Source organism: Dinoponera quadriceps, unplaced genomic scaffold (genome assembly GCF_001313825.1).
Source record: "Dinoponera quadriceps isolate SergipeBrazil2010 unplaced genomic scaffold, ASM131382v1 scaffold1852, whole genome shotgun sequence".
Classification (NCBI taxonomy): domain Eukaryota; kingdom Metazoa; phylum Arthropoda; class Insecta; order Hymenoptera; family Formicidae; genus Dinoponera; species Dinoponera quadriceps.
The window spans coordinates 135,906-186,579 of record NW_014556131.1 but is presented as its reverse complement, the minus strand read 5'-3'; the positions used below and the strand labels follow the sequence as shown (position 1 = coordinate 186,579).

General features: G+C 43.4%; 7 protein-coding genes across 15 annotated transcripts in view; 3 read left to right on the top strand and 4 right to left on the bottom strand.

Moving 5' to 3' along the window:
* The window catches only part of LOC106746900 (transcriptional repressor p66-alpha), an 11,053-nt gene extending 5,454 nt beyond the window's left edge, over positions 1-5,599 (top strand). For 3 of the 9 annotated variants that reach the window (XM_014624033.1, XM_014624035.1, XM_014624034.1), the window contains exons 2-9: positions 398-467; positions 830-1,116; positions 1,216-1,441; positions 1,778-2,069; positions 2,644-2,709; positions 3,138-3,571; positions 3,918-4,222; positions 4,674-5,599. In XM_014624033.1, the coding sequence (XP_014479519.1) occupies positions 418-467; positions 830-1,116; positions 1,216-1,441; positions 1,778-2,069; positions 2,644-2,709; positions 3,138-3,571; positions 3,918-4,222; positions 4,674-4,933 (1,920 nt within the window). In that variant the 5' untranslated portion in view covers positions 398-417 and the 3' untranslated portion in view covers positions 4,934-5,599. The other 6 variants (XM_014624036.1, XM_014624037.1, XM_014624038.1 and 3 more) reach the window with 5 other exon arrangements.
* A 2,519-nt stretch (positions 5,600-8,118) lies between these two features.
* LOC106746902 lies at positions 8,119-11,299 on the bottom strand. The gene is made up of 3 exons (XM_014624043.1): positions 11,055-11,299; positions 10,173-10,290; positions 8,119-9,264 (listed from the first exon to the last, which is right to left on the bottom strand). Exons 1-3 carry the CDS (start codon positions 11,205-11,207, stop codon positions 9,074-9,076), a joined length of 462 nt encoding a protein of 153 aa, XP_014479529.1. The 5' UTR covers positions 11,208-11,299; the 3' UTR covers positions 8,119-9,073.
* A 315-nt stretch (positions 11,300-11,614) lies between these two features.
* LOC106746899 (MAU2 chromatid cohesion factor homolog) lies at positions 11,615-14,616 on the top strand. The gene is made up of 8 exons (XM_014624032.1): positions 11,615-12,146; positions 12,351-12,530; positions 12,600-12,878; positions 12,968-13,214; positions 13,285-13,532; positions 13,706-13,911; positions 14,093-14,295; positions 14,399-14,616. The coding sequence occupies exons 1-8, from the start codon at positions 11,706-11,708 to the stop codon at positions 14,593-14,595; spliced, it is 2,001 nt and encodes a 666-aa protein (XP_014479518.1). The 5' UTR covers positions 11,615-11,705; the 3' UTR covers positions 14,596-14,616.
* Positions 14,617-16,928: 2,312 nt separating this feature from the next.
* Positions 16,929-18,224, bottom strand: LOC106746917 (NADH-quinone oxidoreductase subunit B 2-like). Its single transcript, XM_014624064.1, has 3 exons — positions 18,128-18,224; positions 17,244-17,789; positions 16,929-17,173 (listed from the first exon to the last, which is right to left on the bottom strand). The coding sequence occupies exons 1-3, from the start codon at positions 18,150-18,152 to the stop codon at positions 17,076-17,078; spliced, it is 669 nt and encodes a 222-aa protein (XP_014479550.1). The 5' UTR covers positions 18,153-18,224; the 3' UTR covers positions 16,929-17,075.
* A 3,148-nt stretch (positions 18,225-21,372) lies between these two features.
* Positions 21,373-23,982, bottom strand: LOC106746912 (homocysteine-responsive endoplasmic reticulum-resident ubiquitin-like domain member 2 protein). The gene is made up of 4 exons (XM_014624057.1): positions 23,506-23,982; positions 22,469-22,827; positions 22,064-22,390; positions 21,373-21,905 (listed from the first exon to the last, which is right to left on the bottom strand). Exons 1-4 carry the CDS (start codon positions 23,638-23,640, stop codon positions 21,629-21,631), a joined length of 1,098 nt encoding a protein of 365 aa, XP_014479543.1. The 5' UTR covers positions 23,641-23,982; the 3' UTR covers positions 21,373-21,628.
* A 1,026-nt stretch (positions 23,983-25,008) lies between these two features.
* LOC106746876 lies at positions 25,009-26,006 on the bottom strand. The gene is made up of 3 exons (XM_014623996.1): positions 25,972-26,006; positions 25,683-25,885; positions 25,009-25,325 (listed from the first exon to the last, which is right to left on the bottom strand). The coding sequence occupies exons 2-3, from the start codon at positions 25,863-25,865 to the stop codon at positions 25,095-25,097; spliced, it is 414 nt and encodes a 137-aa protein (XP_014479482.1). The 5' UTR covers positions 25,866-25,885; positions 25,972-26,006; the 3' UTR covers positions 25,009-25,094.
* Positions 26,007-27,797: 1,791 nt separating this feature from the next.
* On the top strand, positions 27,798-36,778 carry LOC106746919 (protein big brother-like). Its single transcript, XM_014624066.1, has 4 exons — positions 27,798-28,173; positions 29,176-29,367; positions 35,305-35,670; positions 36,240-36,778. The coding sequence occupies exons 1-4, from the start codon at positions 27,997-27,999 to the stop codon at positions 36,294-36,296; spliced, it is 792 nt and encodes a 263-aa protein (XP_014479552.1). The 5' UTR covers positions 27,798-27,996; the 3' UTR covers positions 36,297-36,778.
* Positions 36,779-50,674: the final 13,896 nt, after the last annotated feature.

Genomic DNA, 50,674 nt, shown 5'->3' with positions numbered 1-50,674 from the left:
CCCTCCCGCCATTCATTTCAGTGGCGTCTTCCGTCGAGGATACTCTTCGATTCCGCACGCGTTGCGTCGGCGGGCTGTTTCGTTTGCGTCTCATCGGACTTCCGAGATGTCGCGTTCACCGCTTCTCGCGCCGGGCAACCGTGAATAATCGCGCGCACGAGAGAGACGAAGCCGGGCGTCGTTCGTTAGAGAGAAAGAGACCATCTATAATAAGGAGCGCGCGTTACACGCAGGAGAAATTTGACAAGCCAGTTGGTGGAATATTCGGCGACCGCGCCGCCTCTGAGCGGCGCGCAACCGTCACGTTATAGCTTTTTCGTCGGCTTGGCGCGCGCGCGTTTGAACGAGACGATGACTCCCCGCGCCTGTTGATCCCGTGTGTGCCTTGTGATTGCAGAGTGATCATCGCCCGAAAGAATGGAGGCCATGGATCTGGACGGGGATGCGGTGGTGGATCTGAGTGTCAGGTAAAAGTGCGCTTTGCGCCATGTTTGAGGTTAATCGGGTTCAACAGCTGCTGCTCGCGCGGCTCGTTTTTTTCCGGCGTTCGGTCCGCGATCTCACCTTCGAGTAATTCCGCTCGAAATTACGCGCGCGCTTGTAGAAGTAGAACGCGCAATGGTAATTAACGAGATAAGCGTCGCCTTTTATCCGCGAGCGAATTCCTTATCGGTATCGTTCGTTATCGCGTTCTCCGTGATGGACAGAGAAATAGGTTGTTACCGCTTTGGCACGCATGAATGACGCCTGTGTGCCGCGAGATGATGATAGCTTTTCTCGTCAGCCGCCACCGGCTTTTAATTTTCCACGATCCTGCGTATTTTTTTAGCAGCAGTGGCAGACGCAGTTCTCCATCTGTTTCTGTGAATTCCGGGGACGCGGCGGTGCCGTTAGATTTAGGCATTCACATCTCCACCAGCCCTAATCTCGAGAACAACATGCCGGAGGCTCGTAACATACAGAACGCAGCGCGCGGCATCCTGGCGCCCAAATCGGGAGAGGATCGTAAGACCCGGCGCAGCCTCAGACCCAGGATAGAGAGGAGCTATGCGGAGAGTCCCGATGAGCCCAGGATAAATGGATACCTAAATGGGAACGCGTCCGACAGTGAGGAAGGTTTGTCGCGACGTTCTCTTTATTTCGACGATAATATGTACGGGTTTTCGCTTCTCAAGTGTTCCCTTATCACTCGCACTGACGACTCGCAAAAACTAGGCGAGCTGCCCCCTCTGCTGCCTATCAAGGAACTGTCGAGCGACGAGTTGGCCGAACGCGAGAGAATGCTCAGGAAGCTGAAGGAGGAGCTCAAGTCCGAGGAGATGAAACTGGTGCTGTTGAAGAAGTTGCGCCAGTCGCAACAGCTGAAGGAGAACATCGCGGTGCCGAAGGCCCCTAGCAAATTGCCGCCGCAAGTGACGGCGGTGCAGCAAGCGCCTCACAGGTAACCGATCGACTTGAGATGAAAACATATTTCGGAGAACCAGTCAGAATATTGCTTTAGATTTGCTCCGGAAGAAGATAGAAGTAACTGCGCAATTAGGATCGAGTAAGTAATCGAGTCCTAGTTACTTCTGCCTACGATATCAGATTTACCCCGTCAGTTCTATCTTCCAGAGTACACAAACCTAAAACAATATCCCGTTCCCTTCGGCTCAAGTTTGCGTCTTGTGCAATTTGTATGCGAAAGGCGCCCCTTACTGCCGTAATGTCTCTCTCACCCGTGATTTTTTACGCACACCGTCGCACGTTAAACTGCAACGAAAGTGTCGTCTCTTAGTCACAGAACGAGCAAAGCGCCTCCTCCGTTGCTGAGGGGCCAACCGGCGCCGAGCAGAAGCAGTAGCTTGCACGCTCCGCCACCGGGCATGGTGTTGCCGCCGACAGCAGGTAGAAACGCGACCATCTCGAGTACGGGAATACCGCCGAACATGGTGATACCGCAACCACCTCATCCCAGGGGCAGGCCGCCCAGCACGACGCCGAATGTGTCGAGTTATCATGCGCCGGCGGATAGAACGGAAAGATCCACGAAGGATCCGACGCCAGCTCCCGCACATCAAGTAAGTAAGGTATAGTAGATCACATGTCATCATTTCTTCCCTTTTTCTCTCCTTTTCTTCTATATAAGTTTCTACTCTGACCCATCCAGGCTCTTGTCTTGGATTATTAACCCTTTAGACGCCGAATGCCTTCATTTTAAAAACTTCAGTCTCGATACAAATTATATATATATATATATATATATCATCAGAGCACTTGTTCTTTTATCATTGGCTGAAAACAAAAGAAAGTATATTTCAACTCTCAAGATAATTGCTTGTTATCGTCGGGTATTACATAAAAATCGCATATCAGACTGTTATCTCGGCTGTATTCTTCTTTACCTGAGAATTATTACCTTGAAAATTTATTTTATTTGAAAGCGAGACAATTCGATCATGAAAGGGTTAATAAAGTCATATACCATAGGGTATTCTTAATCTATGGATTTTTAAAGAGACATGTTGTACATACGAACGCTTTCACCGCTAATATGCAACACTCTGCCGGCATTGCGAGTAGCGGTGAAAGTTTCAAATAATTCTTTAATCATAAGCAACATACATGTGTATTACTCATTACTGTGTTTCCCTGAACACAAAGCTGCTTGTTGGATCGCAGGAAAATAAAACCACCGCATCCTTAAGCACGCCTGTGAATTCAGAACAGGTATATACTCGCTCGTCGATCAATATGCAATATCTTTCTGTCCGCATATTCACGGCATATTAATCAATTTTTTGCTATCGTTACGTTGATTATCAAGCAGGCTCGGTGACTTATTTCAATTCCGTTTGAACTTTGTCTTCATTTTATTCACATCCTTAACAGTTTTTTTCATTTTAACAATGTGTAAAATATGTAAGGAAACAGTACTTGTTTATTATCCTCCTTCGATGCATACACATTACCAATTAACACGCAACGTAACCGAACTTGTGATAACGAGAGACGGTTTTGTTTAAACGGCACAAATTACAAGATTCTTACGTTAATTGGTTAAATTATAAATCGGTACACTTGTTCTCTCTATTGTTACGGGCCTAGCTAATGTAGAATAAGTTTGAGATATATTCTGATATTTTCGACGAATTCAGGAACGACCACGGGAGGATAATCAGACACCCGCTCAACGTCAAGCAGCCGCCAAATTAGCCTTAAGGAAGCAGCTCGAGAAGACACTGCTGCAAATACCGCCGCCGAAACCGCCGCCGCCAGAGATGCATTTCGTACCGAACCCTTCCAATACGGAGTTCATATATTTGGTCGGCCTGGAGCACGTGGTCGACTTTATCACGAAGGAGCCGGCCATACCGCCGCCTCCCGAGCCGTTCGAGTGTTCACAATGCAAGACAGACTTTACACCTGTATGGAAATGGGAGAAACCTTTGCCCGGCGGTAATAAGGACAGTCCCAGAGGGCAACACGCGACCTTCCAACGGCCCGCAGCAGGTCGTGACCCGAGAGTCATATGCGAGCACTGCGTAACGACTAACGTTAAGAAGGCCCTGAAAGCGGAGCACACCAATCGGTGAGTTTTTGCATATATATTATTAACATATAATGATCGTGTGCATTTTGTATCCGTTTTTATCAACGCGAATCTTTAAATCAAGTTTAAATTCTTCAGACAAAGTCTCGGGTTAACTCAGGCAACTCAGGTTAAAATTCAAATGCAGGTTGATAGAAATGTGCATCAGCCGAATTAACGTAAAATCCATTTAGCAATTTTGTTTACTTATTTTCAAGTTTCATCCGATCCGAAAAAGAATAGCATTCTGTGTCATTAATTATGAAATGTATCTAGAATCTAAATATATTCAGACGTATATTTAGAACATTACCCAGATTCTAGTCTGATGGACGGTGTGTTGCAGATTAAAGACTGCTTTCGTGAAAGCGCTGCAGCAGGAACAAGAGATCGAGCAAAGGCTAGCACAAGCGGCGTGTCCGAGCCCGGATCCTCCTGCTCCGAAACCAGTTCCTAAGGCAGCCACTCCCACGAGAAGAGTAGCCACACCACCTGCGCCTCTACCGCAGGTACCACCGGCACCGACGTTGACGCCAACACCGCCGGCGCCAAAGTTGCAGGAGCATCCCCTGGTGAAGCTGGCTGAAAGCGGAAAATTCAGCCCGCATCACGCAGCAGCCGCAGCGGCTCTGCAACAACAGTTGCTACGAGGTGAGCAAAGCTATGATTCAAGTTATAGGAGTGCAAAAGCAATTAGCGTAATATTAGGATGATTTCACGTGTGAAAAAGTAAGAATGGAAAATGTTAAGTAAAATTTTATCGTACACAAGGCTTCAAACTTATTCTCGTAACAACACACTGTTGCTAAACGTATCCCTTAATTTATTTCGGGGTCATTTATACTTGATTCGAACTCTAGACTTATATTTTGACGTTTGTTGATTTCGTTCGTTTTATATGTCACTCTTTTTTTCCGCACGCGTTTCCTCACGTTTCTGACGCCATTAATCAAGATGGCTGCGTGGAGGTAGCGGGAGCCTTAATTTCGAGAGGATATCGATTTGCAGAATTAAACGGGTTAACGATGTCAGCCGGCCGGTCGCAATCGACGAGCTAGTCGCGAGAAGTGAATTCCCCGATAGCGTCGACGTGCTGTTTCAGAATTGGCGAAAAACCCGGTGCCGGGTATACCGCCGCATCAGCCTCTCCCCGCTCACATGATGCCGCCGTTCACCTCCATATTGTATCCGTATCAATTGGCGATGGCGCAGGCTGCCGGTGGCAAGGGCCTCGTCGAGTTACAGCGACAAGCGGCGGATCTTCAACGTCAGTATCTGCTTGACATGATACCGTCGCAGGCATCTCAGGCGCAAGGCAACCAAGCACCGCCAAGGGCTCATCCGCACAACTGGAAGACGTAACCGGACGCATTTAAGAGAACGAACAGTTAAACGCGCGTCCGGATGTCGCTGCGCGCACGTGTGGTAACGAAATACAGAGACTCTCCTGCTCTCCTTTGTTATGTATATCTATTGAAGAGGGGAGATTCTCTATATATCTCTTTCTCTCTCTCTCTCTCTCTCTCTCGGAGTGTCGTGCGATTGGCCACGGCTCTCTCGCACTCACTCTCTTTTTTTTTTTTTCTCTCTCTCTGTGCACCTAATGAACATTTTAAAATGACTTACGCCAATCGATATCGACGATATTGGCGTCGAGGTGTTGAAGCTCAAATTGATACACGTTCGAGAAATGACTTCGTATAGTATTGTGAAAAGAGTGATTAATCGTTGTGAATATATGTCAATTCACATGTGTGTGTGTGTGTGTGTGTGTGTGTGTGTGTGTTTGCGCGTGTGTATGTGTATGCGTGTGTGTGTGTGTGTGTGTGCGCGTGCGTGCGCGCGCGCGCGCGCGCGCATGCGAGACTTTATCGTTATGTCCAAAGGAGTTAAGGTTTTATTTCAGTCACCGAATGACTTAACGCGGTAATTAGTTCGTGTACGTATGCGTCGTTTAAAAGAAAGGAAAAAAAGATTAATCGACCGCGTATGCTCGATTATTCTTCTCCAGAGAATGGAGGGGGGNGGGGGGGGGGGGGGGGATATATCGACAGAACTTCTCCATGGGAATTGTCGTACGTTTTCTTCCTTCTTCGTAATTAACCTGTGTATGCATTATTGTTTCTCCTCATTGTCCACCGAAATAGCAAATAAACGTAAATGATAATCGAGTCGTGTCTACAAGTATATTAATAACTTGGGTACGACTATCTAAACGAGAAGAGAACAATCGTTTGAATTATATAATTATATTATACGATATAAAAATATAAAGAACCAAATAAATATCTACAAGGCACTAACTAAACCGGATAATAAGTGTTGAAACACGACTACGAATCGATTAATTTAACGATAAAATAGCTGTGTGATCGCGGTGGAGCGAGGAGGGCGGGAGGGGGAGGAAGAAGGAGGAGGAGAGACGAGTGCGACGCGAACGTGACGAAGTGGATGGTGAAAGAATCTTCTTTTCTAGGGCTCTCGTTAAGTGGTTAAGCCGATCTTTGCCGCTGGTTTCAACGTGTTTTTTGCGACCACCCGGCAGTACCTGTACTATGTGTATATCTCTTTTATTTTTTTCGAATTGTATTTTTAAGAGAAAAATTTCCCGCAACATAGAATTGCGTAGTTTACGTAAGGAGATGAAGGATGATGATCTTTGTAAGATTGTGTGTGCATGTATGTGAGTGTGCGTGTGTATGTGTGTGGTACGCGTACATGAGTGCGTTTACGCGTGCGTGTGTTAGTAATTAGCAAGAAAGCGAAATGCGGGAGTGATATAGCAATCTTTTTCTCTTTCTCTATCTATCTATCTTTCTCTTTTTCCCCCTCTCGATACACGGTGGAAGCATATATCGGCGAATTTCTAATGGAGTGACACGAGTGTCATTCGCGCACAAAACAATACGAATTGTTCACACACACACACAAACAACACACGCACACACACACACCAATTCGCGTATAGCTCGCGTGTATCGGATTTGGTCGCGATTCGGGCATCGACGTGCGCACGCGCGACTCGACGACCTCGGACTTTTCGGCGTTAACTCGCGAGACCAACGACGGTAGTGGTCAATTGGGATTCGAGTTAACGCGACGCGATTGATTTAATGTCACTTTCAATGTAAAAGTATTCAAAAAGTTTACTAGAAGGTAATCGAGGTTCTCTCGAATCGTTGCGAACCACGGCGCCGCTACCGCCGCCGCCGAATTTTTACAACGTCCTCTGGAAAAAAAAGTCTGCACTTAAACGAGTTAAAGATATCCGGCACTTGTCTCAGCAATACTATTAATTACNCCCCCCTCTCTCTCTCTCTCTCTCCACTAATAGTCTGATTTTATTGATTCTGGGCTAACCGATCTTGATCATACATTTCCGAATCAATTAAAATATATAGTACTGTAGTCTTGATATTTCTTGGTATATGAGATACAACTTAATAAACTAAAATAGCATAATTATCTCTTTGTACTACGTGATAGATTTTGAACTCGTACTTGATATACATGTACACCGTAATAAGTCTACGATCGCATAATAGATCAAGATCTGTGTTTTTTGTGTAAGAGAAAACAGAATAATAATGTCGACTAATTACCGATCATCGGGGCACTACTACCAACGTTTAACGATCTCTCAAATAATAGGAAAGAATCGAATCTTTTTTTTTTGGGGACTTCCGTTTTTTATTTTTTTTAATTTTGACTTTCTCTCCTCCTCACTCACGGCTGTATAAACGGCGATACACTCTCGGTGCTTTCTCTTCCTCTTCGAAATTCTCTCTCCCTCTCTCAACATGACGCAAGTGTGTCATACGACTCTCAGAGTTCAATCTATGTCGATCCGATTGAGAGCAAATTATTATTATTATTATTATTATTATCGTCGTCATTAACACAAATCAACTGCGTCTTATTCGGTAATTAGATTGCGTTTCGTTTTTCATGGGAAAAAAATGAATAAACACGTTTCCTCTTATCCTTTTTCTTTTTGGTTCTAACCTCGTCTTTCACATCTTTGTGTGGTGCTGTTAGCGATTAAGCGTACTCTCTCTCTCTCTCTTTCTCTCTCTCTCGTATGTGTGGGAGAATTTTATACCCTGAAGAAAAAAAAGAACACGAAAACGGCCCCATTTCGCTGCACGACAGACATGGCGAACAAAATTTAGCGGAATTGTAGAATTTCGAGACGTTTTTAGGAAAGGAGAAAAGAAGAAACAAATACGGAAAAACTATTTGACTGGCCGCGCGCGCACTCCACAGGGACACGAACGTTTTTATCATCAAAAAAAAAAAAACTGTCGAAGCTTTGGAACGGACACTCGACGCATTCAGAAGACAGTACCGTGACACGCGCACATTTCTCCCTTTCATTTCGTCACGACGAGAAACTGTTGCGTATATGTTCTTTGCCAAAATTCGTACATTGATCATGAAGTGTCTATCTAAACGAACCAGCTCTGTCCCTACGATTTATAGAATTAGTGGATAAATACAAGATTACCGAATACTCTGGAAACTATATGAATAAAGCTTATCAATGATTGTATTAAGAGGTGATGTTTATTTATCTTTTGTGAGTAATCAACATTTTCGTTACACGCATCTAAAATGCATCAGCGAGATTTTTGTCGATAGGTTTCGTCAGTCATCCGGTATTTTGTCGATATAAGAAAAATGAAATAAAATATTAGTACGAACTTATACGCTCGTAGATTTGCTTCGTTATAAAAGACGCTGCTGATTGCATTTGTTGGCGTGGTTACAATTAAACCCTGACAGTAGAAGACGATCGTACAGTGCGACATTTGTCCAGTTTAGGAAGACGAAAACCGTCTATCCTACTGTTTCAAAATTTTGAATAGATCGAATAAAAATTCACATTTAAACAATCTCGAGATAGATATATGTTCAACATCCGTATCGACAGTTATTATTTGAAACTTGCCTTAGGCGTAAAAAACAGGTAAAAAGAAACTCAAATCGAATTAAATTCAAATCTGCATGTCTCACGTGGGACGAGTTTCATGTAACGACTACAATTAACACGGACCTAAGCGTACGTAAGCTTTAGATTGACTTTCACCAAACTTCGATTAAACTTGTCAGTCATATATTATCCGCTCTGTCTGACTAACATAAATGGAGATTCATTTTTCAATTATTATTGAACGACAACTTAGAACCGGAAATTGATGTTGGCAATTATTATCCATCAACCTGATCAGAGTTTGATGAGAGTCACCATTAGATTTCGAGAATGAGAAACAGGAATAAATGATTTCCCCTTAATAACAATGATATGATAATTCAATGAAATAATGAGGAATGTAATTTTCCTTCCTGTGCGCGTGTAATCAGAGAAAATGCTCTCATCTCCTCCCAAGTCCGTCTTTGGGATCGACGGCGATACAGGTGCTTTCGTAACATTATCATCGGTCGTGGTGAACCAACATTTTGGCAAACCGATTATCACAGTCGAGTTCTCGATCCGGCCCGCTAATTCTGCTTCTTCTCGTTGTACTGCGCCAGGCATTTTTTGAAGTGCTTGGCACAGAACGGATACAGCGTCGGGTGATCGCACGTCCGGCAGGCCGCCGCGAGATGAGAGCAACATCTAAGGCTCTCGCGGCAACAGGAAGCCCACAAATCCGGCCCGACGACGGCGCAGTTGTTGCAGAAGCAGTCACCTGCAATGGGGTTTATGTAAGAGACGCGATCCGATTCTTCTCTTTTGGAAACTATATGTTTGTAATTAATATGCTATTAACGTTATTTTGGATTATGAAGCTTCTGTAATATGGAAAAATGCCTTTGACTAATGCGCGGAAAAAAGAACTGACTTCGTTAGTATAATTAAATCGTCTGTTGCCTGCGATCCAGATGAGAGAACTCGGAACGGAAAGACTTCTGTGGGAGATTCTTACTCACACAGTCGATCGGTTGTCTTAACCGGGTTTTAATGTAGTTGAATGTTCACACGAATGTTCTCGAGTTTTCATCTGTTCTTTCTATTGCAGGAACTGAGATTCTTTTTTCCCTGTGTTTATATATAGGCATTAAAATATTATTCAAACTTTATCCGAAGGACAATTTAGGATATAGGGGCATCTCCTCATTGGGACGTCTGTGCTGCATAATTTAGTCACAGTATAAGTTAGTCATAGAGTAATTGTTGGAGGTGTCAACGGGCTTAAGAGTTTCTCGCGCGTTTACATTACCACCAGTAACATACGCTTTCAAGAGAATAATGTTCAGACGTTCCACTAGAAATCGACATGTGAGCAATTTGCTTCTCGGTACTCTCTCGCTGTAATACTTTCTCCTGTCGTTGTGTTGCGTGTCACGCAGATTGCAACACACGTACGCATCACAGCCATTTTACTTGTCAAGACGACTTGGAAAAGAAAAAAGAAACGCGCGCGATAAATGTAAAAGCGTGCGCATCGCCTGACATTAATACGTTGCATTCTGCAGTTAAACGCCGCGAGTCATCTGGGAGCGGCTATTGCCAAGGTCAGCAATCTCTATTGTCAAAGCGCGATGCGTTTTTCGCAACAGCGCTCGATCCGTAGCTTCGTTGTAACGCGGGGATTACCTCGCGGACAGTCGGCCGATCGGCGAGCCTCCGCCCTTCGGCACTCCAGGCCTTCTTCGCCCGTGGGACAGCTCGTGAAGGACGTCTCGATGAAATTCTCGCCGAGAATCGCATCGATCTGCGAACGAGACGATAGAAATGGGTTTAAAGTTCCCACTTGGACAGCACAAGCGTCTAAAAGACATTTAAATAAATAAAATATCTCAACATAAATAAATAACTGGATAAATCCAGGTTTTTTCTTCTTCTTTCTAACTCTCTCTACGTCCGCGTGAAAGTTTAAAATAGGCAAAACGTTTAAAACGGGCTTTAGCTTAGGTTCGAGTTTAGAGTAAGATGTGAATTTTCCTGGGCGTTGCGTGTGACATTGTATTTGCGGTTGCGACTGAACTTTCTCCGTGTACAACACGCGTAATCGATTGCTTGTACTTGACTGTTGCATCACACGTGCGAAAATGATCCACTTGGAATAGCAAGTTCGAGAGACCACATAACCGCTATTCTTCTCCTGATGCAACGTAATCCGTGCTTGTAATCTTATCTCGTGAAACGATGGAGAACGACGAATATTACATTAAGCCTGGTGAAGGGGTAAGGATCTATCAGTGAGGGCGGTATCACAAGTTATTTAAATTCAGCCACAGGAAAAATCTTACAGATAAATTCTGTTGCGTGAATGACGCTCGAAATGTGACTTTCACCGTGATCTCCGTTCGCTTCGTTTTGCCGAGACAGAAATTTCTCGATTTCCCGATTATCGTTGGACGACAAAAAACTGCACAGCCGTTGTGGCCCGAAATTTATTTTCCCGGTTACTCGTTGATTAGCTGAATCAGAGATAGCGGTGAAAGTGTCTCCCTTAGGAATTATCAGCCAACTCACTCGTTTAAACGCGCCCGGTTTGGAGAACATTTTCACGAGCTTCGCCAACGCGTTTTCCGCATGTGTTTGTTCCAGGATATCGGTGACGTTCCCGGCGAGTCCGCGTACCGACAGGCAGAAGAGGAACACGAACACGCACCAACCGGAAGGCATCGCGAACGCTGCGGAAGAGAAACGAGAGAGGATCGACCAACTCTCACTCCCGCGCTCAAACTCGCGTGATTTAAAACTGCCCACTGCTTGGCAGATGGTCCGTGGGAGGGCCTAGCAGGTGCCAGCCGAACGACACCGAGTCCGACCGAAGTGTCTCTTCGCATTTCTCTGCCCCGACAGTGCGCGCACCACTTATATCTTCCTCTAATGTGAATTCCCTCCAAAAAATGGAAACTGTCGAATTATTTTAGTTTAAAAAAACCCTACTTGGAAAACGATTCTTTATCGCTGGAAGAAACGAAAACAAAAGTTTCTTCTTGCGAAATATTCCTTTTCTTAGCTACTTCGACTACTAAATTGCGTTTTAATCAAACATGTGAATTTCTCCAAACGAATTTTCCTATTCTTGGGAAGTAAATCGAAAAATCCTCCCAAAGAGGAGTCCAGGTTTTCCCGAAATTAAACTTCCTTTCGACGAGTTTCGTATCCAATAGGAAAATGTATCCCTGGAGAATTCTTCTATTGGACACTGGCGTGCATTGCGAAACAAAAGTGTCGCAACCTTTAGTCTGCCGAGAGTGTGTTTCGCCCCTGCTAAATACGTCTCTGGCGGCGCGACGGTCGCGCACGCGCGGAAACTGGGAATTTTCTCGCTGTGCGAGCAGTAGAGCGGCAGTGCGAGATTCAAGTGAGACGAGTAACGTAAATGTGAAAATGGCGTCTTCTCAGGACGCTTGGTACCTCTCGTTGTTGGGTTTGGCTGAGAATTTCCGCACGTCCAGCCCGCCCAACATCAAATCGTGCATCCAGTGTTTACAGGCGGTTTTCAACTTTAAGCCGCCACCACGTGTCGAGGCGCGCACTCACCTTCAGCTCGGCAATATCCTGCTCACGCACACGAAAAACATCGATTTGGCGCGATCCCACTTAGAACAAGCGGTTAGTTGGTCCTTTCTTGATTTCTTTCGTTCGCGTAAACGCTGCCGAGATCGATTCTGCTCCTTTTCATTCATTTCTCACTTATGTTCTCCTCGCACACCGCCTCTTCGGATTTTTCTAACCTCACCCCCCGTTGATAACGAATTTACCCAGCTCGTTGATCGAGTCACATTGATGAATACTGATTGAAACCGATTGCTTCAGTGGCGACTAAGTCAAAACATAAATACCTTCGATGATGTGAAATTCGAAGCTGCCAGTATAGCCGCGGAATTGTACGAGCAACAGCAGCTGCCGAATCTAAGTAAACCAATATTGAGGAAAGCGATAGAGCTGTCCCAGCACAATGTCTACTGGCATTGCAGACTTATCTTTCAACTCGCGGTGAGTCCCACAAAAGAATTCCTATAATTTGATATTTTTACATTCGTATGGTAATTTGTAAATTTCTAGCAAATTCACGCATCGGAGAAAGACTTTGTCGCAGCGAGCAGCCTGCTCGGAGTGGGTGCCGATTACTCCCAGATAAGCAATGCTAGTTATACCAAGATCCTCTTTCTCCTAAGTAAGTGTATGCTCTTGCTGATAGATAAGAAGTTCTCGGAGGTTCATAATCTTCTGAATTTGGCGAGCCATAATGTGGAGAACTGGCAAGGTAGTCTGCATCAGAAAGAATACCTGAAAGTATACTTTTTAGTTCTTCAAGTTTGTCATTATCTCATGGCTGGTCAGGTAAGGAAATATTTGGAAAAATATATGTAGCACAAAATATACAACATATGTGAATACATACTCTCTTTCTCTCTCTGTCTGTAAAATAGGTGAAGAGCGTGAAGCCCTGTTTGAAACAATTGCAACAAAGTATACAGACCATAATGTCCCCTAGTTGGCCGTCTGATGATGTTATCGCAGGTGCCAACATAGCAGATATGTTTATATGGATGCCAAAAGATCATCTCTATGTGTTGGTTTACTTGGTTACCGTTATGCATTCTATGCAAGCTGGATACATGGACAAGGCGCAAAAGTACACAGACAAGGCTCTCACCCAGATCGAGAAGTTGAAAAGTAAATTTTCTCACCTTGTTGCCTTCTTACCGTTAAATAAAATTCGGTGTAAAATTGAATTCTTTTGCAGTTGTCGATAACAAGCCCATATTGTCCGTGTTTCAACTGATGCTCCTGGAACACATAGTTATGTGTCGACTCGTAATGGGAAACAAAAGTGTGGCTCTTGCGGAGATTTCCCAGGCCTGTCAGCTCTGCAGGCGACAGCCGAGATTACTTCAGGGCCATAGGCCTCAATTACACGCGTTGCTAGGTTTATACGCAATGTCGATGAATTGTATGGAAGCTGCGGAGGCTCAATTTACCGCTGCACTCAGAGTAAGCGCACAATTATTATCTTCACTTGACTGATATCGACGTTCGTTTCATCGATAAGTTTTAACATCTTTTGCATTTGAACGGTAGCACTACTGAGTGTTTCACGCCAATGGCAGAGATTGGAAAGAAAAGAAAAAACTTGCTTCATCTTTTCTCTCTTTCTCTCCTTATAGACGTCGCACGAAAGGGATCTCTGGACTTTCGCGAACTTGAATCTGGCGATCGTATACCTCAGGACGAAAAGGGAGGCCGAATTGGGGACATTATTAGAAAGGATAAATCCAGAAACCCTACCGTCGAATTCTCATTCTTTGAGGGCGGCTGCGTATTACGTACAAGGACTCCAAGCCTTCTTCGGAGCTAGATATAACGAAGCGAAGTATGTGCATTACAAGTGCTTGTATTCTTTTTTTATATTTCTTAAAAAAATATGCGATAATGGAGATTTCTGAAGATATTCTTACTTCGAGATGAGAACCTGTAGATGTAACTAACGATGCAAATTTGAATTTCCAAAAAAAATTACGCATCGACACAAGTGCATTCAATATGATTTTCAGACGATACCTTAGAGAAACATTGAAGATGGCAAATTCGGAAGACCTGAACAGACTCACTTCGTGCAGTCTCGTGCTTCTTGGACACATATTCCTTTCGTTGGGGAACAGCAGGGAATCGATGAACATGGTCACACCCGCGATGCAGTTAGCTTCTAAAATACCCGATGTGCATGTGCAATTGTGGGCTACGGCCATTCTTAAAGGTATATATATTTACATACATATGCATACACACATACAAACGACGTATACATATCTCAATCGTTTCCGGTCAATTCCGTGTACAGTACGTAATTAATGTTACAGATTTATACGGACTCGTCGGTGACACAAATCGCGAAAACGAGGCGTATCAAATGCATTGTACATTCTCTCAGACTCTCTTAAAGGACCACTTTCAGAGTACCCAAATGAGCGCGCACTCGCTCATTCAATGGACGGAAGGTCCGGTACCTGCGTTACCAAGTAATCCACCGCCATCCACGTCGCAAGCGATTCTCTAATAAAAGTAAAATGATATTTAAGTGTCGCTTTAAATTTTCCCAAGAATGTTTACCGAAGTTACATGTATTATTCATCTACTATCGAAGTGAAATTGAATTCGAAATCGTCACGCCAGCTGGATATCGAGCAAATGATAATCGATCATTCTGAGAAATATGCATCATTGGAATACTGGGTATATAATATCCAGACTTGTTTACAATATGCGAGGATGTATGTCTGCAATTAATTGCAGCACTTCCTTTTGATAATAGTTTACAATGTTGCTTAAATTATATTGCACAACACAGGAACTGACTATGCACTTAGATCGCTCTGATATATGTTTTGTTTACATCGGTTTATATATTTTTTAAATTAAATTATTCAAACATTTTTTTGTTTATTTCTTCTTAAGCACTCTCTTTAAGAAGATATAAACATACTTGTTGGTTATGTGACACATCAAATCAAATACGCCTGTTTTTATTTATATATATATATATTTTTTTTCCGAATTATAACAAAATTGTATTATATATATATATATATATATATATATATATATTATATACATTATCTTCTTATTATTCATATTTATCTTAAATTTATAATTTTGCATTACTGAAGCGTGCAAAATTTTTTTCGAAAAAAAAATACAAGTGACTGAAAATGCTTCGTTCCATCGCGAGTAAGGAAGAAAGGAGATTGAGGACGAATGTTTTTAAATGAAAGCTTGTATATACCGAATCATGATAAAATAGGACTAATAAACTTTTGCAAAAAGTTTGATAAATTATCTAATTATCAGGAGGATTTGACTGGTTTTTTTACCTTTATGCTTGTTTTTTAATGACCAAAGTAAAATATGGATAATTTGGCTGTGGACATAAGCAGAACAGAATATTCATTGAACGATAGAAGATGATAGGATAGAATTTGCGCGAGTCGCTTAAAACAAATTTTTTACCTATTATACATCTAAGATTTGTGTTTTTCGGTATATGTATTTTGATTAAACAAAAAACGATATGTATGTACTGTGTAAGTATAATATGTAATTGTTATTAGTATTGGCTATAGCGATGGCTAAAAAGAAGAAAGGGGCCTTAGAACGCGTGATAATTTAAGCGGGGTCTACAATGAGAATTTAAGATTTAAGAAAGATTTATGAAATTTATCATAACTCACTTCTATAATTTAATTGCAATTGGTCAATTTCTTGAATCTCACGCCTTAATTTTTCACTGTAGACTCCGCATTACAATGAATAAAGAATTCCACGCGGAACTCTTTGCTACGTTTAAGTTACTCTGAATATATTTTGTACATATTCTTGTAGAAGTAAAAGAAGAAGAGAAACAGTGAAATATAATAAATAATAGAGAGAATGTAACAGAGTATAGCTTTGTACAGATACTCGACCCTTTCTTTTGTGTAATTAAAAGTAAATACATGACACAGTGCAAATCTACTCGTTTGTGTATTCTGTTTTCCTCGTATATTAACTCTTAAATGCTCAAGCCGATTTGATACTAGAAATTTTTGCTTGTGTATCTTTCATCGAATGAAAAATGTACAGCTACGCATTTTTCTTTTGTATTATTACGCCAACAAATGGACTTCATATCATGTAATATTCGTTGACTTGTTCAACTCTTTCCTGCTTTTAACGAAACAAGAGATGAAGCTAATGTAGTTTTGCAAATCGTACTATGTTAAGGATGTTATCGTTTAGATCATTGATGCATTACGATTTATGTGACTGCACTGTCGTTATATAATTTTCTTGAAGTCAATCTAAGACGGATTGGTGGAAGACACTTAACTGAACAAAAAGAATGTAAAAATTAATAAAATTTTGTACGCCACGTTTAGCTTGATAATATATATACCGAGAACGTGTTCTCTGTGCTTTGCACCAATAATGATTAAAAGAGAACTTGTTGTGACTTTGACATGTATTTTTCTATTAGGAGGTTGCAAAAGTGCGTCGAATTCTGCAAATAATTGTCTGATCATGCATATGTAAAGTGACTAGTATTTTCAATGATCAATAATCTGACTTTGTAAGACTCTTTGACTGACATTAATCTTATGTTGTACAAAAAGATCATACTTCAATCAACTTTCTCATGCCCGTTTAGTATTCGTAATTTCAGCTAATTGGTCGATGCGACTGGTCAATTCCGTTAAATTAATTGTCAATTAGATTTAAATCATGACGGTAGAAACGGGCATTAGTGAATTTCGATGTCTAACTTTCCGTAATAACAATGCAAAGTGACATCTTTGCCCCTTTTTTCATAATATTATCAAGTACGCCAAAACAGTCAACAACGTAATAACAAAGTTTGTTTTTTCAAATGTGATTTTATTTCGTAAATCACATTTTCAGATGGCCTATAATAAACGTCTGTCACTTAATTAAATAGATTACCTCATAGCTCTTAAATAATCTGTACACAACTTGCTACATAGACATGTTAGATACTATATGTTAATTCCTGTACCAGACCTGCGTGGTTTGCATTCGTTTGATCTTCTTCTGCAACTGAAGAACCCCGTACAATAATGCCTCAGCTGTTGGGGGACAACCTGCAATCAAGCGATTGATACAGCGAACAGCAGAATAACTGCGGAATAAAAGCAGAAACAACAAATTTACCAGGCACGTAAATGTCCACAGGTATGATTCTGTCGCAACCTCTAACCACGGAGTAGCTGTAGTGGTAATATCCACCTCCATTCGCGCAGCTTCCCATTGAGATGACCCATCGTGGCTCAGGCATCTGATCAAAGATCTTCCTCAAAGCAGGTGCCATTTTATTCGTCAACGTGCCGGCGACAATGATAACGTCTGACTGACGAGGCGAAGCGCGGAACACAACGCCGAATCTGTCCATATCGTATCGAGGCGCTGCCATGTGCATCATTTCTACAGCGCAGCAGGCCAGACCGAAAGTCATCGGCCACAACGATCCTTTGCGTCCCCAATTCAATAAATCGTCCGCACGAGCTAAAGCATATTCCGCCATATTATTGGCCTTCGGGAAGGGGCTGTAGGGCTCGACCTTGACTTTCTCTGGTAACGGAGCCTTCTTCTCCTGCACGGATGACTCCGTGGCCATGTGTTTGACCTGAGTTTTGGCGGCGTATCCCGTAGCCGCCACATTGTTGCCCACCAGGGACAACAGTCCCTGGGGGACGTTGCCTAGAAAGCGAAAGAGGTTAAAATAGATATCACTGTGTATTTACGCTAAGAGATACATACTCGCGTTTTGGAGGTTATGAGTAATGGTGGAATATGTTACAACTACAGGACGAATAAATGCGCATTATGCGCTGCATTATGCAATACCGTACTAAAGAGAAGTGAGCACGCAGAATGGAGTTTACTCTGGCATTATCGATCGATTATTGCCACCCAGATACATGCGATATCTTATCCAACACTAAATGAAACGTCGCACATCATATTTAATGGCCCAAAGAACGCGAGAATACGCACAGTTAATAACAATTGACGCAATTTATCAACGAGAAACTTACGAGCGAGTGCAACGGATCGAAACATTTCTGTCGACGTTCCAAAGTTGCCTGCTACATCGCGAGCTACGCACAGTAGTGTTGCTCGCAGTCTTCTCCTGCGCATGCGTGAACGCGATCTCGATCAAGTATTGATTTATAAGAATTCCTTTTAATCCTCTCTGTGCCTAATTATTCCATTTCTCTCTACTTATTATAATTATAATTAAATGAACCATAATTTATAGATAATATCTCTCAGTGTATTCAGATATTATTTGAACATATTTGAAAATATTCCACATAGTAAAAAAATTTAGTGTTACGCACGGTCTACTCAAATTTTTGTGTCACTTTAACTTTGGAAATAACTTGGAAATATTAACACTTTCGCAGCAATTCTTTCACCTTTCTAAAATTGCGAAATTTCATTAAAATTCATTTTGATTAATTGGACATTTTAAATTTGATCGCCGCCAGTTGTCTAACCCAGCGTAGTTCAGACACATTTTCTCAGAGGGCGTATTGAAAACACCCCTCCCCCCTGAAATCCCGGGCCATGGCCGGCGCAGGTTTTTCTCTGGTACAAATAAAATTTTCCTACCAAACATTTGTTTGTTTTTAAATAACTTTAAAAACAAACTACTTAGCTTAGTAACGCTGAACATGACAACAGATAAAGTGCATATCCGACACTGTATTCTGTACGAGTTTCAACAAGGGAAAACTGTTGCCAAAGCGTGTGAGTCGATTTGCTCTTCCCTCGGTGAAGGTGTTGTGTCGTACGATGTATGCGCATTTTGGTTCAAACGGTTCAAAAGGGGTGACTTCAGTCTGTTCAACAAACGTCCTGATGGTCTTCGGAAGTGCGACAATGATTCGGAGCAACTGCTCGCTGAGAATTCGGCGGCAATGCAGAAAGAGGTAACGCAGCAAACCATTTCCGAAGGCCTGTGCGAGACGGGGAGGACTCAAAACGAAGGGAAATAGCTTCCGCGTCAAGTCAAATGGATAATTTCCGGCGATCCATCAACACCGGTCGCAAAGCTCCCAAATGTTTCGGAAAGAAGGTTCCCCTCTGCTTCGATGGGATGTTAATGGTGTGATTATGAGTTGTTGGAACGGGGTGAAACAATACTTGCGCCTGACTTGGTACGACAATGCCCGTACGTATTCCTGGCAAAGGAAAATGTCCTGTGAAGTTGACAACACACTGCTTCTAAGGCAAGAAACATCGTGATGTATCTTGGATGAAACATCTTGCAGCACCCAGTGTATAATAGATATAGTTCCTTCAGATCACCACTTGTTCCAGTCCACATATGCATTTCCAATCAGTGGATGAGATCCGAAAATTGGCTTGATGACTTTATCGTGTCCAAAGATACAGCATTTTTCCAAGGGTAAAATTCACAAGCTGCCCAAAGAAAAGCTTAAAGTTACAGGAAGCAACGACGAATACTTGGATTGAAAAATTTGTTTTACTTCCTCTTAAGATAAATCTTAAATTTAGCCGAAAAATTCGGGTTATTGTACAATCTAATACTACGTCTAATACTATGTCGGTGGCGACTAGCTTATAGATTTAAAAAGACATAATGGTACATCAACATGGCAATTAACTACAATTTATGAAAAAGATATATTACTAAGGCTATGAATATGTTAAAAAGTATATAAACATGTTAAATTAACACATTCACTTTGTTAACATATTTAACATTTCAATCTTGTTCAAATTGGGGTGAACCGTTTGTAACATAAAATGTTTTACCATGTAATTATTAATTTATCGATTTTCCATGTGCTTTTCTTACGAATGGTATCTGTTGATGGTCATATTAATAAGAAAATTTTATATATTCTTCCACCCAGACGACTTTGATCTGTTTCAATATTAATCGACATGCCGTTACAGCAAAGGCATTAAATTAGTGATTAACTTAACACGTTGAGTACGGGCTCGACTTTTAGATCGAGTTAGGCGTTCTCTCTTTCTCTATGGCATGTTATTTTTAAATATATTTCAGTTGATTAAAGAAAAAAAAAGAAATATGACGCCACGGGGGACGGATTTTTATATATAGCCGCATCCAACGTGTTAATTTAAATAAGTATCGTAATTAAACGACAGACTTCAAAAATCGTTTTATTCGCTTTACATACACCCTCATCTTCGTCGACGACCGTCGCGACTATTTAGGAAAATTACGATAATTTAACAATTCCACTACTAATACCTCCGCCTTGAATATATTATTTTTATCGATAATAGTTATATATATGAACGAAGCGCGATAATATTTTACAAGGCTATCACGCTGAATATATCCAACCGTATTAAACATCACAGAAATAACCTTCGTGTAATAACAGTATTGCCATTGCAATCCTCTTGAAGAAAATTTTTAAGCGCCTATTTTATCATTATCGTCGCTTAATATAATACAAGCTCTACGAGAATTATACGCTTCTTACATTTATGTGTGCATGTGTGTGTGTGTATGTGTGTGTGTGTGTATATACACCATATATTATCTCGTTGTATATTTATACTACAAAAACATAAAAAATTTTCTTTATACAGTAAATTCTAACAGCTTTGGGATGACGATTCTAACTATCTCTTTTTGAAGAAAAGTTAGTTTCAATAACTACAAATATAATATGATGATCATCATTTTGTTTTTTAAACTGTTTGTTCTTTTTTTGCATATATACGCGACGCATATATACGTTAGATATACAGAATGCCTCAGAACTGCAATGAAATATTTTAATTAGGGCATTCTTTAGAAGTTATATCAATCAGAATAAAACGCGTTTAATTAAAATGAAAATTTTTGTTGCCGAAATGTCGTGATAACATTAATTTCCAAGACACGAATCGAACAATCATTCTTATTGCACAGTGACATCCAAATAATTACTGTATTGCACACAATTTGAATGTTCAGACTTATACAAGAAAGAAAGAAGACACGAGTTAAACCGATGAAAATAACAGAAGCGAGGAGATTCGTATACGCGTTTTATGCACACAATTGTCAACTTCAATTTTTATAGTCATTGTAAGGTATTGAGTTTTCTGATCAATCTTCCGAATATACTAAAACGGCAAAATATTTCATGATTATAATGACACATCCTGCATATGATCTGTACATGTATTCATTGAAAATGTTTCTTTCATAATAATAATAGTCCCTCATCTTGAGCGTTTTACGCCGATCACTAACACACGTATATATCAACATTTATANGTGTGTGTGTGTGTGTGTGTGTGTGTGTGTGTGTGTGTGTGTGTACACATATATATATATATTATATTTAATTACAAAAATCGTATTTCGTAAAACTGATCAGACTTTCGTGGAGTGTGTGTATGAAATTCGTCACGAGTTTAAGCGCTTATGACTCTACAGACCGTCTAATATCTCTAGAATTTCGTATATCACGTATTCCGTAAAGTGCGAAGTAAAGGAAAGCCTTAACGACTTTTATGATAAGAGGTCCCAGACAGGATTAAATGACATTTGGCTGGTCCGGAATAAGAGAGGCGAAGAACGAACTGAAGAAGGTCCAGGTGAAGGCGAGAGCGCCTGGTCGCTGCTCCTCGTTCTCGTTGGCGTTCGTCCGTGGTTCCGGTTGCACAGTTGGCACTTGAGCGTTTTGTTGCTGCGGCACGGCCTGCGGTCCCATCACTTCATTTTGCAGCACCTGATTGTTGTTGTCCGCGCGACCACCATTGTTGTTCTCCGCCAGTAACATCGCCCGCTCCCTAAAGAAACCGCCCTGATACCTATGGAACGGATATTGCGCGTCATATTTTGTTGAAAAAGAAGCGAAAAAAATTCACGGGGAAAATATCGGATCGAGCCTTTAAATTAGACATTTTGCGATCTAAGTACTGATATGTAGGTTTCAGAGAATCAAGGATCAAGAAGCGAGTGTACTCACAAGTATATCACAAATCCTAGAAATGTGACGATAAGAAACCTGAGAGGGGACGAGTAGAAATACACTATGCCGAACAGAACAACAATTCTGGACAACATGTAGAAAAAGTCCAACCAGTCGCGATTAAACGCGGCATCTTCTCCCATATTCCCCGCGTTGATGTCCGCCGCGTCTTGCGCCACCGCCGCTTGGGCCTGTTCGTCGCCGACGTTATTGTTGTTATTACTATTCGCTGTGTATGTGTTTTGAGTCGTATCGTTCGTGTTAATGTTCATCTGTTGCAGATACGGAACACTGGCTTGCAACTGTATGCCTTGTGCAGTCATGCTGTGAAAATATAATAAGAATAACAGAAATTCTGATCACACTTGTTAAAGAAGGAAGAAAAAAAGAGAAAACACTCACAGTTGCATGTACTGTGTGAAATAATGTGTGTACGCCTGCATCCAGGCTAACTGTTGACTATTTTGTGGATCAAAGTATTGCTGAGGTGAGTACATCTGTTGAGGTTGCGCGGTGGCATTAGCGTTCTCGTGACTTGGATTCTGAACGTTAGTTCTCATATGGATGTTTCTTGTCACATCCGTATTCTCGGTGGTTTGATCCGACGTGACTTTGCCGGTCCATGCTTTCTGTGGTGTACAGACTAAATGAACGGTGTATGCTTGATCTTCCGAATCGCTGCACTGCCTCAGGACATCTTTCAACTGTGCTGAATCGTTCAGCAGTTGTCCGGAATATATTAATTTCTGGTGTGAACTTTCCTATAAATGCAAGAACTTATGTTAATTGTTATTTCTGGAATATTTTTGGTAGTATACAGCCCCACAGCAGTAAATAATAACAATAGCAAAAGTAATAATGTAAAAAAATGAAATTGATGGATAAAAAGATGGATAAAATTGAGCGAGAATTTGAAAAGAATTTGAATAAAATTTTGAAAATTTCCAATAGATAATGAGATTCTATTCGAAACAAATTCATGAAAAGCTTCTCATCAAATATATTGATGTATAAAGTATAATAAAAAGAAACCATATTAGATCTGATAAAAATGTCAACACATATCTCCTGATCCAAAAACGCAAACAAACGAATGACATTATGTTCTGTTTCGACACAGTTCCACTCCTCAAGAGATTTTTTTATCATACAATGTGATAATTTAGGATGACATAGTAACATCGTTAAGTGCCTTTACTATTTTTAACTCAATAATAACATCATCATACATGCGCTCTTTACATTATCCCGACGTTATTTAATCCGGAAGTGATTTAACGCTCTGCTCGTCACACCGCGCCAGCACAAAACAATCTCTCCGAGGATCTTCCTTCGCGTTTGGCAAAGCGGGGGTAAAACGAGGAAATAAAAAGAAGATATTCGCAGAAGAGAAACGCGCTTTCACTCGAAACGGGAGAGAGCACTTTCACGCGACTTACTGGTTTGCTGGGATAAACTTCGGACAGGTATTCCTTCAGGCGGCCGATCGTCCAGCCGAGATCGCATTTCACCACTTGGTCTTTGATCTGCTGATTCGGCGCCTTTATGATCAGATTAACGGCGGCGTCCGCCATCCTCGTGATAGGAGGAGGAGGATGTCAACCTTGTTAACCCGCGACGGAGTCAGTTCTGTTGACGAAATGCGCAACAGAGATTAACAATATCCGTCCTCGCTATGTCGTCGCCTCGAGCTTATGAGGCGATGTTGTCGAGGCTTCCTTTCTTCACCTCCGCTTGAATTCGTCGGAAAAAAGCTTTACCGAGACACCCGCAGAGCACTGTTGAACGAAATCGTATATTCCACCGCGATATCGCGCACCACCAACACTGTATTATCGCCACCGCCAAACGTCATATGATACCGATCGTCCAAATAACATCGCGCATTACGTGTACCCGCGTTGGAGCGTCACGGAATCGTGTATCTGGCAATCGCTCATTGGTCCGAGAAATCACGCGTACAAACCTTATGGGAAATTCACATTGCTCGCTCGATACCCGACAGTTGGTCCGTTCTTTTTAGTTGCACTGTTAAACTGTTTGTTAATAAAGCCAGTTTTTATGAGAACTAACAATTTGATTGTCGCGTGCAAAATGTTTCCGCTTTTTGTATACCAAAGTCTTCGGCCAGTATTCATAAGCGGATCTCATATTTAAAGTCTTAAGCCTTAAGTTTATCTAAAGACGCTTCGTAGCCAATGAAATGAGCCGTACAATTTATAGTGGATTATTCCTTTTTATATCTAAAAGAATAATCTAATCTCAGTTCAGAAAACTTCCAACAGTTGTGAAATAAATTGTCCTGCTGAACGCGACCATTTACTAGATGCGGGATCATTAAAAGTTTTCAGGACTGCGTTCCAAAATCCTATTCGAAGGGTAAAGTAGCATTTAATTGACCAATCAGGACAAAAAGAGCAAAAATTTTTTATCACGATTGGTTGATACAAATAACAAATTGTAAAAATGTTACTAGCTAGGAACCTTAGGCTCCTTTTGGATATCGGACTAATAGGTATCGGATGTAATGTGGATCCTGCATAATAACCTTGACATTCATTGGACGCAGAGCCATCTGGAATTTTTGAATACACGTGTCGCGTTTACAGCGTCTGGTTTTGCATCATAACGGCTCGTTATTTAAGAAAATATCAAAGAAAGAAACATCTACAATGTTATTGCTATTCCAGCGCTAAACTTCGGATGAAACGGTATGAAAAATTCTTGGGAACAACTAAATTCCTCCGTATATTTGCAATAATAAGAAAGAAAGGCAAGTTTCTGATTTTCAACTGCAATTTCACATATATTAACGTAAAAAATTCATATTAAAAATAGACACGACAGGAGTGCACACGAATCTTTCCGGATGAAAGAATCATGTTGCTTACGGTGTTACAGTCAGAAATTGAATGGATATGGGAGAATAAAGTATGTGAGTTATAACACCTTGGTGTTACAAAGAGATATAAATAGAGGACATATATAATTTACGATCGAGACACGTCCTCCTCGATGTTTTTCTTCTTCAACGAGTCCTCACGCATCTGGACTCCTGCCATTGGACACGATGTATGTCCTCCGCGACGTTTTGTCGCTTTCGATGCATAATTTCGCGGAGTTTCTTCAACAAAATAAAATTGTCCCGCAAGATTCGAGCCTGTCGTTCGCGCTCCAGTTGCGATTTCTTCGCGTTGAAGAAGACATGAGGTCTGTCCTCCGGTGGATTCACGTCCACTGTCGGTTTGGCTGTCTTTACCTGGAAAATTACGGAGAAACGATGGAATACGGTGAAATCAAGACTATCGTTTAAAATGAAAATTCGAAATGTTTTCAACCTGGAAAATTTACTCTTTTCACGAGTTCGAAGAGAAGATTCATTCTCCAGGAAGTGATGAATTTTCTCTTCGAACTCGTGAAAAGAGTAAGTTTTCTAATTTGGAAATTTGAAAGAAACATTTGGAACTTTCGCTTTTCACGTTTCAGTCTTAGGGAGAAGTTATGTGACCGATGTTCTGGAGTTATTATTATTTTTACCCGGGCATGTCGGGGTATACCTGAATTATTCCACATTTGGGATATCGAGTCTATGATTATTGAAATTACAAGTACTCACTCTGGAACGGTGACGTTCGTACGTTCTGCGACGCCAGGACGGTTCGTCCTCGCGTAATCCTTCCCGTCTCGACATCCTACCTGCTCGACCTTCGCGAGTATTTACACTGTATAGCTCGAGTGCCGAGTTTCTCTGGCAACAGGAGCGTCGCGATATCGATATCGTCGTCGCCCTCGCGAACATACTTCATCCTCATGTCGCTGCTTTAGAGAAAGAGAGAAAGTTAACAGTATTTTCTGTCAGAAAATATTTCCGTGCAGGTTGAAAGAGGAAGACGCGATTTACGTACACCCGGCCGAGAAAAGGGACGGAGAGCTAAATCTCTTCATGCCAGACGGCATAGCGAAGTGAATTCACGTTGCCTCGTGCCATATTTTTCGCCTTTCTCGCATGACAAACGGCATACTCACGCGCATACGAAGTCAACGGCGTGTCACACGCACGCACACGACAATGTGCAAGCGTGTGCGTGCAACACGTGTGCATTTCTCCCTTCGTCCGCGGAGACCCGACGGCGCGATTGGCGAAGTTGCTGGACCAATGACGCACGGCAAGAGGCGGAGATTTGTCTCTCTCGACGAGGCGCGAGCGTGAAATCCCGTTTGCCACGCTTGCTATTCATTCAAGCAAAACTAATGACATACCTAGTTTCTATTTCGCTCTTGAAAAACGGCTGTCAGAGCCTATATAACATTCCCTCGGAGGAAAATACGATTTTTCATGTTTTTATCGATGTACCTGAAAAGATACGTTGAAGAAATGTCGAACGAGAAATTTAATGGTATTTTGTTTTATATAAATAATAGTAAACAATTAAACGATAACAAATAATTTCTGAGCCTAACAGGCAGCGAGGAAACCGCGAAACATCTATTTTCTTCAGTTTCTTGTCACAATGTTATAGCAAGCGTGGAAAATGTACGACGGGACAACGGGATTAACGACAAAACCGAAAAACGTTAGTGTGTCTCTCTCTTTCTCTCTCTCTCTCCGAAAGCTGCACGAGAGGAAGAAGGATAAATATCTTTGCACTAGTAGTGGCAATCGCGCTTACGGAAGGTTGTCGATCGTAATCGCATGAATCTTGGACAATAATGCGCCCGAATGAACGAGCCCCGCGAGCCACTCGAGAGAGACGATAAAGACCTCTTCTTTCAAGGGTACACAACCGAGGGAGTGTTATACCTAAGCCTAAGCGGAGGCAGTATCCGGCAGCACCTCAAAATGGGCATTCCCTTCTTTCCTTCTCTCTGTTTGCGACACGTACTTGCTATATCCGTAAGGGGTCATCGCCAGTCTTGCTATATTATATTACATCGACGGTGCATCCCTCGTATTGTCATACAGAATGCGAACTCGTACGAGTCGTTATGCACGATAAAAAGTTTCGTGTTAAAAACGACCGACTGAAGTGTTATCTTAATTTTATGTTAAAAAATACACAGATATAATGTTAACATATCTTGTTAATATATATATTACTTTTTGACATATTCACCTTGTCAGAGTAACGCAAAGTTTCAGTGGATCGTTTTTAACACAAAATTTCTACTGTGTGTGACGTGCCGCAGAATGCAGTAATCTAAAAAAAATGGGTCGATCGGTCGGATCAAAACGGGCCAATGAGAATCTGAATGAAAAAGAGAGTGCGAATTATATGTACAGGAACTTAGCAAAATAAAAAATTTTCATCGTAACATAAATTAGAACGTGAACTTAAGCTGGAAAATCAATCGGCAAATATCCTCGTCGGTCCTTCTTAAGCTTAAATTTACGTCTATGGCAATTTGACAGCCTTGACAGTACAAAGACGTTTCGGTCTCACGTTGGCGATCAAAAGGACAAGACTGACGGTTACATTATTCACGGCTCGTGACGAGCGTTACTTTCTGCAAATCGACTCAAATATCGCGAAACAGCTTTCACTGTCGTTAACTACCTCCGCAGCCCGGGTAGCTGGATGGACGATGGAAAAGCCCGTGATTCAGCCACGACGAAGGGTGGGGATTACGGGGCGGTCCGGGGCGTGTCGGGTTCTCGGGCACGCGAGAGTCCGCGCGGGGATTCCGCGCGCACATTTCCGACGTCCGAACTCTCCTCCAGTTTCCACCGTGGTGTCGGACCGTGCAGATCCGGGGACCAGGCGAGTGTTCTCTTCTCAAGGGAGATCTTGACCCCTCTCGTGTCCACGAAGTGTGCCTTCGAATTGTTCCGTGAGAAGCGCAATCCGAGTGCGCGCAAAAGACCTGGTGACGTCTACGAGGAGGTGGCGTCGTAGTTATTGCCCCTCTTTGTTCCGTTCTCGGCAGTCAAGATGATGCACGCGATGAGCGAGCACGCCGGAGTCGGCGTCCTGCCGTTCGACGGCATGGGTTTGTACGAGCAACCTCGGCCCCCGCGGTTAGTCTTCAAGATGCCTCGCGTTGTGCCGGACCAGAAAGCAAAGTTCGAGAGCGACGAGCTCTTCAGGAGGCTGAGCCGCGAGAGCGAGGTGAGTCCGTCCGAAATAGTAGAATTTCTTGAAAGGTGAAAAAAAGGGAAAACGGGGAGAGGAACGCATTGGATGAATATTTCGGCGGTTCTTTGCTCACGCGAAAGTTGAAGATCCGGTCGGTCGTTATTTGAAACTTTTCTCACGCGAGATGTTCCGATTTGAGGGATGCCCTAAAGATGTTTCTACGTCCTAAGGACGTCCCGTCGGATAAAGTGCTGTCGGAGGAGATGAGAGCTTTCCGGTCGATTACAATGAATATCGTGTGACCAAACTTTAATTAATGACTCAGCTATCATTCTGTTACATCACCGTGTGATCTTAATGACTATTATATAATACAGATCAATTTGTGATCATCATTCGTAGTTCGGCCGTAAAGTCCGCACTTGACTTCGCGTGACGTTAATTCCGAGAATCAATTCTTACGAAATTTCCTCCCCGGAATTCGCTCGCTCTCTCCTTCTCTGATGACTTTTCGGCCCATATCTCGTCGCGAGTTGAACGTCTCTTTCGTGATACAGCGCGGCGAGATCCGGCGATTTCGGAGAGAATCGTTGCGCCTGGAATCACCTGGAACACGCGAAATCATCATGCCGCAGGAATGTCGTCTTTTCCACGAATTGAATGTCTAGCCTTCGGACGAGCGTCGCTCGACCGACTGGCACTTCGCTTCGTTTCATAATTATTTTAATTGCGTGGAAACTCGGCGATCTGGAACAACGGAAAATCCGAAGGATTCATTTTCTCCGAAGCAAGGAATCTTCGAGCAAGTTCAAGCAAGGACAGAGGCTTCGCTTAACGCTCGCGAGGATCGCAAACATCGTTTAACATGCGGGAGAAACAAATATAGAACGAAATATGCTCACGATCACGTTAAATGAAACTTGCCTCAAGTCGATATGTAAATAGCGAGCACAACGGTCGACCTATGTGACCGATCCGGCGGTTGTGTATCTTCCATCAAAATATTACCGCTTCCTTTTATCTTCTTTGTTGAAGGTGAGATACACGGGCTACAGAGATCGGCCGATGGAAGAGCGACAAGTACGATTTCAAAATGGCTGTCGGGAAGGCCACACGGAGATTGCGTTTGCCGCGACGGGCACCAATCTTCAGCTTGTCTTCGGCGGAGCATCCGGAAATTACCCCGTTGATCCTTGCGACTGCGACTTCGACAAAGAGCATGGCAAGGTGAGTTTCTCCCCCTTCTTTTCAAACGATTATAATCCTTGCGAACACATCATAATCGGAAAATCGTCGATGCCGTAAGATTTACGCGCGAAGTTTCGTTAAACTCATCGACTCGCGGCAACTCTTGAATCTCTCGGAACGCCACTTGGACGCGCGATCGCAATTAGGTCGTCTCGAACCGGCAAATTAGAGGCCGTTCACGGGCCAGACCCTTAACAACGTTTACCTTCCACGCGCGCGTCTACAATTTAGTATCCACTGGCCGACCCTTGTCGGACAATGGCGCCAAAATGACACCGACATCCGGTCGCCGGGACCTCTACGCGGGAGTCCCGTTTTCGTCGTAACGACGTGATTTATCTGCGTGTTCTACGCTCATCGAGCGACTTTACCTATTTTGCTATTGAGGCGCGTCCAATTTTAGAAATGGGAACCGAGATTTTGTTGTATGTACCGTCGATCTTGAGGATTCGAATGTGGGGATGGATCGATCAACAACATCGACGATCTAATCGATGGTAAGACTGCCAGCAGAAATTAATTAATTTCTATTAATAATTCCTAGTAAAAGCAATTTTCAGTAATTCTGTGCATTTTAATCAAATGGAGCAGGTAACACTTGACTGGTTGAAATTTTAAATATAGATTGTAAAAAGAGAACGAGAGAATATTTTTAGTCGTTTTAGAACAACAGTCTTTTTTATTAATTGACGATTGTCTTTGCGATCAATTGGCGATCAGATTTTGGGCGAAAATTATCCTCGGAATTTTTCGCGAAAAAATACAATTGCAATCGAGGTTAAGTTTTTAAGGGCGAAGTACCGCAATCTGATACGCGGGCGTCACGGCCGACGCCTCGCCATCGCGATCGATAGCGTCGCGACGCCATTTTGCAAAATGCGCGCGCTCATCTTTACGGGAATGCCGCTTCGTATCGCACGTTATTTCGCACGGTAAAAAAAAGTGCGAAGATTGCTCGATGCAGCAGCGTTCTCGACCGTAACTTTTCCCAGGTAATTGCCCTCTTGGTAAACGTACACTGAAAAAATTAAATTTTTATAGTAATTTTCGACGTCAACTATATTTATTTCAAAAGTAGCAGTTGCAATATGAGTATAAAGATTGCGGTCGTCAACTTTACAATAGCACTTTTTACTGTAAAAATTATTTTCCCGACTATAATTATCTTACTACGCAATTATAGTCACGAAAATACGAAATAATTTTCTCACGGTGTAATTTTAACACCTATATTTCACTTCCTCGAGTTTAATACGTGCAAAAAGTCCACTTTTGTTTTATCTCGTGTAATTTAAGACCGAATAATAAATGTAGAATATTCTGTATACCTTTAGAAATATTGCCGAAGTATCGGAGAAACGGGATAAATTTTCTATTACTGTCGAATAGAGCAAAAGCTGCGCCCGTTAGTTAGTAATGCGCCGTACCAATTAGCGCTCTCAAAATCCATCGAACGCCGCTGAGACCAGATGCTTCGATGCCTCGTGCAGTCATTTGGTACATAATGGCTCGTAAATCTCCGCAGTCTTGCAAAGGGCGAACGAAAAGCCCCGAAATCTTCTCTGCAGCCCCCGCCGCATTTACCTTCTTTTTTTCTCAGAAGATTCTCAGTGACCTGCGTCTCTACCTCGCCGGTGATTTACACGCGATTTGATCGACGTTACCTGCAATATTGAATTTGAAATCCCAAAAGTAATCCCAAAAGTACGGGTTTCAGATAATTTGAGACAAATTTGTAGAAGAGTTCCATTTTCTGTTAAATAAATTTAACAATGGCTTGGAAACGGACTCTTATGAGTCGATTCTCACAACCGGAAATTCTATTTTCCTCAACTGAAACGCGTTTGATTCGTTCACTGGATAAATTCAGCCGAACTGAATTTTTCCGTCTACTCTGGACAAATATTCTATTTTGTTATTTTGTTTGTTTGGAGTACTCGCAGAGTCTCTTTCTCTCGTCGAGTGTCTCCTCGTTAGAGGCACGAAACGGAAGCGATTCATTAGGATTCCGCGTACGAGCACGCGTTGTTTTCGCAGGACGACCCGCGGCCTCTGTTTTTTTGTTTTAATGGACAATGAGCGAGAGGGAATGAAAGAGCGGGCGCGCGGCCACACGTGCGCGCATTGTGCCGCTGATGTGTCCCGTCGCGACGCAATAATTAAGGGAGAGATTCGCGCGATAAAGAGGAGCGCGCGTGCGGCGATAACAGTCGAGATATTTAACCCCTCGTCGCACGGAAGACTCGGGGGCATTATCCGAGGAAATCTTTTACCTTCCAATTCGACGAGCGAGATTTCGAAATCCGAATCCCCGGAGCCGTGTGAATATTCTAAGCGCCGATCATTCCAATTATCTGCCATCTTTCGTACTCCCTAAACTTCTTTAGAGCGAAATTTCACTCGGAAAGCAGATGAATCATTTCATTCGAAACTGAGGAGCGAAATTACCGTCGGAAATGTGTTCACTCTAATTGGTTGAAACATTCGTTGGTATAAAATCAAAATCCACTAACTTCTAAGCTTGAATTTTGCGATTTCGAGCGGCAAGTATTTTCACTATGCTTCGAATGAAATTATCCTTACTTTTCTCTCTCGTTTTGAATAAGATTTCACTGCAAGAATTTAGAGAAAGAAAAGAAAAACATTTACAACGGCCATTTTCGATAATCCTTAGAGAGAGAGAGAGAGAGAGAGAGAGAAGAGGAAAAAGAAGGTCAAAATTTATAGTACGGGAAGTGGATTGTCAACGACGATGCGCGCGCTTCGCATCGTAAAAAATGAACGCGCAAAACTGGACCCCACGAGAGGGGGGAGGGGGAGGAGGGGGGGAACAAAAGACGCGCCATGCTGACCGTATGCCCCTCATCGCTCGCGTCGTCCTTTCTGTCGGGATATCGTTGACGAATGTGCCGGGGCGCTCTTCTGCAGTGGACGGACCCGGCCGGAGCGCAAAAAGGCGCCGCGGCGACGCCTACCGAAAAACAAAAGGACCCGTGAAAATAGCCGGCCGCTCGCCCCGGTTGCTGCTGCAACCCCTTCACTTCTCGTCGTCGCGGCTCTTCGTTGCTCGTTTCGCTTTCCTTTTTTCCTCTTCGCGTTTTTTTTTACCCCCGCCGGCGCTCGCCGCTAATGCAAATCAGAAAGGGTTACACACCTTAAATATCGCCCGGCGATATTGTGCGACGGTAATAATAATAATGGTCGGTCACGCCCGTGCGCGGAAGAAGGAGAAAAACAAATGTGTCCTACTGTTCTTGCTTCGTCGTGAGAACGAGGAGGGAGACGATGACTAATGACGAAGTCGGATGTAGTCCGTCCGTTTCTTTCTTTCTCTCTTTCGTGTCGACCTTTTTACGAGCCTCGTGAGTTCTCGCTCTCGGAATATACATGTCTCGATGATTCGTCTCGCGACGTCATTAGAGCGACTCGTTGATATCCGGATATCAAAAGGGAAGCAACTGTACAATAAGTAATAAGTACAATAAGTTTCGGGTCGTCCCTCACACGGAAAAAAATAATTTTGTTGCTGCTAGCGAAACATCGTCGTTATTGGATATTTGTCGCGATAGTAAACTTGTCTTTGGAATATATTAATTTTCCTGTTAGAACAAAATAGTGTTTCTCTATATTTACTGAGTTGTTTTTACAACAAAATAATTCGGTAAATGACAGTTAGTCTTAATAAATCGTTCCGCTGTTCACATAATAACTGACGGATTTTGCTGCGATAGCACAAAAATTTGCTAGTGCCAGTGAATTATTTTCCTCCGTGCACTCTGAAGAAGCGAAATGAGCTTAACGAAATGTTGGAAACGAAACCACGATGTGATGCTTACTGACGGGATAAGTTAATAATTCTTCACATCGCAAGATATCACATTAATTGTACGAATTGAAACGTTTACCGGGATAGATAAAAATAGTCAGGTCTGCGAATATTATTATTGCTCTTATGAGGAAATACCATAAAGCGTGTGCATGCACGTGAATATCGTTGACGTATTTCCCGACGTTATCACTCGCTCGCGCTCGCTCAGACTCGAGTTAATATGCAGCTCGCGTAAGATTCAGCGCGCGATGATTCCGTGCGTTCCGTTTTACCTGGAGACGCATTAATATGTATAAGATTGCACGAGAGAGTAAAACTTTCCGCCTTATCCTCGGAGGAAACGTTTTTTGTCACGTCATGTTTGCGGTGATTGAGCGCGTTTCATCCCGAACATGGGAATTTATCCGTTTGCTTAATAATTATTCTCACTTGACGTTTCATCGAAATATAAAAAAAGTGACATATTTCAATGATACGATGAAAGAGGCAGGACACGTATTTCGGATAGTAGTTCGGGAACGACGATCGAGCCCTTCGAGGTCGATTCGATTATCGAAACGTTTAAGACCTCGTTACTCATCGTCGCACCCCGCGGCTCGATTATTACTGCATAAAAATGCGCCCCGCGGTGCATTGTCGACGGCGCAGCTGTAAGCTGCCACAACGTGAAAGAATGTAACGAGACGTAACGTCGATTTCGCCTTCGGGTCAACGAGCCGCNATCATATAATATATATTAATATAAAATAATGCATCTTATTTCTTTTTACGTCTCACGGCTGATCCTCTTCAATTTTGTCAGGAGTTACGACGCGTTTAACTTAATTAAAGTATATCTCGACGCATTTTTTCGAAATATTTCCGGATCTCCCTGTTATATAAAGATTATAACGAACCGAGAGATAATAGCATACTATACGCCAGCGGCTTTTACGGCTTGAGGATGGAGCCAACTATCGACGAGAGTTACTTTCGCTCGTAATTGATTTCTTACGAGGGCTGCGAGAGCGCGGCCTCACCTCTCAATTTCANCCCCCCCCTCGAGGTGGACCGCGAAGGCTCTCTCTCCCGGTACCTTCCAATCTGCGTAATCGCTCCGCGCGGAAATAAGGAGTGTGTTGACCGAGAGAGAACGAACAGGACGTGATTGAAACTTGCGGCTCGTGGCTCATAATGGAGTCCTTCCTACGATTCACGACGGGGCCGGCAAATTTCGGAAAAAGAAAGATTGAGACGTCCAAACCGCGAACGGTCGATCACGAGCGACGAGCTCTTGGGAAAATGAGATTCGCTTCAAGAAATTTCAAGAATATCCGAGTTGAAATTTTGATCCTTTATGTTAAACCTTTAATTCTACGACACAGTAGGAGTTAAGATGGCAAAAAATGTGTAAATGTGCAATTTTAATAATATAATTTACTTTTATTTGGACCATGATGATGTTTTTGAATTTCTGTCTTCGCTATTTTTAGCGTAAAAATATGATTATAATGAATATAATTTGATAATGTATTTATAATAATGCGCATAAAATTATATGTGAATTTAATAATCGAAACATATCAAGAACATTTCTAGCTTCAAGGTAGCATTAATATTAAATATTAAATCTGTAGAATTCAAAGTTCAACAAGTTCAACAGAGTTAACAAAAGACGAAAAGTTGACAAGTGTAGCATCGTCAGAGTAAGTTTTACTAACAGGTCATTTATACGTGGACCCAAACTATTCTTAAGAGTGTTAAAGTAGCGTCGAAATTTCAACTCTGGTATCGTTGACTAAATTTTGCGATTCAAATTTCCACATGAGAATTGTCGATCTCATACAAATTTTGGGGGGAAAATTTTCACTTTTTTTCATTAAATTTTGAACGGTTTGGAGATGGATTCTTCTACTTTTTTCTCGTGGTCTCTCTCTCTCTCTCTCTCTCTTTCTCTCTCTCGTTGGATGCGATTCGATTCTTATTCCACTCGATCAGCAGTTTGTGCGACAAAATTCACGTGATCCTGAGACTCGGTTTGTTACTCCCAATGTTTCTTTAATGCATGCATAGATAATCGCGTTATCTGGCGACGCGGTGTGTTTCAGGTGCATCTACGCTCGCACCTGATCATGAACGGTGTATGTGTGAGGTGGCGTGGGTGGATCGACCTGGAACGATTGGACGGGGTCGGCTGTCTGGAATACGATGAGGAACGCGCGGCCGAGGAGGACGCGCTGCTACGCGAACAGCTCGAACGGTATAATCAACGGCTGCGCGACTTCGAGGAGAAGCAGCGGGCCTACCGGAGCGGTGCCGCGCAGCCACCGCATCTCAACCATTACCACGATCACCACGGCCACCACCATCACCACGGCCATCACAGCCGGCACGTGAGCGGCGCAGTCGCCACCGGTGCCACCGCCGCCGCCATCGAGTCCCACCTGCCGCACCGTCAGGACGCCGAGATGGAGGTACGACTGCGGGCCTACTGAGGCCCGTGCAAGCCGCCGCCGCCCGACCACCACCCCCGATGATTGTATTGTATTGTATTTATGGGAATAAATCCTTCTGGAATATGCTGACTAGTATGAGGAAGATGCTTACTCGAGCATATTTTTCAATATAGATATATATATATATATATATATATATGTATATGCATTCAGAGATGACTCATGTGGCGGGATTTCCGTCCGATAATCCCGCGTGTTTATCGAGACGGAAATGCCACTGAGCAGATCTTGTANTATATATATATATATATATATATATATATATATATATATATATTATATAAGATGCGATGACGAGTCCGCTCGACGAGAACGTGTCTTGATAACGCGACAGGTGACATGCCGATGAAAAATCGCGCGAACGATCGCACCAACACGACCACTCGTCTCCGGTGTGACTTGAATGAGAATGCTACGCGAGAAAAATCAGTCGAAAAAAAAAAAGAAAGTCGAGTCGAATTAATCAAACCCAATCTTAATTGAATTGCTTTTACGTGTCACGTTCATATCGTTTGGTTTGTTTTCAGATTTACGGGTACAGATACACACCGGATTTCAATTTCAATTTGTCGGTTTCTCGTTAATCTCAATATCCACGAGAGATTCTCATCAAGCGAACGTCGAAGTGACGTCTGATCCGAATATCGAGAAAAATAACGAAGCAAATGGTACGACTGATGATTTCGCCGACTTGCCTGTTTGTGAATATAGAGAGAGAGAGAGAGAGAGAGAGACGAGTATAATCTACGCGTTGCCTTTCGCTCTCGTGAAAATATCTCTTCGCGAATGTATCGCTACGTCCAATCGACAGAAGAAAAAACGGCCGTGATGACGATGATTACGTCACGGCGCGGCGGCTCGTCATTGACGAAATGCATGAATCACGACGATTCCTCCGCGTTCAGCGCTAAATGAGTATGAGTCAGTGTGGATCGTTGCGTATGCGTTTACCTTTATGTTTTACCTTTCAGTTGAGCATGTGAACGTCGTCGCAAAATCTTTTTGTTACATTGTACATATTTGTAAAGAGTTTATAAATTAAAGATCGACATTTGCGTTCGGATTCTTCCTCCGCTTCGTTCGTTCTATCCTCTTCTCTTCGTTCGCACCGAAATAAAATGGAAAATAAAATATAAATAAATATATGAAATAGATAGACGAAAACGTAATAAATATAAATAATATAGATATAGAAATATAATGACGCCACTCCGAGAGATCCAGTCTTCGAATTGATATGTGGGTGATCCTCAGGTTTGACGCGCGATATAATTATCAGAAAATTGACTTTGAAACCTGCTATTCGTTTAACGATTTGTTGATCGCCGGCCTGATTTCCGTTAATTGCGTAAAAACTTAGTTGACGATCGAATTAGCAAAGATACGGTAAATAAATCGAACTCGAGACGCGTATATCTTTCACCAGGTTTCGATGGCTCCCTGTTGATTGTTATACAATTCATTTTTCATACATTTATACTCTCTATATAATTGATTTTTTATTTTATATTTAAACGTAACTTAAAACGCTAGACACGATTTGACGCTCATGACGATTGAATCGCAACACAATCGTCATTACCGTCGCCGTTAATGCGTCTTGATCCTGCGTGTATTTGCGCAGCGACGGGATAGGAGGGTGATGAGCCCTTCCATCGTCTTTTCAGGAAGAACCCCGTCGGGCATCGGAGCGCACAGCAATCCAGAGGCATTATCCTGATCTCGTCAAATCGGATCGTGCACTGCAACGATCTCCCTATCGCATCGGCTTTATTGTCTCAAGCGATATGCTTTACGCCAGGATTCGTTCGAGAGGAATGAAACGTTTCGATGACAGATATCTTTTGCAATGCTAAAAATTCGCTAATTAAAATCGCGACCGCATCTAGCATACCGAAAATAAATAAAGTTTCCTTGATTAAATAAAAAAGAATAAATTGTTCGATTGATCCGCATCTTATATATCGGCGGGTCTTAAACATTCTATAAAAAAAATATCCTGATATGTAGAAACGAATTAATTAAGAAAATTACACAACACGTCGTATCTCATCTGCTTGTTAAAATGTTCCATTCAATTGAAAAATTTTGTTTCAAGTTGCTTTTCACAAAAAGAAATGACTGGTTCGTGCAGTTGCGCGATACTCGACGCGATGTAACATAATGACGTGCATTCGGCGCGAGGGAATTCTTACGAGAAGCCATACGTGAATCCAAAGGGTGGCCCTGGGCGATTCGGTTCGATGAGTCGTAAGTATCAAGTCACCCTGCGCTGCAACCTTCGGTAATTATTCGACATGGGAGAAGACGGTATCTTCGGACAACTCGATCGACAGAATTTAATAATAAGATTTATTACGTCGAATCAATTCCGGCTATTAATTATATTCTCGGCATTATATCGTAATTATAAATATAGAACCGTGAGGAGCGAGACGAATTTTTGATCGTCAAGTATTGTTATTGGACGGATCGATATATCCGCGGCAAAGTATGCTTAACGAGTTAAGCACCGACGTGAACGGTGTTCTCACGTCTCGCCGGGCTTTGCAAAGAATTGTTATCGCTGGGCCCACTACCGGCTTCCTGCGGTCCGCAGATAAAGAAGCTATCGTACCTCGTTACGGTTTACTAACACGAGTGACTGATTATTCTCTATTGTCAAAATGAGGCAGGAAGCAAACTTGTCAAACGATACGATAAAAAAACGATAAGGCTTGGCCGATAATTCGATCGCCTTCTTATTAAGTCGTTAGTGTAAAAAGAGGGAAGAGAAAGGGAGGGGGAGAGAGAGAGAGAGAGAGAGAGATTCTAAATAGACGTAATATTCGAGATAATGAGAAGCAATATAAAAAGGTATTTTTAAAGTCATTCGAAATTACTCGTGCCGCCTTTCTCGACGAAGACGTGATGAAACGACAACGAATGCGGAAATTCACCGAGCTCGTGTACCGTTTTGTATTTAGAGAAAACAGCGCATTGTCCGCGGGGGGTTGCGAGGGGTGAGAAATCGGTCACCCGCCGCGACGAGCCCCGCGGGCGATCGCTGCATCTGCCTTCGATTTATTTCCAATTGTAATTGATGACTCTCTCGCCCTCCAGGATCTTTTTGGGGCCGGACGAGAGAGAGAGAGAGAGAGAGAGGAGAGAGGAGGTGATTCTCTCGAGTGGACGACGAGAGACGCCGTTGTTGTGATTTTGCATAATAGAGGGCACAAAGTCACGCTTCCGACGATAAATTACGACAGTGTTGATCGGCCCGTTCAGCAGGCCGTAATAATTGAATATTACCGAATACACGGAAATTTGATGGATTATTACAGATAATTCGGAGAGACGCATTGCGTATACATGCTTTATGTGTCCTTAAAAAAAAATGTCGATACATAGGAATGAGTCGATTAAAAAGACTTTTCGTGCGAAACTCCCTTCAAAATGAAAAGTTAAGAAGTCGAAACAACAATGACGCAATCCACTCGAATATTCAGTGCTGCGAACCTAAATGAAATTTAACTGTGGACGTCGCGACTAAATATCTTGCAAAACGAAAATAATTAATTTCGTATCTCGTTATTTCGCAAGGCACAGTAGAAGTGGACGAAAAGTAGCAAATGTCGTTGAGCTCCTTGTAATACTTACTTAAAGCGAGAGAGGGACGATAAATTACAATTCTAAATGCGAAGAGAAACGCGTCTGCTCTCCTCTCCGTTTCTCCATGTATACTACCAACAAATCGTCGTCCATGTTTTGACAGAACAAGTCGAGGATGGAAGCCCGCATCTGCTCGACTCTGTTTTCTCTCCACTCACGAATCGGTTTCATTGTCGTATTCCGGAGGATCGCCTTCGAGAAGAGCTCATAGGGGAGTTGGAGTGGAATCCGATCTCTTTGCCGGCGGACAGGCAGAGAGAGAGAGAGAGAGAGAGGAGGGAGAGGTCACGGGATGACAACCTCCACGTGGAGGACACGATCGAGGATTCGTAATCCTCTAATGATACAACGGCAGATTATGCGAATAGTCCCTCTTGCATCCAAATCGGAGAAAAAAGGTACATTTATATCTCGCGTGGAAAAAGATGGAAAGTATTGGAGCGTCTCCTCTCTTTACACTTGATTCGTTACGATACAAATGATCAATCTACCGTCGTGACTGATCTCTCGAGCGAATTGAAAAAAAAAAGATGAAAAGCAGTACCCAAAAATGACGAGCGGATTCTCGCTGACGCGCACTTGCACGTGGGTGCGTTCGCACGCACTCACTCACTCGCACAATGCGAAGAGAACAGGGCTCGCGTGTCCCGTCGCGTTCTGTGTACCAACAAGCTAAATGCGTTTCACGGACGACCGCCTCCGCTCAATGCGGCGTCTCTACGATTTGCCGCGCGCGCTCGCACTTTTACATGCGGGCCCTAGGTTTGCCGTGCGCGCGCCCGGGTCGGGAATTCTCAGCCTCGAATCAACGTATCGTTCTAATAAGAATCTCGGGAGAGGCGCCTTTCCAGCCGAAGGGCTGCGTAGCGGTGGTAAAAAATTTCTTTTCGCAGATTCCGCAAGCCGACCCGGGTCGAAATTTTAGCCCTGTGTTTGATTAAACTTTTAATCCTACAACACAGTAGGAGCTAAGATAGCAAAGTCACAGTTCAATTTCAATTCTAATAATATAATTTACTCCTACCTTCATTCTGATGATGTCTTAAATTTCCGTTTTAGCGTCAATTCAAGATAGCGATAAAATTTAATCTGCAATATTAAAAGCTCAAAAAAGAGTAGTTAACAAGTGTTGTCAAAGTGTTTCAAATTTTATTAATCTACACAGAGAAAAAGATTTCTTTGAATTCAATGAAATTCCTTTAATTAAAACAAATTTGAAATCGAGTAAACAAACCTAGCAAACATGATTATGTATTAATAAAACGTTTGTTTTAATAATGCTTTGAGGGGGGGGGGGAGGGCTGATTAAATCCGATGGCGTTCTTTTTTTTAACACTCGTGTCGGAATCTTCATTCGTGCATTTTCATGGTCGCGACGAACTAACCCTGCTAATTCAATCGTTCGTCGAGCTACCGTACGATTGGCGGAAATCAATGCGGCGGTCAAAGCGGTTAAAGAAGTCGTTTAGCGACAGATTTACGCGTGTCATCGGAGGAACGCGGGGCGTCGACGAGAGAGAGAGAGAGAGAGAGACGATTATTAATGGTCGGGATTCTCGAATCTGCGATCTCACGCGGTGCTGGTAGAGTGACGGGACCGTTTTTCCACCCCGTGTATTGTGTCCCTTCTACTAAGGGCACGGACTTGAGTTACAGGCGAAAAAGGGAGAAAAAACTGTCGTCGCGCGTTGTAGCGACACTACATTATATTCTCGATGGGCACAAACGCGTTATTCGCCGTTGATCGAGTTACTTTCGTTTGTCTCTCCGCATCGTGTTTAATATTCCACTTATCGACGGATTTCTTTTAAATTGTGCATACACTTTCATTAGCATGTGTATGTGCGGGTATCAGTGATACGACTCGGGCACTTCGATTGACCTCTATTTGGAAACGTACGAGACGGAATGATTTCATTATCTCCGAGGTCTGAAGAATCATAGACAATTCACGGGCGCCTTTCTCCTTTCACCGGTGGTCCCCGGTCGAACGAGAAATGTAATATTCCGGCGCGTTGATTGTTCCCGGCATGCAAACTATTCCATTAAGCTCGGGCAATAAAATAAAAGAAATACCCCTTCTAACGGAGGGTCACATCTGTGCGGCGGGTCGCCGGTAGTGCACACGCATGGGCGTGCACGCGCACACACACGCGTACACTCACACGGCCGGGGGTCGTTTTATTAATTCACTCCCCTGTCGATTTCAACGAGCACGACGTAGCGAAACACGAAGGGGGGAGGGATAGACGTAGGGGGTGGCTGGCTGGGTGTTTCGACTATTTATTACCTAATTGTCGAGCCTCTGTTTCCATGAATTATTCTGTCAGACCGGACCGACCGGCAGGTGCCTTCCAGAATCGTTGCGCCGGTTTTCCATACGGAGAAGAACTTTCGGGAGTGAATTCGAGCAACCGAACTCATAGATCGCGTATCGTCCCTTTCTGGTCCCTTGTCTCTTCGCTTTCACGCGCGTTTACAAAGTGTTAATAGTTTTCGCGTCGGTTTCGCGCGAGAGGGTGCACGTGCGGCCTTTTATCGTGATTTATGGTTCTCTCGCGCATACGCGCCCGATGTACCCCCGTTTTGTTTTGCATTTAACGGGGGCGGGATCGCGCGAGCGGAAATCACGGCTCCTCGACGCGTGTAACACGTGATGCTGGCTCGAGGAGAAACAGGTGAAACGAGTGGACTTGGAAGCGAGATCGACAGCGTGTGTATTGTTATTAATTAGTTTGATACTTTAGGCAAAGAAGAACCAATGTCTAATTTTCTGGGAAGAGGGAAAGAAATTTTGCCTTTACATTAACTCTGTGAATTCCATTGAATTTGAGAGAAGGGTTAATAGAGAGAGAAGGAGGAAATATCTTGAAGCAGAATCTGTAACACTTTGCAACAAGCTGTTGTCCTACCTTGATCCACAAATGGTTATATACCGCCATAATTTTCTTATTATTATAACTTTATTGGTGTAGGGAATTTATGTGAAATGTGCAGGTTCAAAATCAATTGGAAAAACAAAAAGAAAGCAGTTGTGTGTCCAATACTTGTATACCAGTAAAGATTCAAGTAGAGATTGATTGAAATTGGGACTCGGTACATAACAATGAAAAATAGAAACAAAGAGAAAATATTTTCAGCCCAAGAAACATTAAACGCAAAATACAACACTTAAGAGATTTAGGTTAGGTTTTAAGACTGGCATTCACAGTTATAAATTATTGACGATATTTTCACAATTGACAGCATAATTAGTTACGAATTCGTATTCACGGATCGTTATTCGACCGTTTAATCTTGTTGAAAATAAGTGGAGATATAAATAGACGAATATCCAGAGACTCGCAAAGCTGTGATTATTTGCCGAACGATCATAAGCCGTGAACGTTGAATTTCGAATTGAGTATATTTTTGTATACTCGGCAACTCCGGGCAAGTTCCGAATATAATATAAACAATTCAACATACCTGTAAATATATGATGCTCATCCGTCCCGCCGTTGTTACATTTCGGACATTCAATTTCGACACTCATTGACATTCGATCAAAGAACGCGATGTCCGATCGAATGAGGTGACGGGAAAAGTCTCGATCGTTTGGCGGGAATCGTAACCAACGGACCGGTACACGTACGCCATAAGAGGGGCGCGTCGCTCGCCGACTCGTAACGTAATTACTCAGTTCACGGAAGAGTGGCGCGCGAGTCTACGAAAACAACAAACTAGACAAAAAGTCTCGTCAACCGCCGCCTCGTCGTCACTGCAGCAGCCGAAAGAACACATTAACGCCTGTAAACATTTCAAGGCGGTCGATTGTTTCCCAATACAACGATTTCGTGAAAATTATCTTTATTAATGGTGTTAGATTTACCGATCGTATCTGAAAGTCACTCAACCGTAGCTGAACGCAACCGATATTCCGTTCGCTCGTCAGTAGCGCGATAATTAAAATCTTTCGCAATCGTATCTACGCGAGTGTCATTGTGATGAGGAAGTGAACCACGACGGAGCAGCTGGGATGAAGGAAGCTGGAACGAAGATGCGACCAACTCGGTGAGTTTTACGATTGTTACTCGCAAACGTCACTCGTGGATTCCTCCGTGTTGCGTGTTGCCATGAGAAATGGATGGATTCCCAGGGTAGGGGGCCAACGACCCGGGCGCATCCTTTTAATTTTTTGTAATCCGCGCGAATAAAAACCAGCCCCATTAACGGAGAACATTACGGGCAACTAGAACGGAACGATGAAACGCGCTGACGTTGCGATCCGCGTTGGTACTTGTCATCATTTAGATGGCAATTTTTCAGGAAATTGCGTACGGACGTGAAAGGCTGTGTTCGACGTTACGCGTCGTTTCGTAAAAGATCGAGATGAGGTGAATTGGAGAAAAAGAGAGAGATTCTCTGCTCGATTCGGCTCACCGAATAAAACGTTTGTGCCCGCAAATCGAGATCGGTCACGCCTTGCGTGGAAACCCGTCGATTTTTCCTCTCGGTGAACTCGCGTGCGCGCGTTACAATCGGGGGGTTCCCTGTTCCCCGATTCTTCCGATCGACTGCTCAACCCTTTTCGCTGCCGAGCACGGCCAGGTGGACGCATCGTCACGTTACGGGCGTGTCGTCGCGTGAAAAAAAAATCGCACCACCTCGTGAAGTTCGACGAGCGTTTTCCGCGCGATTGCGCGGCACGCAATTCGCGTTACGAATCTACCCGTTGGTGATCTTCGGGCGGGACTGGCCGATTTGGCAAAATCGTCGCTGCAATCTGCCAGTTCTGTCGCACGTAGGAAGAAATTTCCCTGATAACGAGGAAATTCGTTGGATACGGGAATGCATCTTCGAGCTAATTGGCTTGGATGTACGACGTCCTTTTGTGTCGTCGGAAGGGCGCGCGTGATTTCACGGATCTCCGTCGCGGCGAAGGGTAACTCGCATCTGCGGCGTGAGGGGGCAAGAGCGTAAAATTTAAATAAATGTCCACCAACGGGCCGCGCCGGATACGGCGAATTAAGTGACATGCTAATCACGTCTGGCGAATACATGCGCGAATGAATAATCGGTTTTCTCCCGCTTTTCCGCTCTCTCTTTCTCGCTGGGAAAAACCTGTTTGCGCGTTTACACCTTGCGCCACTGTAAGCGGAATCAATTTTCACGAATTAATATAGAGATTGTCTGTCGTTTAATCGCTCGTTATTTGCTAAAATCGGCCATTTAAAGATCCAAACGTTCAACAGATTAAATTCAAATTTCATTAAATTTAACGAATAATTTCTCTCTTAATTTAAAGGATTAAATTTAGAGGTGAAAAATTTAGATTTTATTAAATTTAACAAATGATTTCTCTCTTAATTTGACGAATTAAATTTAGAGATAAATAATTTAGGTCTCATCAAATTGAACGTAATACGTGTACAGTAACGTAATTGGAATAAATTATCACAATAGAGTTACTGCCTAAAATGAAATAGAAAATTTATGCGAGATAAACATCGTCGACAACTTGTCGATATCTCCGCAGGAGATGACCCCCGCAATGATCGCGCGAGCTTAAGCGAGCTTTCGGCCGCGCATACTCAGGTGTTCGCTCTCACAAGCCCGGGATATGTCGAGTGTTTGACCTACGTATTACAGTGAAAACCACTCGTTGTCCTTAACGAACACGTACGTGCGCACGTACGTACAAAGCGTAGAGCCCGTGAATTACAGACGCGTGGGCATTCTCCGGAGTCCGCGCAGGTTTGCCCAACATCCCTCCGTACGATGAAATGCAAATAGAGAGGGAACTAGGAAAGTAAAGTTTCGTTGAATCGCTTGCAATTCATGCCAAAGTGTTCTTCGTGTCTTCTGCAAGCAGTCCAATCTTATCTTACACAGTGAAATTTATGCAAGAATCGTCCACACGATATTTTGTGCTTTCTGATGAAACTCTAATTAATTTAATTGGTCATATATATTAATTTAATACCCGACGCACCGATAGGTATTGCGAATTAAGTGAATTGTCGGGAAACGGAGGAAGGGCGAATTTGTCCCATATCAATTGTAGACGAAAGAGAGAGAGAGAGAGAAAAGTATATATATCGATAAATTCTCGCGTCCCTCCCAGGAAATCCACGCACGGCTTATCCCGGCTTATTCCAGCTTATCCCAATCATTGTTGTCCCGCTCGGCTCCTTCCTGGTGCCAATTACGTCAAATCAACGTCACAGCACAATGGCACATGCGCTTGCGTGCGCGTGTATGTGTGTGAGCCTGCACGTCGAGAATATCGCGCGGCACGTAATATCAAGGCACGAGGCGGTACAGAGGGGCCTTCCTAGCCATTCAATTTTTAATTTCCTGCCCTGATCCCTGGATCAAGGGCCGAGTATCCTGTTGAATCTTACGAGATCTCTTTCTCGCGATCGGAGAAAATCGACTGCCGAGCGGCGAGAATCGTTCACCCAGAACAGTTTAACCGCGATGAATCGAGTACATTAATCGAGTTTACTAAAAAATATTTATTATACAAATCGATTGTGTTCTTTGATCGTCGGCGATGATTCGGTATCGCTTTAGAATTCTAGGTGAGAGATGCCTGCACTTTGCGAAGGGCGTCACGCTGCCGTACGAATCTAATTGCCGCTAATTTCGCCGGCTTTCCCTCCCCCCTCCCTCTCTTTCTCCGTCTCTTTAGTGCGCGGCACGAACGCAAACAGAAACACACACGGAATACGCTCCATCGCTCGCACAATATTGACTCTACCGGCCGAAACGACAGGAACAAACGGGCCACAATAGCGAGCGCGCCACCCCCGCCTACAAACGAGCGGCCCATTCATTCGTGCACAGGCAATGACAGCCGGTCATTAGACGACGATGAGAATGAGCGGAGCAACGCGCATTTCACATGTGAACTTCGGCGGGCTCTCTCTCTTTCTTCAGTTTCCGGCTGCTGGAAAGATCAATCTCATCGCGAAACTCGTGTCGTTTCACATCGACCGCGCCCGCATCGATTAATACGGTATCGCGCGCGATACATCAGCGTGTCTAATCTAATCCGATCAATCGGCCGCGATCCATTACCGTAATCCACTTAGCGAGATGTTCTTTCCGACGCAGATCTCTCTTTCGTCGCTGGGATATGGGGTCGGACGATATGCAAATCTCCGAATCCTCCGGCGCGACGCCTCGATCGTTCGTTTTCACTTTCCATCTCCGAACTTGACGGTGCGAGTTGAAATTTCGGCGGATTGCAACTGCTGTCTAGGGTGAGAAACATTGCCTAAGGAAAGATCTCCAGTTGTGAGCACGTCTCCGAAGTTTCGCGCAGTATAATTAGAGCGTTTTCAACGGAAATAATGAAGATAGTAAAGCTGCCGGAAAGAGATATTATGTGGATTCTCTCTCTTTTTCCGCCCTTCACTCACGTCGCCCGCTTATTCGTCACTTACGTTACGGCGATCACGTTTTACGGCCCCACGTGCAATGCAGACGGAATAAAATTGGCGGGATGTGGTCGAAATACCGCGGTACCTTCTTATTCTGCGGCCGGCGAAAACCACAGAGACAATCGTGCGAGGTGCTCGCTAACGTCCGCCCTGCGTTTTACGAAAGGCGCCTCTGTGAACGCGTCTTAAACGTTCGGTACGGCCAGGAGAACGAAACTTCAATTTAGCCGAATGTCGCTAAATATTTCATATATGAGTCCGATTCCAAATTTGGAGAAAGTCGTAAGAAGAAGAATAGAAGATAGAAACGTTTGCTTATCATAAAAACGTAAGACTCCCTGAGTATCTCTGAAAATAATCAAAAGGAATTATTTTCTCCTTACTTTTTTATTCTTATTGAAAATCGAGCAGTCTTGAATAATCATTGGTTGAAAATAATATCCCTCTATAATAGATCTTTCTTACCACTAAAGAAAGACCACGAGAGTGTCGTGACTCTCTTTCTCCGCAACGCCCCTTGAAGTGTATCGAAAGAACGAACAAAAAGTATCGGCGCGAACGAGGAAACGTGAATTCGCATGGATCGCACAAGGGGGGGGGGGGATGCATTCTGTTTACGGTACGCGCACACCTTCCCGACTTTCTCGCCGTGCCGAAACCGTGCCGAGAAGGAGACCCTCGTAACGCGATACGTCGATTTACCTGCACCGGTCGGTCCGCCCGCCCGTCCGTCCATCCGTCTGTCATCGGGAAAGAGAGAGAGCCCGTCGTCGGCTTTTCGACTTTCGACTTTGATTGACGGCCAAATCGCTTCAATCGCCGAGACTATCGTGCGTTTTTATGCGACGCGTTCGATCGGAACCCGTCGCATCTGGCGGTGAGAGAGACGCTCGATACGCTATAATTACGTTCCATCCGGTCATACCGCGATATATTAATAAAAGAAAGGAAAGAGAACGCGCTTCGTTCGGATATTTTGATCGTTTGTCATGCGAGTGATTTCGTTGATTGATCCTCGAATTTACGAATCATTCGTTACGACCGTACTCTCTAACTCGAGCTCCGACGATGCCGGGATTGAGACATCCGGGACGCGTATGCGATAGAGTCGTCGCGTACGTGACGTGTAATTAAAAGCGGCCGATACTCCGTATTTGTGACTGTGATCCCCCGTGATGCCGGCAATTACCGAGAGCTTAGGGCACCAGGCCGAAGTAACCGTGCACGTCGGCCCACTCCTGATCGATCCCCTTAGCTCTGAGGAGGACACGTGCCTACGAATATTTATATCTCCCCCCTTCCGAGACCTTTGGCTACGCGGATGTGAAAACGAGAGGTGTACTCTCGCGACCTGATTGATTTAATTGAAAATTTCGAGATAAATCTCGCGCACGACGATGAAAAATTCAGGTCGCTCGCAATTTCGCGGACGGTAGATGACTCAATTGAATTCCTTCCTCACCAGGTCACGGTATATAATATACAATACATATCCAGATATAATGGTTGCGTCCTCTGAGCTTCCCGATCGACGTTGATCCGTGTTTGCACATGTTTTACATCGGCGCCCCGTCTGTTTGCAGACAGTAAATTATGTCGGCACAATGCGGTCCTTCGCACCCCTTCCGCGGATTATAAAACGAGAAAAACGGAAAGATCCCGGCCTCTGGATGCTCTCTTTTGTCGCTCCTCGCCTTGTCACCCCGACGTACGACACTTTGAAACTCGAGATCGATCCCGATGTATTCGACCCGGCGCGTACCCGACGACGACGACGTGCCTCTATTTTTTCGCGAATTTAAATACGCGTATTGTGAAATGTATGTGAATGCCGACGCGGAAAGCGTGGACGACGTCGGCCGGCGATCGATAGGACGCCCGACGTCGCCGTATCCTGCTCTCCCGCATCTCCTCTCTCCTGTATCCATGACGACGCCGTCGCGATGGCCGCCGAGGACGTCGCGGCGCCTGCGTCCGCGTAATTGGATCTTTTATAGCGATAAAAGCGTCCGTGCTATCCCGCGGAATTTCGACACGTTCGTCCGCTTTAAGCGAATACGATCGGTCAAGCTTTACCGTCGTAAAACTACCCTTTGCCAGATTAAGTATTAAAGCAAAGTGAGAAAAGTAGACTCGGATCGCCGTGGGAAGAAAGATGGAAAGGTTGCGACGGATTTTCCTTTCAACGATTTTCGCAGCGCGATCCGACAGGAGAATTTGTCTCTCAATGTCGTCTCTCAAGGAATAAATTTCTCCTTTGGACAACTGATACCTTCCGAAATTCATCAAAACGAAAAGTGCTGCGCGATCTTTCTGCCATCGACTCGCGTTCGTGAAAGTTCGACAAGTTGTCGAGGACTAAAGAGAGGCCCGAGGAGCTGAAAGAAGAGAGAACAGGATTATTCTCCGGTAACACAGTAAGCGTGTCCGTGCACATTAATACAAATTTCACCGGTCGATGCGCGTACGCACGCGAGACAGAGTCGTAATAGACGTGATCCTCCGGCAGGTAACTCTTTTCCGGGCTGTCGCTCAATGCACTTCCATGTACCCTCGTTGCTCTCCTTTCACTCTGATTTATTCCGATTTATTCGACACTGCTTGACTCGCTCTCTCTCTCTTTCTCCTCGACACCCTTTCACCCTCTATCTCCCCCCCTACCGTGCCCTGGTGAACGGTTAGTGACTTAGTCAGCGGGGTCTCCCAGAGGTAGGGCGAAGATTCTTACCGTCCAACGCGCGTAAGCCATTCTGTGTGTTTATGACAGATTCTTCAACGAATATGCGTGATCTCACTGTTCCGTGTCTATCCGTCGGACCAAATCGACGCGATTCCCGCTACATTTTTACCGATTAAAGATTGCGTTACATTGTTATTACGGGGGTTGCTGCGCGAACGGCTAACGCGACACATGTCGAGGAACATAGAAGGGTAGGGCAGGGACGATGGGGTTAGATTCGCCCGGTTTTTACCCCAAAAGTGGAGTTTAGTGTCGGGGGGTCGTAAATCAAGCGCCGTAAAATCAATTACCACTTATCGCACCATACAACCCCCTTCCGTAGAGAAAGAAAGAATCGCTCCTGTTGCAAACCTGTCGGCACTTTTTGCGCGCGGCGTTTCTTGCGATTGAACGCATGTTACCGGATACTAATTTGTGGATGTAATATTTTCTCCGAATGTGCTGCTGAAGCTACATCGATGAGAAATTTCTGCGTTATCTCGGTGTTCGTTTTGTATAGATAGGGGCAGCTGTTGAGTAAAGAGCATCAATCGCATTTTTTAATAGATGATTCAGTGAGATAACATCCACGTCGATTTTAGCGCCGATCTTGCGTATCGATCGTCACAGAGGATCGATCAGGGTGTGCCCTGATCATCCTCTTCAAAGGACACCGAAATAAGAGCTCTCGCGAATCTCGCGATCGCCCATCCCCGCGCTTCATCTTCGTGTCGATCGGAGATGTTATCGTACCGAGGCGCAATAGATACCTTATTCTCTTTTTCTCTTCTCGAGGACGAGATCGATACGCTTCCGGCAGGATGAGAAGGAAGAAAGAAAGACGAGAAAGAGCGGACACAAGCCAGGCGTAACGATCGCCCCTGCCGATTTCTCGCGCCGTAAAACACGAGTCTTCTCGCTATCCTGTCTGGCTGGCGGGACCTGTCGGGGCACTCATCGACGAGGCATAAAGAGTATCGCCGAGACTAAGAAAAGAGATGGGAATGCGAGGGAAAAAGGTAGACAGGCAAAAAACTGAGTCATAAAAAATAAAGACCAACCGGAAAAAAGTGTAGGGAAATTCCGTTATAAAATAGAGCTTGCTTCGAAGAAAAATTTGTGTGTGAAACAAATTTTACATCTTTTTCTCCCCCCCCCCCCC

What these genes read in the sequence shown, in the direction of transcription:
- LOC106746902 (XM_014624043.1), bottom strand. Translation starts at nt 11,207, where the DNA reads ATGCCTTCCGGTTGGTGCGTGTTCGTGTTCCTCTTCTGCCTGTCGGTA. An exon ending in AACCGGGCGCGTTTAAACGA is followed by an intron (nt 10,291 to 11,054) that starts GTGAGTTGGCTG and finishes TCTCGTTCGCAG; the next exon opens with ATCGATGCGATTCTCGGCGA. An exon ending in ATCGGCCGACTGTCCGCGAG is followed by an intron (nt 9,265 to 10,172) that starts GTAATCCCCGCG and finishes ACCCCATTGCAG; the next exon opens with GTGACTGCTTCTGCAACAAC.
- LOC106746899 (XM_014624032.1), top strand. Translation starts at nt 11,706, where the DNA reads ATGTATCCCTGGAGAATTCTTCTATTGGACACTGGCGTGCATTGCGAA. An exon ending in GATCCCACTTAGAACAAGCG is followed by an intron (nt 12,147 to 12,350) that starts GTTAGTTGGTCC and finishes CGATTGCTTCAG; the next exon opens with TGGCGACTAAGTCAAAACAT. An exon ending in GCTAGATATAACGAAGCGAA is followed by an intron (nt 13,912 to 14,092) that starts GTATGTGCATTA and finishes TATGATTTTCAG; the next exon opens with ACGATACCTTAGAGAAACAT.
- LOC106746917 (XM_014624064.1), bottom strand. Translation starts at nt 18,152, where the DNA reads ATGTTTCGATCCGTTGCACTCGCTC. An exon ending in TCGATCCGTTGCACTCGCTC is followed by an intron (nt 17,790 to 18,127) that starts GTAAGTTTCTCG and finishes TTCGCTTTCTAG; the next exon opens with GCAACGTCCCCCAGGGACTG. An exon ending in TGTGGACATTTACGTGCCTG is followed by an intron (nt 17,174 to 17,243) that starts GTAAATTTGTTG and finishes GCTTGATTGCAG; the next exon opens with GTTGTCCCCCAACAGCTGAG.
- LOC106746912 (XM_014624057.1), bottom strand. Translation starts at nt 23,640, where the DNA reads ATGGCGGACGCCGCCGTTAATCTGATCATAAAGGCGCCGAATCAGCAG. An exon ending in AAGTTTATCCCAGCAAACCA is followed by an intron (nt 22,828 to 23,505) that starts GTAAGTCGCGTG and finishes TTGCATTTATAG; the next exon opens with GAAAGTTCACACCAGAAATT. An exon ending in CTAGGATTTGTGATATACTT is followed by an intron (nt 21,906 to 22,063) that starts GTGAGTACACTC and finishes TCCGTTCCATAG; the next exon opens with GTATCAGGGCGGTTTCTTTA.
- LOC106746876 (XM_014623996.1), bottom strand. Translation starts at nt 25,865, where the DNA reads ATGTTCGCGAGGGCGACGACGATATCGATATCGCGACGCTCCTGTTGC. An exon ending in ACGAACGTCACCGTTCCAGA is followed by an intron (nt 25,326 to 25,682) that starts GTGAGTACTTGT and finishes GTAATTTTCCAG; the next exon opens with GTAAAGACAGCCAAACCGAC.
- LOC106746919 (XM_014624066.1), top strand. Translation starts at nt 27,997, where the DNA reads ATGATGCACGCGATGAGCGAGCACGCCGGAGTCGGCGTCCTGCCGTTC. An exon ending in GGCTGAGCCGCGAGAGCGAG is followed by an intron (nt 28,174 to 29,175) that starts GTGAGTCCGTCC and finishes TCTTTGTTGAAG; the next exon opens with GTGAGATACACGGGCTACAG. An exon ending in TCGACAAAGAGCATGGCAAG is followed by an intron (nt 29,368 to 35,304) that starts GTGAGTTTCTCC and finishes GGTGTGTTTCAG; the next exon opens with GTGCATCTACGCTCGCACCT.